This window comes from Malaclemys terrapin, chromosome 9, assembly GCF_027887155.1.
Source record: "Malaclemys terrapin pileata isolate rMalTer1 chromosome 9, rMalTer1.hap1, whole genome shotgun sequence".
NCBI lineage: Eukaryota > Metazoa > Chordata > Testudines > Emydidae > Malaclemys > Malaclemys terrapin.
The window spans coordinates 87709537-87781625 of record NC_071513.1 but is presented as its reverse complement, the minus strand read 5'-3'; the positions used below and the strand labels follow the sequence as shown (position 1 = coordinate 87781625).

At 39.3% G+C, this 72089-nt stretch overlaps 1 protein-coding gene across 1 annotated transcript; it reads left to right on the top strand.

Moving 5' to 3' along the window:
* The first annotated feature begins 13655 nt into the window (after window positions 1-13655).
* Window positions 13656-65234, top strand: BCHE (butyrylcholinesterase). Its single transcript, XM_054040528.1, has 4 exons — window positions 13656-13752; window positions 17385-18909; window positions 44570-44736; window positions 62280-65234. The coding sequence occupies exons 2-4, from the start codon at window positions 17387-17389 to the stop codon at window positions 62402-62404; spliced, it is 1815 nt and encodes a 604-aa protein (XP_053896503.1). The 5' UTR covers window positions 13656-13752; window positions 17385-17386; the 3' UTR covers window positions 62405-65234.
* Window positions 65235-72089: the final 6855 nt, after the last annotated feature.

Below are 72089 nucleotides of genomic sequence, written 5' to 3'. Positions count from 1 at the left end.
CAGCTACGTGAATAACGTAGCTGAAGTCGAAGTACCTTAGTTCGAACTTACCTTGGTCCACACGCGGCAGGCAGGCTCCCCCGTCGACTCCGCGGTACTCCTCTCGCCGAGCTGGAGTACCGCAGTCGACGGCGAGCACTTCCGGGTTCGACTTATCGCGTCCAGACTAGACGCGATAAGTCGAACCCAGAACTTCGATTTCCAGCCGTCGAACTACCTGGTAAGTGTAGCCAAGGCCTTAGAGTAAGTCACATGGATGGTGCCTACAGCTAAAAAGTAACATTGGTTGTTATACTGTATAAATCTTATAGGAAGGTCACTATAAATAAATGGTATAATTTATTTCTCACTTCTCAATCTTTCTGTGCTCTTAGGCACCTGACCTTTCAGCACTGAAGTCAATGGGAGCTTTTCTACTGACTTCAATGCATGCAGGTAGACTCTACGGCCCTACTTCAGGAAAGCACTTAACCATGTGCGTAAGTCCTTCCATAGTCAGCAAAGCACTTAAGCTTTGACTTCAGTGGGACTTAAATATGCACTTAAATGTAAGCCTGTGCTTAAGTGCCTTTCTTGAATAGATCTGGTCTCCTGAACTGAGGAATTACAGGGGAAACATGTTAACACACAAGCTGTGGAAAATATTCTCTCTATCAGTGAAGCCAGGAACAATCACATTTTTGAGAAACTGCAAAAGATTATGGCAGATTTTGCTTCTTTTTTCCCCTGTTGATAGTATTATTGAGATAATTCTTTATTCTTTCTTGAGGGGCAGGGATGTAAGAGGCAAAATGTCCTAAAAATGGTAAAATTTTGCCATACTACAATTCATTACCTTTCTCCAAAATTTAGCCAAGGGCATGTAAGGTGATACCATTTCATCATACTCAATTCAAACACTTGGGAGAAATGTACAAAATTTTGTCCTTTGCACAAATATCATTAACAATTCAAGGAAAACCAGCTTCTTGCAAGTAAATATATGTGCAACCAAATGTGCTGTCTACAGTGCTTTCCCACACCTCTAGCCTCTTAGCATTTGTCAATAAGACCAGAAAAATACCTTGGCATCAACTGACTAAATGAGAATTACTGATGTGTACATTGACTTTAGGTTTACCAAGATAACACTTAATATGTTTTATTTCTAACACATATTAAGTTATTATCCATCACTCTAGATAACACCAAATAGCTTTGAGGTTTTGTTTCCATCACCCTGTAAGTGACAATGCTAATTATTACTTTCGCAGTGTAAAACGGTGTCAAGTTACATCTGATGAGTCAATCAACATTTGCTAATGTAACTTTCTGCCAGTGTCTGAAGGAGTGTGGACATCATTATCATTGACATGATCATTCCTCCACTCTGCTCCCCTCCTACTTCCTGACACCACTTGGTATTGTTACATTATGCAAAATGAATTATGCTGCAACAATTTGACATACCATTTGGGGATGTCTGTCAATCTGGGCAAACAATGATAATTGACTCTTAGCATCAAACACCTACTCAGTGAATAAGAGTGAAACCAATTTTTGTGTTCTGAGAAGGAGGAACCTATCCTCCTTTGCTAGCTAAATTAAGTAAACAATCATAGATACTGTATTATTATAATGGTGCCAGTCATGTCCTAACAGTTAGTACTGTGTAAGCATCTACCATACATTCAGAGGAATGTACTTTTTTTCTCACAGGAATAACAATTATATCATACCAATTCAACTTGCTGTCTTATGTTTTCAGTCACATTTTGTTGTTGCAAGTTTTGAATCATATTATTTTGACCACTTTGTAGTTAAAGAAGAAAAAAATAAACAATGTTTTGACTCAGTTATGTCTGTGTAACTCTAATAATTAAGTTTAATTCCTAAATTAAAAAGAATGCAAGCGGTTTGCCAGGAATGTGAACTGGAATGTTCTGCTTGTTATATTTTTGGAAGGCTGGTAATACCAAGTTATTAACATTAGAAAAGGCTTCTGCATGGAAAGTAACAACTGTCCATTACATATTTAGCATGCACTGAATGTTATGGCACCTCAGTTATGACAATACACAATTTCCCTTTGATTTAATGAGTTTCTGAATATTCACTTAATGGCTTCATAATATACTGCAGCAAATATGGTTATAGCACTTTGACACTATACTTCTTAATGGCTCCTTCAGAGTCATTAGGGTTGGTGTATCAATATCAGGGATCCAATGATTAAGGGTTGCCTAATAGCATGCATTGTCATGATATGGTGTATTGCATTAAATGTCTGCTAGTTAATAGCTCTGTAGTATGCATTGACATGAGATATTGTAACGGCTGTCCTGTGAAGAAGCTCTTAAAAGGCATCCTGTCAAAGAAAGACATGTTAATGATCCTATAGCATACATTGGCACAGTGCATCAGGAGAGCTTCAAAGCCCTACTTGTTAAGGGCTCCATAATAATTATTGACACAATATATAGTGTTGAATATCCATGTAATGACTCCATTTTATGCACTGGCGTGGTATTCTATATACTGTCAAAGCTCTAGAGTAGAGTAGAGGTAACCCAAGCCATGATTTATTTCAGCACACTTTGAACATGTTTCATTTAAACATTTTGACTATTTTGGATTTTTTTATCACATATTTTGAAATATGGCAAAATCAACACAAATTCATTGTGTTGATTTTGCCACATTCACAAATTCATGAAATGTTTCAATGTTGCCAAATGTGCCTTTTTTCCTCTCCAAAAAAAAGTTTCAGATGAAAATTTTGCTCAGCTGTACTCCCCATAAACTTTCACAAAGCCACCTCTTCGTGCTCCTTCTAATCCCTCCTTTACCACAATGCCTACATCAAAGCTGAGAATGGTTAGGCAGCTGGTGTACTGAGACTACTGCTGATCATGTGGACCAACATTGTCTCAGTGTTTCCTTGTTCTTCTCTGTCTGTCTGTCTCCACCTATTGTCTTTGTCTTATACTTGGACTGTAAACTCCTTGAGTCAGGGACCATCTTTTTATTCTGTTTTTGTACAACACCTAGCACAATGGGGTACTTGTCTATGACTGGGGCTCCAACGTGCTACCGCAATATAAATAATAATAGTCACAAGCAGAAATTATAGTTCTGCAATGGTTGAGCTTTTAGGGGGAGGGCATTTTTCTGTCAGTAAAAGTCAAGTTTCAAATTAAATGAGGTGATGTTGAAAGCAGTCTCCTGTCTCTGTGCTGGGGGTTTACTAAGCCCCATGTCACTGTAACCCCTGTCAAGTATCTGCGCTGGGGTCTGCACTGCATCCTCTAATCACAAGACCCTTCCAGCAAAGGTCACCACAGGTCCACCACGGGGCAAGTTTTATTAGAATATGTTGTCCCTTATCATGGTCATCAGGTGAGAGTACTAGTGGACATGGCCCATGGTGGCTTGTTTCAGTAAGTGCCTAGCTTAGGTAAAGCAGGTATAGGAAGTACTTATGCATTCCGTGACATCATGTCCCTGCCTGCAATTGGAAAGTGAAAAGCATAAAACTCTCTACTCAGCTGCTCACCACTCTCTTGGTTCCTCACTGGTATTTGGGATGAAAAAATGATATCCAATATATTTTATTTGAAATCAAGATATAATAGTTCCCCTACATTATCAATACAATGGTTGGGTTCAAGAACAGCATATGGACAGGACCCGTCTCCTTCTTCTCTTCTGTGCAATAGCCCTTTCATAGTACAAAATTCCACAGCACAGATAGAATCCTGTGATTTAAGAGGTCATGCTCAGAATTGGCTTAATGATAGCCAAGATAATTGAGGGATGACAGGGCCTTAGTCCACCATAGCCATAGCCATGTGGACATGGTAGGGAATGGGGTAGAACCCAGTTAGTTACTTGCTCGTAAATCCTGTTGTTTGCCCAGTAGACTGCAGTCAGGCCAACATCCCATTAGCTTAAATTTGGAGATTGTCTGGCTTTAGACAGTGATATTTTCTATCTAAGAGTTTCTTTTTCTTGTTTCCTTGTGAGGATCAGATGGACACATATAGGCGCTAGCAGTAGTAGATATCCCAGGGACTGGCCTGTTGAACAACCGGTTTATGGCCAGTCCCCAGACCGGAAACATGTTTTACTAATACTATGTGGTAGAATCTTATAACCCTACAATGTTGCCAGGCATATTTTACTAGGACAATAATGGTCAGCAAATCAGATCGTACCTCACAAGTCATACTTTGTACAAAATTTATCATAATCCTTTAAAAGGGATGAACATGGGTACAGACCATCACAGGAACATATAAAGTTCTGCTTCTCCAAATGCAAGAAACCCAAAGGCAAAAGGTAGTTTCTTAGCTTACAAGCCCAAGGCTTCTTTTCAGCCGTCCCTTGACACAAAACCTCTCTCTACGTTTCTCTCAGGGTCATGTTGTTCTTAGGGCTTCTGCTTGGATTTCTTCCTCTGCTCTCATCTCTCTGTCGTTTGTGTTCTACACGCATGAGCACACACACATCCCGTTACCCAAAACAATACTCAGCAAAAGCATCCACCTACATAGTCCATAATTCCTGGGTTCACATAGCCCTTTTGTCTGAGCTTAGGGATTTTGATTAACTTGCCTACAGTTATGGTAAATGAAGGGTGGGTTCATACTCAAACAAGGTTTTAACTCAACCCACAGCAAGGTTTCACCCAGCTCATAACACTATGTTCCAGTTTCAATCACTGAACACAGCACCTTGGGGTAGCTGCCAGGCCCATATTAAGTAAATGTGATCTCTGCCTGTTTGGGTCTATATTTTCTACATATTTCTCCATATTTTATATGCTATTTACTTAGTAAGAACTTTTCTTACTGTGTTGTTTTTCTTATACTTGTTCCTACTGTTATTGTTAACATTTACTGGTAAAATTATCTTCCTCACTCTAGTTTGTGTGCATTCAGGGGCTGCACTTGTACACTGGCTTTACTTTCAGCAGTGCCGAGACCCGTCTGCTAAATACGAGAACCTCTCGGGCCTCATGCAAGGGAGGAGGAGGTGAGCAAGAGGCTGTGAGCACAAAGCAACTGCTGGTTTACATGGCTGAGTGCTAACCACTGTTAAATATTTTCTCATTGTGGAGGACAGTTTGGAAGTACAAGTGTCTCCAATCTGAATACAAACTCAGACTACATTTGCACTACTTTGTGGTCCATGTCAAAACCTTAGGTCACTTTCATCAGCTGGTGTCACACACATATAATTTGCAGATGAAAATTAGAAGCACTCTAATGTTCTCATTATCATTCAGTCCTTAACCATTCCTATTTCTGCAATGACACTAGGGAATATTCTTACCTCCACATTTTCAAAAGCCAAGTCCATACAGGATACACAAGGCCTGAGCTGCTGAAGTGCAAAGTGGGCAACAAATGGTGCAAAATGACTGCCTATTTGTCTTTGGCTGCAATGCAAGCCAGTTGCGGCAGCATTTGTGTAGTACAAACATACCTATGTGCAAATTATTGTACAAACATTTCTCATTTGGCCCTTTGGTCTGGGGGCTCATTTTTCAGGCCATGCTCTCCCTACACCTCTTATTATTAATAAGTATTATGTATTACATAATGAATCCTCCTGGGTGCTGCTTTTGGAAACTTTTACCAAGCACAATTCTCTGTGTCCCAAGTTTAATCTCCATTGACAGTGATGATTAGGAGCAAACACCACTATTGCCTGTTCAGATACAAAAACTCTTTTTTAATGTGTCGCATTAAAAATGCACCCCCCTATACTATATTTACAGAAGAGGGAATTAAAATAAGCAATGGTCTTGTGATTAAGGCTCTGGAATGGTACTCTGGAGATCTGGGTGTAAGTCAAGCTTCTTGAGTGACCTTGGGCAAGTCTCTTCATCTCTGTGCCTCAATTCTCCATCTGTAAAATGGAGATAATAGTACTACATTTCCCTAATCTTTGTCTGTCTCATTAATTTCTTCCAGGCAGAAACTGTCCTTACTGTGTGTTTTTAAAGAGCCCCATCCAATGGGGCCCAAGGATAAAAGTAAGGGAATGGGTGGATAAATGCAGTGCCCCCCTTCATTGCTGTTAACAGAGGGAGAGTTACTATCTTCTCCCTGGCTAGGCAGTGCTCCTAGAGCTCCCCTTACTTCTTGGCTGATGCAATGAGAGCTCCCCCTCCTTTTTCAATCCATTTTAACCACTGATAACCCCCAATCACAGATGGGATCTCTAGGCATTACCATAAAACAATATCAAGCAGCCGGTGATGCAGGGTAAAGAAATATTGAGCTAGGTGCCTGCATTCCATCCTTTAGGGGGTGCCTGCATTCCATCCTTAATTGTTATTCTTGTACCTGTGTACTGAGTATATTTTGGAAAGGTGCCACCACCTTTCTGAGAATGCTACTTCTTAAAAGTAAATTAACTTGGGATTTTTAGAGTTAATTGACAGAAAAATGCAAACAGAGGGAGGGGGGGAAACATGTCCATAGCAATGTTTTTGCAGGCTTGTACAATTTCATCAGCACATGTCAAAGTGAGAGGAAGAAAAGAAAACTGTGTACCATTCATGGAGTGAGTTAATCTGTCAGGAAGCCATATAAGGAAAATGATCAATAGCAAGTTATATGCTTAAGAAATTAAAGAAAGTGACTGAAACAATCCCTTTTTCCCTATGCAAAATATGTTGGAATATTTAGGAATGATTCATGGTTTAAGGTCTTTGTGAGATAGCAACTCAAAATGCCCTTTGTAAGGTTATAATCATAGAGTTTAAGGCCAGAAGGGACCACCAGATCATCTAGTCTGACCTTCTGTATATCATCGTTTGTATGCCCCTCATATTATTTTAACATCCTTTTTATTTTAATGTTCCGCACTTTATATATGTACTTTATATAACCTGAAGGAGTTTACTGTACTTTACCAATAAACCGCCTGTCCTGACATCTCAGTTTTTCAAACAGATGGTACTGTGATGAATTATCTAATATGTAGAAATGATGGCATGTTTCTGGGAAATTTGCACAGATGCTTATAATGAGATGTTCATGATCACACACTGCTTGCACATTCACAGAATGACGCTACCTTCTGTTACGAAAGGCTCTCATACTGCTTTTATGCTTTTATGACTACATTATAACAGCCTCTATCATCAGAGGTCTGATAGGCTTTTGACTACATAAGTGTCTGATGTCAGTGGTTCAAAACATGAATGTAATTTTTCCCTATTTGTGGAAACTGGACAAAGAACAAATCAGCTCAGAGTAATCTTGTTTTTACAAAATGAAATCAATTTTATAAAATTTGGTGGAGGGGAAGGGCTGAATCAGTTTTGAATGATAGGAACTAAATAAAAAGAGACTATGGATTGAAGAACAGTTTTTAGTTTTGTCCTAGTGCAGCCAGTGTTCAAAGAACCTGCACTTGATGCTAACAATTTAATTTCATTGCAGCCTCCTATCTCTTGAGCAAGGTTACTGAGGAAATAATGACTAGCTATCATCATCTTAGTTCTTCTAAGACCTTTTCTAGTTCAAGCTTCTGACTTGGTTGTACCAACAAGATTCTATCCGTTGATCTGATAATAGACCTCATGACTAGGGAACAAACATCTGAACTAATGCTATTAGCAGTTTTCAGCATCATCACAAGGTATTGCTGCCCTGTTCACTGGACCTTACGGGAGTGGACTAAGTTGGATTGAACAGGTGTTACTTATTCCTCCAGAGAGATCCCAGAGGATCATGTATCTATTCTGCAAGCATTTAAATTTCAATTCTTTTGATAAATTTACTCTTATCACTCCTCCTACTAAAAGCCTATGTCAAACCTTTGGGGGAGATTGGAAGATGCTATAAAAATGCAATGTCATTTAATTCTGAGGTCATCCAGCTGCACATCTCTTTCCAATCAGATCTGAAAATTGCTGTTTCTTCACCGTTCCAGTGTCAGAAGAAACTCAGAATGTGGATAAAATATTGGATTAAACTGATTCCAGGTAGATAGAGGTGACTTATTAACATAGTGCTTTATATTTTAAAGTGCTGTACAAAAATTAACTACTTCAATCTTACAACAACCTATGAAATAGGTCATTAAAAATTGTTATATCTCTTTTACTGTTAGAGAAACTGAGATATGGAGAGGTTAATTAGCAAATTGGCTAAAACCACACAGAGAGAAGCGGAATTAGGTCTCAGGAGTTCCTGGCTTCAAGCCACATGCCTACTCTACTAGATCCAAACATACTCAGTTGTCTGTATCCCTGTCAGGGTCTTACCATTGACTACAGAGTCTGTTCAAGAGTCTCCGTTTGCTTGTAGTACTTATAAATTGTCAGAATATTGAACTAATTTGGGGCATCAATTATTTTCACAAGTGATCTTTGAACAAACACCTGAATCTTCTTTTGTGCCAAGTCAGAACAGCTTGGATACCTACCCAGTGGAGTGGTTGCTACCTGTTGGACACAAATCTATTTCCCAGATGGACAAAAAACTAACTAGTAGAAGTGTTAAACAGCACAGCTTTAACATCTATGCAAAGACTGAATCTTGTGCAGAATACACTGGAACCTAGACCATAATTTAATTAACCTCAACACATTCACATAACATTTCAACTGTGTGCTGACGCTTAATTTTGCTTGTTTTCTTATAAGCCAAAGATGGAAAATGTAAAAGTGCTTTGCAAACCATTTTGTGTATATATTAATCTCTTTTTAAATTCTGTTTATTGAAACAGGTCCCCATAAAAAGACAGAAAAAGTTAAATTATAGAATGATATCATTGGGAACTAAGACTAAATAAACATACAAAATGAATAAAAATAATAAATATATCTTACAATTAGCAATACATTTTTTTCATTTACACTGATTTCCCCAGAATTTTTGTAAAATAGCAGCCTATAATTGTATAACAAGTAGAAAATTATAGCAGCCTATAATTAGAGTAATAGGGAGAAAATTATAGCACCCTATAATTGTACCAATAATGAGAACAAATAAGAATGCAATGGTTTTTATAAAGGGCAGTGACTTCCATATACTTATTAGATGGGTGTCCATTTTCAAGATATTCACCATAGGTATCTTTTCTAATATTAGGATCAGTGTTAAGATTGTTGTCACATTCCAAAAGTGCGAGACATGTTGTTAGGATGATTTGAGATTCAAAAATATTTGAATAGTGGAATGGTATTTGTCTCTGGAAAATTTTCATTATGTGGTGGACACAGCCACATGATCAATGTCACCAATACACACCACATCCTCTTCAGTATAAGGCCTCAGTTCTGCATTTGATCTCACACTGAGAGATTTGCTGCATCCTCACCAAGCCTCATTGAAATAAATGATTCTATAGAGAACATTTTGAGCTGTAGTTTTTGAATCCTAGATTTACCATTGAGTAAGTTACTATGGTGAGTGTCACCTTGGTGAGTGTGTTGGCTAGTCCATCTATTTTCACACTGCTGACTGCCCTCTTAAATTTCATCATTCTTGGAATTACCACCATCAAAGGAATAGTTTTGGAATTGGACTAGGAGAGCTTTGGAACAGGAATGAGCAAAATAATCACAGTGTTGCATGTTGGTCCAACCACTGGCCACCAATCACCTTTATAACTTTAAACTCTATTCAAGGAAAACTGTATCTACAGTGGCATTGGTTTACATTCATGGCAATGTGGAAGAGTTAAATTAATCATATGAGAGTCCTTACATGCAATACAACATGTTGAGAATTCCAAAAAAATGTATGGCAGAAGAGGCAATAGAAGGGCTAAAGAATTTAAACAAAATGTTCATTTCTTCAGACCTGTGGCAACAATTCATATAAATCAGTCATAATTTACTGTGCATTTTTGTTCCTCACTGATGAAGTAAGATGAAGAGAGAGAACATAGGTTTTCTACTTTTTAACTACAGAATACATTTCTCCATAAATAAGGCACTTATTAAAATAACACTTTCTATATGGTTGTGTAAGAGTCCTTTTGAAGGGCCTTATCAAAAGCCTTTTGAAAAAAATTAAGTAAACATTATCCACCCTGTTACCTTTATCATATAATTTTCCAAAGAGCTGCAAAAGGTTGAAGTAGAACAATTTTTGCTTAAAGCTGTGCTGTTTACACCCTATGAGTAAGGACATATCTTGGACATGGAGGCACGTAAGTCAGATAAAATGTGTTTCCTTCTCTCCTCCATCCCCAAACACTCTCTGTGTGATATTTCCATTGATGATGGTGGTGGCTATGACTGTGACTTGAAAAAATATGACCCCCATTGTTCTATAGATCAGAGCAAGGCTTTTGTTATTGGGATTATGGATGGAATCCAGCAGTCAAAAAGCATTATCAAGTCAGGGATGGGATGGGATGGGATGAAAGGAGGAGGGTGTTTAAGTCTGAGAGTATCCTTAAAGTTCAGAGCAGCACCTGGTGAGTGAAATACTCTTACTGGTCTGATATAGTAAGAGCATCTTAGTCAAATCTTTTGTAAAACAATTAAGTTTATCACTTGTAATAACTTCCACTAGCATATTGGCCACTCTGGGCTATTTCCTGATTCATCCAGGTATTCAAGCATATGTATAATTTAAGGCTACTCACATGCTAAAAATTATACATATGCTTAGGTAATTTGCTGATCTGGGGCTTCAGTTATGAAATAATAATACATAATAATATTTTGCACTCCTGTAGTATCTACCTTTGAGGATCTCCAAGTCTTTGGCATACTTCAAGTAGTTCCTCTGAGTATTTTGGTATTTACATTAGAGACTCTCTAGATACAGAGGTAAGATCACTCAAACAACATTAATTCTGCCCTAAGAGTGCCTGAGGTAACTTACCGACAGACAAGACTGGTCTTAAAATAAACTCCTTATTAGGAGGGAAACTGCACAGAAATAAGGTAAAAAACACTTTCTAATGTTCCTAACTTCCTAATGTTCTCTTGCAGCAGCCTGTGCTGTGCCCCTTCATTATTTCTATTACCCAGCAAACAGTGCTTCACCAAAAAAACAAATCACAGCATCTAGAGTCTACAGTAGGAGTGACATCTTTACTCTTCCTGGAGGACTTACTCTATAGGACACACAGTGCCTCCTGCTAAGAGAGAGTCTGAGACAACTTGATCTATTAGTCACACAGGTTCACCTCATTAGTGACCACAAAAACTTTAGACCTTGAGTTTAATAAATCTCTGTGTTGGACAGAGTTGATAGTTGTTTTCAGGGTGGTCCCATAGGGGCACATTAAGGGTGTTTGATTGATCTTAACGTTGCATACTTTATTTGTAAAGTGTAAATGCTACTGTTTTTCTGTGTCAGAGCCAGTGATAGGGCAGATCTAGGGGACAGATGTTTACGGGGTGGTGGTGACCCATCTTGCTGGGCCTCAGATCTATCAGTTACAAAGTAGCTGAAAGTGAAGTAACGCACAAATCCATCTTCTTGTTTCTTCCATCTACTTGCGGGAATCTCCATGGCAGGTGAAACCAGCAGAAGATGCAGCACTGAAGGGTACATTCTGGAGAAAAATATGTAAGTTGAAGGAATTCAGCTATTTGTCCTAAGCATAAGATGAAGGCTACTCCTCTTTATAAGGGAAATTTAACAATAGCTATTAGGCACAAGGATATTCATAATCCCTCACTGATGTAATTAGAGGGCCAAATGTATGATTTCATGTGGCTTCACTTTCCTGTGTATAAAACTTCTTTGAAGTGTTCATAGATGCTGGGATAAATCAAAAAGGATTTTATTTAGAGAACATATCATTGTATCAGTATATTTGGAAGGAAATTGTTATTTCAGCATGTTCAGATAACAAGAGTCTAGGATCTGCTCTCCGTTACTCCAGTGTAAATCTATTGCAATACTTGGGATTTACCCTTGTGTAACTGAGCTCATAATCTAGATCGAGAAGTTTTAATCCAAAATGAGTGTGCATATTTGACACTTTCACACTAAAGTTCCAGGGATGTATAACTGAGATTTGGGTTCAGATTGATGATACATTATCACAAAGGCATGTCCCAAGGGTATGCCTAACAGACATGTAAACCTGAACGATACATAATAAATGCTCTTGGAGAGGTTAAGTGACTGTTGTTTCTTAGTGCTTCCTCACTATGAACAATCCCATTTATCATGGTAGCGTCTAGAATTTTCTCTGTCTTCATATTAAAGACTGTAAGTTTTATATTTTAACTTTTTATTTGTGCTTTCTATCTGTTCTGTAATTGCCAATATTGTATTTTTTCCCTAATCAAAATAGACCTCTAGTTTGATCATTATATCTAGGGAAATGTATTGCCTTGAGCTCTCAAAGTTCTGTCCTATCCAGGATGAAGCTGGCTGTCTTTGTGGTAGTTGAAGACATGTAAAAGTCTGCGGTCTTCCTTCAGAGTAGTGCCAGAGAAAGTTGGGTGAGAGAGTAGTGTGGACACAGAGCAAAAAGATGGTGTTGTGGTTAAGGCACTTGAGTGGTACTCAGGAGATTTGGCTTTAATTTTTGGCCATGCCATAGGTTTACTGTGTGACATTAGGTAAATCCCTTAATCGCTGTGTGCCTCAGTTTCCCATCTGTAAAATGGGGTTAATAATGTATAATCCTTCCTTCTCTCCACCTCATGTTTGTCTTATTTATTTAGACTGAGATAGGGACTGTCTCCTACTATGTGTCTGTACAGTGCCTAGCACAAAAGGATCCTGAAACTCCTGATCTCAGTTGATGTTTCTAGGTGCCACCCATAATATAAATAATAATAAATTTAAAAGTGACAAACAAGCAAAAAACAGATGGCCCCACCATAAATAACACCCAGTCCTGTTAATGTCTTATTTCTCCAGTTGAAACAGTGATTCTGTGTCGCATAAATCCATTCAAGTATACATTTTTTAAAACTAAAATTGGAATGAGAAGATACAGTATTGTACAATGGGCATTTGATAGCACAGCCAATCAAAACTCAGAATTTCCATTTCATAGGAAATTCCAGCATTTCAGAATTTGCTTATATTCCAAATCAGAATGGAAACAATTTGGTCTACATTCATTTTTGTCAAAATAAACACAATTTTGTCAAATATTTTGGTTTTGATTAAACTACATTTTCTGATTGAAACCTGTTTTGTAGAAAATTTTCTGACTAGCTCTATTAGGCAATCAAATTCAGTTTATATAATTGATTGTTGTTGCTTGATGGTATATCTGTATAAAATGTTCTCATTTTCTCTCCTTCCACTATTTGTAGTTGGAAATAGCCAATTGACCTGGGCTGGAAAGATATTTTGCCAGATTGTTATAGAAATCTTGAACTTTTGCAAAAGAGAAAAATACAAGTAGGAATAGTTCTTCATGAAAAAAAAAAACAAAAAAGAAGCAAGATTTATACTTCTGCTGTTGTGTTTGTAGTCTGATTTGTTAAAATGTTGTAGCCTTGTATTAAGGATAATTTTATTTTTCCCATTCCAATAAAATCTAATGCTTGATTTAATCAAAACTGGTATAATTCTGAAGCATTTCTACAACTATACCATTACCCTTTGAACAGACGTCAGATAAAGAACGGCTGCCTACAGATCAAGTTGCTGTTGCCAACTCTCGCGAGCTTTCTGACAGAAACAGTTGATTATAATGTCAGTACTGTCCAATTTCCAGGCTTAAAGTAGCAGCCACACACTGCTTTTCACTGAAGTATACAAAGACTTTGACTCTTTTAGAAACTTTATAGTCTTTGTAATAGAAGCTGGGGTAAGTGGTTCTCTATTTACATGTTTCTATGCCAATATAAGTTACAGTTAAACTCAATTTGTATGGGGATTGTGATCTTTTAAAATGTTATGCTCTGACCATTTGTTGCTCTGTTGGAGATAGTCACTCTGCTCTGCAAATGGAACTGATGGAACAAGTAAGCAGGCATGTGTATCAGACCCTGGTATTATTCAAGGGATTCTGGGCTAAGTAAATTGAACGGAGCAATAAATCATTTATTAATTCAACCATCTTTTCTATTTAAATAGAGATTACGTAGCCTTGTGTATAGATTTTTTGGTTGGGTAAAGATTTGCAAGGAGAGAAAATAATCATTTAAATAAATTATATTCCGTCACTGAATAAGAATACAAAAGCATATTCTGTTTATTTTTTATTGGATAAAACAAATGCAGAAGCAACTTTTTAAAATATGCAAATATAGTAAATGACATACCTCTTCTTGGTTAAGGTTGGCAGGCTAAAGCAATCTTCTGACTTCTTTTATTCCTGTAGTAATAATGAAGTCATATTTATTTAGCTCAGTGTGTTTTATGTTGCTGAATTTATTTTAATGCAGCATTAAAATTATTACAAAATGTAGTATTTCACCACCAAGTGCAGTAGCATACCTTTCAATTGCTAGTTTTGTCACTATTAGCAGGAAACAACTTGAAACTACTATGCTTTCATTTAGCAATGTAGAAGTTTTGTACTTTTTCCAAAGTTTGACATATTTCATTTGCTCATTAAAAAGATCAGATAGTTCATTGGAGAGCTAATTATAAAATGTACAGTATTGATTTTTTTTTACTTTAACTATTTCTTTAATATTTGCATTAATAGCTGAAACATTTTAGGATTGTGGATCAAAAGTTCAGGATCTGTTTTATATTTGCGGATTTTTACTTTTGTCTCTCTCTCTCTCTCTATATATGTGTGTGTGTGTATATATATATATATATATAATAACATAACTGTGTGGAGACTAAAGGTTCTACATGAACCCCACACTCCTGATGTTTACACCCCCCCCTTTATTATTTATTATTATAATTTCACTTCTTATGCCTATAATATTACCATTAATTATTTCAATCTTTTACAGTTCCAGATAGCACTTTAAATGCTAGATTAAATGCTTGCTTTCAGTGTCACATATTGAATGGTTTTAAAAATTACCCTCCTTATCCAGTTTACTGTATATTGGGTAATTGTTGACTTCCTCTGCTGCTAGGTCCTTAGCCCAATATTGATGCAATCTCCTGGTCACTTAATTCATGAATTAACTTAAAAGTAAAACAACCAGGATTTGACTCTTGCATAATCCTTAACCCCTATGGAATATTTTTCATTTATTGCTCTTTAAAGTGCTTTACAAAGATAGGAATTCTCACTGTATCCCTTTAATGGGTGGGTAAACTGATGTACAAAGCAATAAGTGATTTCATTTTGCCTAAGGACTGCAGCTTGGTGCACTAAATCCCTGATTCTGCAAACACTTGGAGTAATTCTATTGATTTGAGGTTGCCCACACCAGTAAAGTTTAGCAAGGATGTGTTTGCAGGTTTCTAGGTAGGTAAATCTTAAGGTTTGGTTATTGTTAGATAAAGCTCTTTAGCCCTTTTATGTTTATGAATCATATTGAGAAGCTTTTACATAAAAGATTCTATTGCTTTACATCTTTTTCCACAATAGATCATCTATGTACTATAGGTTTTTATTTTCTCATGCTTTTAACAAAAAATTGAAATATTGTCTGTGATAATTTATCTCTCTGAGTTACTTTGATTCTATCTCATATTTAGGAATCACTTTAACCAGAAACTTCCCCATTTTTTCTATTCTCCGTCAGCTTTCCAACAATAAACAAACAAATTAAATGGCCTTAGATCAGACATACAGCTGTACTTTCCACAGAAATTAGCCTCACTCCTTGTAAGGAGAGAAGTGCTGCTCATTAACAAAGAATGAACTATTTAAAGTGGCAGTGCTGAATACACTATGTACAACAGGACGAGGAGGGGTAGAACAGAAGAGAAGCTTCGTTGAATATTTTCACTGAAACAGACTGTAGGATTGGGCCAAATGAGAGTTTTCTTCTTTTTTGACATTTGGCTTTTGAGAGGAAGAGAATGTTTTTATAACAGAGTTAATAAGTCCAGCTTTAAAAGACTAAGATCAATGGGACTACTCACATGCATTAACTTAAGCACGTGATTAAGTACTTTACCTAATCAGGGTCTAAATTCCTAGAATTACCAGCACTTAGAGGCCCCAATCAAGGACTGTACCAAGCGCTGCAAAAATAAAGAAAAAAATATAGTCCCTACCCAAATAAATGTACAATCTAAGCAATAACAATAACGTTAATTGTTATGGCAAACAATGTCTATAAAACATTTATTTGTTCATGATTTTGGCATAACTATGTAAGTGATCGCATACAAGAACTGAAGTTATAGAGTATTACAGACATACATATCAGTTGAAGTACAGACTTATGAAAAGCACCTCCAATTCCCAGACAGTACTCTTGGGTTTATAACACAGTTATTTTGATGTTTTGCTATTGCATTTCAACCTACTTGGGTTCTGTATCATAAATACATGGTTCAATATCTACAGTTTCACGTGATAGAGATCTAACACCCCCAAACATGGGGAAAATTCTAATTCAAATGACAGAGGAGCTGCTTTTTCGGGGTTAATAATGTGTCTGTTGATTTGTGAAGAAATTGGCACATGGCCTGAATTTTGTCCCATAGTTCTAGTAGAAGTTTCCTTGATATCCTTAAGCTTGGGCACATTGTTACTAGCTCTCTCTATTTACGGGATAGTATGAATTACAAAAGTAACCACGACAGAATAATTTCTAATCATGCATTATGTTTTGCATGTTCTTCTCATGTATTAGCCTCCAAAGGAGAATGGTCAGGGCACCAATTAACAAAAGTAAATATTATGAAAAGGCCTGAAGGGCATATTTTTGTGTGCTAAACCAGATGAAATAGTGTTTGTTCAGTGATTGTGTGTGGGAGGAAAACAGATACTCCTTAGCAAAGCCACCTACGTATGGTACTTCTGGTGACTTTTACTGTGATGCCATACAAGGCGCCTGCTGCACTGGGCATATGGCTAATGGTTCACATAGTCACAAACTCACTGGCCATATACTTTCCTCTCTTTGGCCCACCCCTACCTAGCCTTCAACCTCCCACCTCCTTCCATGTTGTAGTGGACAGAACCGTTGTGGAGCACTACTCTGTGATATTTAGGGGCAGCAAAGTCCCTGTAGATCCTATCCATGCCTGTCCCCTCTATATTTAGGGACATCCATGCCAATGTGAGGAGAGAAAGCATTGTCTGACTCTAGACTATAAAATTTACCCATTGCTAGAAAATCACGTCAGAAGAGGGTAAAGTGGGATCGTTACTGAATATGATTTAGCAACAAGTGTAGCCAAGGACAAGCCATGGCTAAAATCTGCTCTGCTGCTCCATGCAGCAGAACCACCCCAGTTTCAGTGCCTTTGGGACCTTTCACATTCCTTCTGCATGCGACAAGTTTTGGCCCTTGTACTGAAACATTAAAATGCAGGCTCCTAAACTTATTTTTTATTTTATTTCAGGAATGATGACATGCAGCAATGGGACAAGTGTCTGCACAAGATTTCTGATGTGGTTTCTTCTACTGTATATGTTTGTAAGGAAGGTGCTACCTGAAGACGACATTATAGTTACTACTAAGAAAGGAAAAGTAAGAGGGATTCACTTGCCCGTACTTGGGGGAACTGTGACGGCCTTTCTGGGAATTCCTTATGGCGAGCCACCACTTGGTAGACTACGATTCAAAAAACCAGAGCCCCGCAACAAGTGGACAGAGATTTGGGATGCCACAAAACATGCAAACTCTTGTTATCAGAATATAGATAAAACTTTCCCTGGATTCCCTGGGTCAGAGATGTGGAATCCAAACACTAACCTTAGTGAAGACTGCTTATACCTCAATGTATGGGTTCCTTCTCCAAAACCCAAAAATGCAACTGTCATGGTATGGATTTATGGGGGTGGATTTCAATCAGGGACATCTTCTTTACCTATCTATGATGGTAAATTTCTGGCACGTGTTGAAAGAGTCATTGTAGTTTCATTGAACTACAGAACAGGGGCACTAGGATTCTTGGCTTTACCGGGAAACCAGGAAGCTCCAGGAAATGCAGGTTTATTTGATCAAAGGTTAGCACTTCAGTGGGTCCAGGAGAACATAGCTGTCTTTGGTGGCAATTCTAAAAGTGTGACTTTATTTGGAGAGAGTGCTGGGGCTGCTTCCGTTAGCTACCATATCCTTTCTTCTGAAAGCCATCCTCTTTTCACAAGAGCCATCTTGCAAAGTGGCTCTGCTAATGCCCCATGGGCCACACTAACCCATTCCGAGGCAAGGATGAGAACTTTGACTTTAGCTAATCTACTCAGCTGCTCAGGTAGCAATGATACAGACATAATTCTCTGTCTCCAAAACAAGGATCCCCAGGATATCCTCGAGAATGAAGTTTCTGTTTTAACACACAACTCTCTTTTAAAAGTATATTTCTGTCCCATAGTTGATGGTGATTTTCTCACTGAAATGCCACAAACATTGATCCAGCATGGGCTCTTTAAACAAACCCAACTCTTAGTGGGAGTTAACAAAGATGAAGGGACAGCTTTTCTAGTGTATGGGGCACCTGGTTTCAGCAAAGATAATGATAGCCAGATCAATAAAACAGAATTTCAAGTAGGTTTAAGTGAATCCTTTCCAGAAGCAAGTGAACTTGGGGTGGAATCAATCATTTTTCACTACACAGACTGGGAAGATGAGCAGAACCCTAACAATTATCGTGATGCTATGGATGACATTATTGGGGATTACAATATCATATGTCCTGTAATGGAGTTCACAAAATTTTTTGCTCAACTAGGAAATAATGTATTCTTCTACTTCTTTGAACATCGGTCCTCAAAACTTGCTTGGCCAGAATGGATGGGAGTAATGCATGGTTATGAGATTGAGTTTATATTTGGATTACCTCTAGAGAGAAGAGTTAATTATACCAAAGCTGAAGAAATCTTGAGTAGATCCATATTGAGATACTGGGCAAGTTTTGCGAAAACGGGGTAAGTTTAAGTTTTGCTGGTTGACTTTTATATCAGATGCACAAACTAGAAATAATGATTTTGTTGATTGTGTTCTGGAGGCTAGTGGGGCCTGTGAGGAAGGATTAATTGTCCAACTAGCTAGGACTTCTCTTTTATTATTGATAAAAATAGCATCTCAGTAAAATAAACTGTTGAAATGCAGCTGACGATATCATATGAGTTTAAGAAAATATTGTGTACTCTTAAAAGTTGTTAGTCATCTGCTGCCCACTTATGAAGGCAACCACAACACATTTTTTTTTTCATGGCAGCAGCTGTTGCAAATGAAGGGAAGAATTTCAAGCTGCAAAAACATAATACATACACCTCATACACACTATGGGTTAAATCCTGATCTTATTGAAGTAAATGGCAAAACTCTGGTCGACTTAAGTGTGACTCACCCTAAGATTGAAATTCACCACAAAACTCAAAGAACAAAATTTTATTTGAGGCACTAAGTGAGACTTGGGGGATGGAATCCAACCCCCTCAACCAGTCTACCCAGCTTCTGTTCCAACATATGGACTGGAATAGTGGCTATAACACCTATTGTCCCCATACGGTGGAGGAAAGTATCTGTATTAGTGGATTTGCGTAAGACTTCTATAGGCATAGTAGAAATATCCTCTAGGTTTGAAAACATTTACACTAAAGATAGCCATTAGTAGATCCATACAGAGTTAGTCTTAATGTTATAACTCTAGTGCAGTGGTTTTCAAACTAGGATATGTATACCCCGAGGGGTATGTGAGCTCTCATCAGGGGTATGCGAGAAAAATTTTGTAATGGCAGACAATGCATCACGTTATGCCTTCCTGTTTTTTTTATTTTTTTCTGTTTTCATAGGTATATTATGACCCTATCTCAGATGGGTATATATGATACACTACATTATTTGAAAGGGGTATGCAGCCTAAAAAGTTTGAAAACCATTGCTTTAGTGGTATGTTGAGAATTGAAGCCATGCCTTCTGGTTACTTTACACATATCTACTTAGGGGGAAAAAATCCATATTGTAAATAGAAAACTGTATCCATGGCAAGGCACACTTCAGTATTTAACTTATCCTCACAGTAAAAAGAAATCTCTTTATCTATATATTTTTTATCCTTACAGAACTGGCTTCTGAGATGGCTATTTCCTTAAATTTATTTATGCCCTGATACAAAACACACTGAAGTCATTTAAAAGATTCCCACTGACTTCAACTTTGGATCATACCCTAACCATTTTTCATGCATAGTTTACAACCCAGAGTGGACCTTTGTGATAATCTAGTCTAATCACCTATATAACAGATGCCATAGTACTTGCACAAATTAATTTCACTTTGAACTATATCATATAATTTAGAAAAATAATCCAATCTTGCTTTAAAATTGTCAGTGATGGAGAATACATCACAACCCTTGGTAAGTTGTTTCATTGGTAAATTAGTCTCACTTCTAAAATGTGTGCCTTATTTCTAGTCTGAATTTGTCTAGCTTCAATTTCCAGCCATTGGGTCTTGTTTTAGCTTTGTCTATTAAAGTGAAGAGCCTTTTACTATCTATTTTCTGTTCTCCATTTAAATACCTATAGACTGTGATCCCCTTAACCTTCTCTTTGTTAAACTAAACAGGCTGTGCTCCTGGAGTCTTTCACAATATAGCATATTTTCCCAATCCTTTAATCATGCTCATGGCTCTTCTCTGAACTCTCTCCTAGGGCTGGTCCACACTGGGGTGGGGGATCGATCTAGGAAACGCAACTTCAGTTATGAGAATAGAGTAGCTGAAGTCGAAGTTTCCTAGATCGAACTAAGTTTACTTACTGCGGGTCCACGCTGCTCAGGCAAGCTCCCCTGTTGACAGCGCTTCCTCCTCTCAGCAAGCAGGAGTTCCGCAGTTGACGGGGGAGCGCTTCTGGGATCGATTTATCGCATCCAGATGAGACGCGATAAATCGATCCCAGAAGATTGATCTCTACCTGCCGAATCGGGCGGGTAATGTGGACCTACCCCTACTTAGCAACATCCTTTGTTTATATAGTCAAGAATTACATTAGCCCTTTTGGCCGTAGCATCACACTGGGAGCTGATGTTTAGTTGATTATCCATCATGTCCCTATGTCCTTTTCAGAGTCACTGCTTCCCAGGATTGGTTCCCCCTTCCTGTAAGCATGGCCTACATTCTTTGTTCCAAGATGTATGACTTTACATTGAATTGGGGACTGTTTTCTTCATTATTTACCACTCCCCCAATTGTTGTGTCCTCTGCAAACTGTTAGGCACATATTGCTTAATTAGAAACATATTCATGTTCATAAACTGTTGCTTCACATTTCTCACCCAAATTATTCTTCTAAGTTGATTATGCGTTTATAAGGTATTTAAGAGGGCAGTATTATTTCATGAACAATAAGAATGGCAAAAATTGATTTGGTGAGATGTATTTAATAGGCCTACTTTTGTATTCATTTTACATTACACATTGAGGGGAACTAACAATCTGTTTAAATGAATCATTCCTTTAACAGATTTTCCCTTTAAGAGCTGTAATTGTTTGGCTTGATGGAAAATAATTCATTTAGCCAATCTATTCCTTTAGCAGGCTTCAATGGAGGCTTTCTTGACTGTACTTAATGAGCATTATAAAAGGAATTAAGATACTACATATTTGCCATCTCTCTGAATTCTATCATACACGACAGAGAAATAAACTCTTCAAATGAATAGTATTTTAATCTAAGTTTTATATTACTGAAAAATTATTTTAATCCAAGAACTCTTTTCAATAGCATCGATGGCAGAACTATATATGCATTTTAGGCAACAAAATGTACTTGCATTGAGTAATTTTTTAACATTGGGCTGCATTTTAGAAAAGGAATGCATTTGATGCTTTACTATCAAATATGCATTAATTTTTTGCAATAAATTGCTACTCTGGAGCCTATACAGTGAGGTCAGCTAAAACTTGGTAACCTTTTCTGCTTAAGGGTTAAGGATGGATCCAATATCCATAGCACTCTGAAACCAGTGGAGATCAGACATTTCAACAGGAATTAAGACTGCACTGAATTAGGGATCTCCACTAGATTCTGCAGCTTTTACAAACCTATCCTGCAGAAAATTGCAGATAATGACAATGCTGTAGCCACCACAACTATATCTAAAAGTGTAGACGTTTCAATTTAAATCGAAACATTTATTTGTTTTAAAAATGAGCAGAGCAATATTTAGATGTGTGCTTTTGGTATTAGCATAGTTTCAGAGGTATAATACATAGTTTCCTGTTTCTCAATACCTGCTTGGTAAGATGAAGTTACAGAGATAAGGGCACAGTGCAAGCTAAAATTAGGCAACGTAAGGTGTGTGTGTGTGCAAGTTTAAGTTTGTGAAAGACTGTCAGCCAATAGTCATGTCATCTAGTCTGATTATCATTTGGACTATAATTAGATTAGCTGGCAGATAGTATTTCAAGTGGTTTCCACAGCAAACAGAAAATACTCACTATCTGCTTCTACCACAAGTATTGAAAACATGACTATTTGTGGTAGATAATACATCTCTGCAATTCTAATCCCCAGCAAAACAATCACATTGGTATGTTTTCTACTTAGTTAACCTGTTAGATGCCACTCACTTCATAAACAAAAACATGGATCTAACCAATGTGCGCTACCCATAGTTTAGAATAAGTGGATCAAATTGATTCTAAAAATTATCAGGAGTAGAGTATGCCTCCCCTCTTCCTGACATGTCTGACCGTGCACTACAGATTCATAAAAATACAAATACTTCTTGCATTTGACATATTATGCATAGTAAATTCTGGTGCAATAAAACGATAAGTATATAGGGGCAAAAGTGCCTTTGCCATTGATGTTTGCAGTACCAGAGGAGAAAACTAGAAAAAAAGATGAAAATCAGAAAGATTATACAGCACAGTTATTACTGAGGGCGTTTGACCTAATATTCTAATGTGCACTAATACCAAAGCATGAGGGAGGAAACAGAAGCCTGCATATGAAAAGAGATATGAAAAGCTCAGCAAAAGCTGAACGATTTTTATTTTTTTTGTCTCAATGACTTTACACTTGGAGGTAATTTCGAGATGGCTCAACTTACCTCAGAAAGGACAGAGTACTTCATTTAGCCTTCGGTGCTGTGGCTTGTAACTGCATGTTCCTCATGGGTTCTCTTTGAGCTTGCACTCTGGCCCTATATTTTTCATCCAGACATGAGTGCTGGGATTAAGGAAGTTCATATTGAAACAGGCAGGTTCAATGATCCTAAAAGAACGGTCTTCCATTCTCAAGAAATACCTGATGTCATGTAAAACCAGAAAAAAAAGTTATCATAAAAAAGACAAATGATTCCTTCAAAATGTACCCTAGTGATATATAAATCCTGGATTCTTTTGTTTGCCTAATAAAATAGGGCTGTCAACTGGCCTGAAGTTTTCCAAAACAATGAAGACCAAGAACATTTTATACAAGACAGTTGCTTCAATTTTCCAAGTCTGTAGGCACTTTTATCTGGCAACCTCACTAAAAATAAAGGTGTCAATCAAGACTGGCCACTTTGCCAGGAGACACTCTCGCGGATTAGGATTTTCTGTTTTTTTAATCAGGATGCAAAAAACAGTACTCTAGTCTATGGTAAGACATTAAGAGCCAGAAACAAGCCAGTTAGAACATGTTTGCCAAAATATTCAAAGTTGGATGTCTAAAATTACACACCAAAATTCCTATTTAGGACTCTAAGGAAATAGCCTGATTTTAGGATGCAAATCGTAGGTTGAGGTACTGGTCTTTAGGCACCCAGTTTTGCCTTTCGTGCTTGTGAGTGGTACAGGATTGCCTGACCATGGACTGAACTACTTTCTCACCCTGAGAGATGGCCTTTCAGATCAGGGTTAAGATACACTGATGTACAGTGTGAAGTCTGCACTACAGTTGCTCATATTGCATCTGTGGATAAATAGAGGAGTTCTATCTCCAGGCCAGGCAATCCTGTACCACTCACAAGCATGAAAGGCAAAACTGGGTGCCTAAGAGACTGAACTCCTCTATTTATCCACAGATGCAATATGAGCAACAGTAGTGCAGACTTCACACTGTACATCCGTGTGTCTCAACCCTGATCTGAAAGGCCATCTCTCAGGGTGAGAAAATAGTTCAGTCCATGGTCTCTCTTATGAGTCTGACAAGAAGAGCAACAATTGGTGTCCAATAGGGTGAGACCTTTATGAACTTTCCACCATTGAAAATTGCATCAAGATCATCAGATGTGCATAATTTTCAATAATGACCCAGGGATCTGTATTTTCTAGTGCTCCTTGACTCAAGGGAATAGAAATCTCATGCTATCAGCTGATTTACTTAGATTTCTTCCATTTTGGGACAAAATCTCCAGGGTATCTTGCAAGTCTTGCAAGACTTCCATGCCTGCAAATGCAATCCAAACCTACACTCTGATTTGGCCTTCAGCCTGATACTCAAATCCTAGCCTGAGCCTAATCCAGATCTAATCCAAATGCCTCCTCGTTAGCCCAACTTCACTAAAAATAAGAGTTATTTTGAAAATATTTATTTGCTATCTTGCTAAAAATTCAGAATAAATCCAACTTTGAATAGATTCCATGTAATCTGAGTACATTTCTAAATTATCTCACATGATAATGAAAAAGATTTCTCACAACCTCTGATGTCGTCACTATGGTAGTTCAAACAGAAGCCACCATTCTTTGCCAAAAAGAGTTAAGGCCAAAGTCTAGCTTACAACGAAGAGGCCTCTTTACTCTTGTGTTGGTAGATTAGCTATCATTTTATATTTTCTTTTTCCTACTACTCAGCTACATCAGTGATGATTGTATGAATGGTTGGAGAGCAGGATACAGTTTGAGATTAACCCTTTCATACGAGAATGATTCTGAATTTTACTGGTGAAAAGAATCTTTTGACAGCTGGATTGTTCTTTGATAGAACAATAGCTCTCTGCTAACTAGGTCATTTTGTTGATGCAAATGTTCTGTTGTTGTGACCATTTCCCTAGAAATCTTTCCTAAGTGCTTTGCATGAAGATTAAGAGCAAAATTCTGACTGCTCTTGTGAAATTGCTAAAAGTAGGATGAGGGCTTAGAAGGTCTTTTCCTCCAATTGGAGAATCCAGGCAGTATACAAACCTGAGCAATAAGATCACGGAGCAGGCTAGTATGCAGCATAGAGACCCCACCATCCCGGGATGTGGCCAGCTGCATTAGCAATATGGAAAAGATACCAACCAATTGCACATCTACTATCATCTGACCTCTGAGGGGGAAGTGCATGATATTTATGGAAAGAAAAAAACCGGGAAAAGGAATGCTATTTTGTACAATCCATTCTCTCAGTACTCCCTGAATTATGCTACCTGCTTCTGGTCTGTTCAAGAACATGACATCAGAGCACCTTTGTCTGGCTGCTATGGCTCTCCAATCACATTGAGCAAAACAAGGAGAGACCAGAAACTTACCCTAATAAACATCCTTGGAAAACACTGACTAGGGTATGAATTGGCTGAGGGTGCACAAGGAAATGTTGGTGATGAATAAAGATAACATGGTCTGACATACACTCTGTCTACAGGAGCCACATTCGAATATTCAGCATTTTTGTTTCCTTGGAAAACCTAGAGAGTTATTGGCCTTTATGATGTGACTCGAGTGCTTTTATCTTTCAATAACTATGTGCCTTTTATTGTATCTCTGATGTTCTTTCATCTGAAGTTTATTGACAGGTGAACAGTTGTATTTTCCAGCAACCTTTTTGCTTTCAAATTGAATTCTTTTTATTGAAGCAGAAAGTGCAGATACTTAGGAGTGGCCTCTGTTGAACAATATGTCATCAGCACCAGGCTCACAACTAATGCTCTTTAAAGGGCAGAGAAAGGTAAATATTACTAAACTGTCAATAAGATTCCAGTGAGTGGAAGTCAAAGCCTTACCTATTTTCTACTTACATTCACTGTCACCTGCAGCTTTTTGCTATTGCATTAGTCATTTCAGCTTTTAATAGGCTGAACTGGAGATGGAACTTTTTAGCATTGGGTCAGATTCTTCCATGTTTTTCAAATGCTGTAGTTCACTCAGAGTATTTCTAGTTTCATAAGCTTAATTTTAGGGAATATCTTTCTCCACAACTTTGAGCAAGGAGGAGACAACATTGTTTATGGTTTCCCTAAAAAAAAAAATCTCTCCTGGCTAGAGAAGAGAAAGAGGTTTTGTTGTTTCTTTGTAAAGAAATAAAGCATAAGAAAAGAACTGGTAGGGGGAAGATGGTGGTTCCAGAACAAAATCATAATTAATTTGTTTGTTTTAAATAGTCTTTCACTTTACCTGACTCATGTTTTTCAGTTGCTATTGTTACCTGGGACCATTTGCAGATGGACCTAGGTTAGAGCAGCCTTAAGACCAAGGTCTGAACCAGGCCTCAGACAGCCTGAGACTTGAATGGCTACCCCTTTCAGACCTGCACCTAGCAGAGCTCAGCAGAATGGATTCAGACATGTTTTGCTTGATGAAGACCCAGTCAAGTCACTAGAGGTTGAATATCAGGCTCTGTATATCTATCTATGTTCAGACATGAAGACCTAGTCAATGTGGATTGAGTTTTTGGTGGGCTTTATCTGGAAGTTTTCCCTATATGCTTTATTTTAAGTGAGGTCCATGATGACAGACACATTTGTTACTTTCATTTTTCTTCGTCACTTTTGCTGCTCTTCAAAAAGCTTTTGGAAGTAAATGAGTGACACGAACTAGTACTATCAATCATAGTCACCAGAATGCTCTGCTACCTTCTAGTAAGATGAGGCTTTATTTATCATGGAAAAATGTATGGCATCGCAAATCAGTTGTTGCTAGGTTATGCCTTTTGCATTCCTTTATTCATTATGTTTATTCAGTGTATTTTTCTAGACACGAGTGAAGGAAAATTGATAAGGAGACAGACAAATCAGATAAGACAAAGGCTCAAGTCAGAAAGTAGTAGAACATATAAATATAATATTTTTAAGGCTTTGTGAAAAATGTCTCCTATAAAAAGAAACTTGCAAAATTTGCCTCGCTGTTTTCACAACTGGTTAAACCAATCTTTTGCAGCCTTTTAAAAACAAACAAAAAAACAACAACAAAAACTAGCCTTTGAAATATTCGCCCCTATATTTTAGGGGAACCTGTGTGACTTTGATGGTTAAAGCTCTGAAGGATCTTACCTGGTTATTATAGTCTTCCCCTAATGTTCCCATGGTGGGCATATGACAAACATCAGTGCTTTTCTTACCAATTTATCACACTATAAATACAGGGAGTAGTTTCAGAACAGTGAGTACAAAAACAGAAGCCTCATCTTGAGTCTAGACAACAGACTGAATTAAAGATCCAAGACTTAGTTGTGTAGAAAGGAACATATATGGTAGAAAACAGAAAATTTAGAAACTCATTTTTTATCTTCCCAACAAATTGGACACAGAGTAGGAAACTAGCTTCTGGAAATAAACTAAACATGGGCTATAGATACTACTGCAATGAGGGCTACATACATTCATAGAAAGAGAGATGTATGAATGGGCCCAAGCCACAAAACTCTGATTCAGATATGGATTTGCACAAAATTCAGGGGTGCATGGGCCCAGGATTCAAAGCATATTTCAACATAGCCCAGAGATTGTTGGATTGAAGCTTATGGTTTCAGCCTTTCTCAAAGAAGAAACGCACACCTTGTCATGAATCCTTTACCTTCTGATCTAGAGCCAAATGGCATGGTCCACATTGGTTCATCAAACCCTCACGTAGCCCTTTTTCTGCCATACAGATGACAGAAAAATGTAGGTGAGATCAAGGAGTTTGAACCAGATGCAAAATTTGGTAGGAAGACAATGGAATAATTCACATGTGTTTAGGGATGTATGGGAAGACATATTGTTGGAGCCATGGAAGAGAAAGATGCCTTTATCAGGAGAATAGGGAAGCTTCTTCTGGCATATGGCTTCTTTTGGCACAAACAATTAATTAGATATCGGGTAAGTGATGCAGCCATTCCATCACAGCAGCAGCACCCAGAGACATAAATCACATCCATCCACCATCAAGATGATAAAGAGAGCAGTCCATAACCAAATGGCATACTATTTGTTCTTGAGCTCCACAGAGGCAGAACAGGGCGATGAAGAAGCTGCAATGGGAAAGATACAAGTTAAACCACTTGTGACCAGAATGGATCCTGTTTCAATGAAGAAGGATCTTTTGGTTCATATGGTTGCTCATTTCAATCTTATCAAAAAAGCTTAATTTCAATGTGTTTTAAAAGGAAATTTCATTAAAATTGACACCTTTCCTTGGAAATTTTCAGTTTCAACAAAAAGCATTTTCTATCAGAAAAACATTCCATTAGGAAAAAATTTCACCCACCCTGGTAATGGGAAGAGAAACAAAAAGACTGTGACAAGGTTATACAAGAAGAAATATTAGATCTATATCTATATATATGTAAACCTTCTGCCCATCTAAGTTGGCAGCAACAAGGGCCGGGTTCTGTATCTAGGGGTTCTGTTTCAATAGCGCAATGCAAAACCAGGTCAAGCCCCCACCCAGTGACCTGGGACAATTACATACCACCCCCTGGGTGCCTCTAAGAGGCAATACTTCCCCTCTCGCAAGCACAGAGTCTGAGTGTAACAGAAAGTGTTTAATAACATGAGGTAAATGACATCAGCATTAAATTGGAAAAACACCACAAACAGGATTCATAACACAAACCATGAGCAAAAAACCCACCCCAGCAAATTGGGCTGTGTCCTTTCCCTTTGGTTCTTGAATCCAGCAACCCAAAAATCAGCTCTTAATAACTTTAGCTCTTTTGTGATTTCAGCTCTTAGCAATTTCAGCTCATAGTAGGGGAGCCCCAGTGCTAGTGCACCATTGGCCCAAAGTGAATTCAGCTCAGCAGCCTGTAACTAGACTCCTAATGGAATCAAAGTTAGCTCTGACCTTCAACAGTGGAGACAGGAGGTAGTGCAATTGGTGTTTCAAACCCTCGGGGGCGGGAGCAGACCATTAGGTACAAATACCTGTCCCCATCCTCTCTCAATTCACTGGGTTTTGTCACCCATGCCCCTTGTCAAGCAAGTGCTACTTAGGTAATGGTGAAGGACTCACTCAGTCCTTCTATCATACAACAGTTCCACTGGCCTTGATTCACAGAATAAAAAAACTTTATTCTTCCTGCCCCAATAACAGAGAAAACTGGGGATCCCACACCAGCCAAAGTAACCACTTTCAGTTGCTGTTGTTTCATGCCAGGCGAGTGGGTGTGTCTATGCAAACAAGATCAGCCCCTGGAGTTCTTTTCCACACTCGCCATAATTCACCACCAGATGTCAGGGTAGAGCTCATCCTGACTCTGCTTACATATAAATTGTGGGAGCAAAAGGAGAGTGAAGATTAAAAGATGAGACTCTATAAGCTGGGGAGATGACTAGCTGTCCATTTTGGTTGAGAAAAGAGGAAATGAAGAAGAGTTAGAAGGAAAGACTAGGGCATACAGAAGGAGCTATCTGATAGACTGCAGATGTGAGATTGGACAGAAAAGGAGAGCAATATTTCAACCATCTTCATAATATGGTTGAAACTCTTGGAGTCAATGAGAAAATCTAAAGAGAGATTGTTCAGCAAGGAGGAGACAGAAGAAAAAAACGTGTGTGATACCAAGAGACAGCGGCAGAAGAGAGGATGAGAAGACACATTAAGTCATCAAGGAAGGACAAGAACTAGGAGAGCACAATATCGTCAATGTGTAGAGGGAAAAGGACCTGGAAGAGGAGAGTGATCAGTGGTGTTGCAAGCAGCAGACAGATTAAAGATAATAAGGACACAGAATCACCCTTATCATTTAGCTAGTGCAAGACACTAGTCACCTTAGTCAGGTGGCTTTGGTCAAGTCAAGAGGGCAGAAGCCAGATTGGTTGGAGGGGAACATGATTTAGAGGAGAGGAATCCCTGGCAATGTGAGGCATACTGGAGCCATTTTATAATTCCAGAAAGAGAATGGGAGGAGAAAGCCCTTATAAATATGATTATTAGGTACCGAAGCACACAGAGTAAAATCAAATTTACTCCTCCCCTCTCCTCTGCACATCCTTGCTATGGAACATCCGCAATACTGTCTCTTTTTCCATGCGACTCATTTTAGAGCCACAAACAAATCTGTGGAAATCATGCTTTCTTCACAGATAGTTCAAAAACAAAAATATGGACTATGCCTAACAAATACAGTGTTTATAATAAACACTTGTTTCCACTTTATTCAGAAGTCTTTAAAATGACTCGGCATCATTCAACATCAGTACTGATGTCCACGCATATTGTTATATTAAAAAGCAGTAATGGGAACCACTGTTTAGCTATTTGGTACATTTGGATATGGTACATCGTGCATGAAGCCAATAATTGGAGACACGCATTTGGCAGTCATCTGAGGTTCTGGCTTGCAAACTGACAAGCTGTCATAGAATTTCAAAATTGAAAACAGGAATATTTGGTTTAGCCATTTTATTTCAAATGGGGCAGGGTTACAAAATATTTAGACTGGCTTAATATCATTGCCAACATACATAAAAGGTGAACATTTTTTCCCCATATGTACAGAAAATCAGATTCAGAACATAGAAGTTTTGTTCTTGACAAAAGGTGGGTCAAATCATTGCTGAAAAAGTTCTTGCACTTCCAAATGGCAAATCAGAGCTTCGTTTAAAAACTGTGTAAACATCATAGTGAACAGTCAAATGAAATAACAGACTAGCAACTGAAAATACAATATAAAGATTTGTCTTGAATTGTGCCACTTAATGCTGTATATATGATGGTCCCATTTAACAAAATGTAAAACCCATTCCAGTAAGTAAAGAGTCTCTCCCTAATGAAGACAGGCCAAAGATGGTCTTGTGATTAAAGCATTGGACTAAGACTCAGGATACGTAGGTTCCATTCTTGATTATGCTATGGGCTCTTTGTGTGACCTTGTGCAAATCACTTTGTCTCTCTGTGCCTGTGTTCCCCATCTCTAGATAATAAAAAAAAATTGTTTGTCAGGTGTTTAGATACCAAAATGAGGGGAGCTATATAAAACTTACAGGTAGATAGTAAATATGTTGAACCACTTTGGAAGACATCAGGATTCATCAAAACTAATCTTGCCTATGTGGAAAAAGTATAGACCCATGAAAAGTCAAAGGGGGAACCAAGGTGGTGGGGGGTGACTCCCCCACTTGCCCCAAAGTAAAGGATGCCCCAGAGGCAGAGGGACACACTTTTCCACATGATTGACTTCTCTTTGCATTTGTGAAGGATGGGAATTGCATAAATTATGTGCATGTGCAAATTGTGACCACATTAAGAGCTGTGCATGTCTAAGATGGTGCACACTTAAGTTTTTCACATACACTTTTGGAGCTGTAGCAGGGAGCAGAAAGCATGGGTCCAACATTAGTACTTAGTTTCACTAGACCATAACTTTTTACAACAGCATTTTTAGAGAAAATCCAAATTCTGTTGCTATTTAGTGTTAACTTCTACCTATAATCAGTATTAATTAATCATTTTATAGACACGGGTCTTTTGCCATAGATACAGCTCAAGTTCAAAACTGTTCTGCTTTCCATTTTTTTCTGACTGGACAATGCCATGTGAGTTTAGTTCATAAGAGACTGAAACTGCAGAGCAAAATTTTTGCAAGCTATTATTTTTTTCTAGATAATCCTAGAATTTTTAACTGAAATCCTGATGAGAAATATGAGGAACAGAAACCTGCACATTTCAATTCACTCACAAACACAAGAGAGTGGTTTCCATGGAAAGTGATCTGTGTCAGAGAAGTGGCAATGAGGAATGATAGAGAGATAGCTATGAATCTAGGGCCAAATTGTCACAGAGGCCTCAATCTGGTGTCTAATTCTGTGCCTGTGGTTTTGTTCCCATCAGCTACAGGTGCAGTCAATTAAGGGTGAAAATAATAGCAGCTAACAATCTAGCTGCATGATTTGTGGGAGCAGTTGTTTTTTGGCCCACAAATCTGGAAGTTTGATGTCTAAATTCAATCATTTCATGCTCACAGTTGATTGCACACAGAAAACTGTATTTTAGTGTAGGCATAAAATTAGAAGCTTTTACAGTCTTTTTTTCCAGATGCTTCAGCCCTCATGTTTGTTCAGCTTTGCCCCTCGGACACAGCCTGAACCATTTGAAGACTGTCTATGGTTACACTACAGCAGTTCAAAATTCCAAGGTCTGCTGTCTGTAGCTTAAAACAAAGAGATCCTTTTGGGGCTGAGACTACTATTCAAATATTCTGACCATCGTCTTGATTACCAAAGCCTAACAAATCTGCCCGTGATGGATGTGATTTGGTAAGTTGGCAGCCTAAGGATGAACTTCCTGGAATCCCAGTACCTCAAAGGTTATTGTAGATACAACATGATATTGTCTACAAGGCCAGAACATAATAGAAAACATTAGAACATTACAAGGATTATACAGAAATTAATAGACTCATAGCATATCATTTCTGCTGTCCTTACCAAAGAAAGCTAAAGATGTATACAGATGACAACAACTCATTCTTCTCTAAGCTCTCATAGCATGGACTGTGAGAAAAGGAGACTGCCACTTCATGTCACTTTCCCTCTGTTAGCCCTCACAAACATGCCCCTCCCCCTTGCTTTCTCTGGTAAGATTTCCCATCAGCTTTTCAAATCTGAGGGGCTCTGGCCCCTCAGAAGGGGCTGGGCTTGGGGTGGAAGGAGCGGGGCTAAGGGTCAGCATACCCCAGCCAGCCCTTCCAGGCCACCTGGTCCATGCCGCCCAGGGTTCATGTGGTAATTTAAAGGGCCCGGGCCTCCAGACGCTGCTGCTGCGGTAGCGGCATCCAGAGCCCCGGGCCCTTTTAAATAGCCATCCCCGGGGCAGCTGCTCCCTTTGCCCTCCCCCCATCGGCGGTCAGGGGAGGCAAAAGGGGCAGGGACCTTAAAGCGCTGCAGGGTCTTTTGCCACGGCAGCGTTTTAACGCTGCTGCGCCCTCCCGCCCCGTCGGTGGCCCAGCACTGCCACAGCAAAGGATCGTCCTTAAAGCACTGCCGCAGCAGCGCTTTAATGTCCCTGCCCTTTTTGCCTCCCCTGTCAGCGGCCCTGTTGGTAGGGTCCCTACTGGCAGGGACGCTGACGGGGGGAGGGGGGAAGGGGCAGCAATGTTAAAGTGCTGCCGCAGCAAAGGTCATTTGCTGCCCCTTCCCCCCCCGTCGGTGGTAAAGACGTACAACACATTTCCGCTCTGCTCTTTCTGGCGATTTCTATGTCAGTGAGTTAGTGAGCAAATCTGTAGCGCTATATAGCAAGTTCCTGTACCCCGTGTTAACGAGTCTCATGTGTTAAATAGGTAGCACTGGGAGGCATGGTGCTACCGCACGTTAAGCGGATTCACGTGGAAACGGGCCTGTACTGTATCAGCTCCATTTAGGTTAAGAGGAAGACAATACGGGATGAAAAATCGTCTGCTTCTTTACTTGCAGATACAAGTACAGTCTGAGATACACATGTGATTATTCTTGTATGTGTTAGACAGCCTATGTTAATGGTCCTTCACATTCAGAGGGGTAGCCGTGTTAGTCTGGATCTGTAAAAAGCAACAGAAAGTCCTGTGGCAACTTTAAGACTAACAGATGTATTGGACCATAAGCTTTCGTGGGTGAATACCTACGAAAGCTTATGGTCCAATACATCTGTTAGTCTTAAAGTTGCCACAGGACTCTCTGTCCTTCACATTGAAGCCACTCAGCATAATTGTGAACTATGGATTAGTAACAGTGTCTGTAAAAAGTTAATAACAGTGTCTATTAAAATAGTGGTGAGCGAACCTCAAAATGTTTGGAAATTCAATTTGCATAAATACCCAAAAGTTCAGATATTTATTTGAAGCTGACCTAAACTGAAGTTGTCTCTCCCCACACCCTCAAATGTCCCATCTATTTTTGTAATTATTATTATTTCATTCATTCATGTCAATCTTGGTTTTCCTTACTCCCCCACAGTTCGAGGCCTTTCCTATCCAAGACACTCCAAAGTGACCCTGAGTTAGGGGCCTGTGGTAAGGGGTTGCACAGAGGGATTGGGAGGTATGAAAATGTGTTAGGAGATCATGAAGAGAAAGGTTCTGCTAGCTGGGAAATAGGAGGGCCTGGAGCATATTGGGAAGAAAGACTCTTTTTCTAAACCAATACAAACCTAAAAAAAGAGCAGAGTTTGGTTTAATTCAAAATAACTCCTGAGATTCAAGCTGTTTAAATGATTAGTTGTCCATTAAGGGGGTTTTGCACTTGGTAGCACACATTGACTTCCCTAGACCCTATACATTATTTATTTGTTTTAGTCACAACATTTTGAAGACCAGTTTTGAGGACATTTCATGTGTGAGAAAACTTGACAAATGAGGCCCAAGCAATTCATCCACAAGAACCATCTCAGCTTTTGTGGCTTGTTGCACTTTTTAAGTCTTTTGTAGAGTAGAACAGAATCAGACCAAAACAGAAGCAGCAGAATGTTACTTCTGTGGAATACTGCATACCATAATAATTTATGGCTTCAGACATTTATACACATCACTGTTGTCATCAAGTAAGAATCTGGAAGGAATATCCTGAGCCTTATTTAGCATGTATAAGTGATAGAAACCCTAGCTGTCAGGTCCTTCTCCAGTTTCTGGGAGTTAAAATGAGAGCCAGCTGGATCACACAGATTTCTCCAGGGATCAGCAGAAGAAATAATGTTTGCTTTTGATATTCCTCTCTGTTATACTGCAGATTTCTTACGATAGGCAATGGAGCCCCTTCTTGGTCATTAGATTACAAACTCTATTTTGTGTATAGGGGGAGAGGGAATAGACTGAGTACAACAATAAAAAACAAACTTTCCATAGAAAGTAACTGAGGGTCTCATTCTGCAACCTTTACTCAAGTTACAATGTTCTCATATGGTTTTTCTACTCAGTTCAATGTGAATAATCACCTAAGTCAGACTCAATGTAAAGGTTGCAGAATCAAGACCTAAGAGAGTTGGTTTTTTTGTGTCATCTTTCATTTAAGGAACAAATGGGGATGGAGGGATAGCTGAGTGGTTTGAGCATTGGTCTGCTAAACCCAGGGTTGTGAGCTCAATCCTTGAAGGGGCCACTTGGGGATCTGGAGCAAAATCAGTACTTGGTCCTGCTAGTGAAGGCAGGCAGCTAGACTCAATGATCTTTCAAGGTCCCTTCCAGTTCTAGGAGATGGGATATCTCCATAAATTATAACAATGCAAAGTTTCAGAAATCCCTTCCTACAGAGATCAAATTAAATTAGATGACACAAGTACATTAATATGTTTAAAAACCACCCGCATTATACATGTACCTAGTGCTATAGGAACCTGGGGTCAGACTGTGACTTCTTGTTTGAAAGGTGCCAGAGGTGGGAAAGAGTGCAAGGGAACTGGATTTTTAAGAATAATATTAATGCATTTTTCCCATCCACACTAAATATTCCACATGGTGATAATGCCACCAATGGAGTTACCACTTTTCATACTGGTACTTACTATAGTCTCACTATTCCAAATGGCACCATGCATAATCTTTGGATAAGAGACGGAATAGTGAAATACTTCTGTTAGCTTGTCTTTTATTTTAGCCTTGTGAGAATCAAAACTCCAAAGAGACCATTTTTGAATAAAATATTAGGCATGATGCATTTTCACAGAGAGCCCATCAGATCATTTGATTAGCTGATGTGGGGGAATATTCTGAAGAAGTGTGTTAATTTTAAATATCTGGAGAATATACTCATTATGCCAACTCACATACTGGTAGCCCCAATTGGTAATGATATTGAAATCAAAGGTAGTCTATGTATTGTGAAGTGATAGTGTGTCACATTACCATTTTATTATTCAGGAGTGGGGCTTCCCACAGTCTTGTTATTCTAAATGGCACATTCACAAACTTTGGATAATAGACCGGGTAGCAAAATGCTTCTGTCATCTTGTCTTTTCTCTCAGAGTTACTGAAATAACAGAGAGACAGAAGAGGGCATTTTAGTATAAAATATTTTGGCACAGTATAAAGAATTTACCCAGTGAGCCCATCAGATCATTTTATTAGAAGGTAAATGATTAGTTGACTTGGGAAAATGTGCTGAATAGCTGTCTGAATTTAAAAAATCTGGAGAGTCAACTCATTATACTGAATCACACATAGGTGGCCCCAATTGGTAGTGATATTGGCATCAAATGTAATCTATTTATTCATGCAGTGAAAGCCTTTTGCATTCCTGCAGACCTCTCTTCTTGAATGAAAAGTTTACACAATAATTAGAGCTTCTGGGGATATTTTTGTGTTTATTTTCCCAAGCTTTTGAAGTATTCTTCAGCATCTGTCTATGCTGCCATGAAGCAGAGTTTCCAGAACTATATTTTTTTTGTTCTGACACTGAGTAGTATTGCTCCTCAAGCTGAGGGGGTTTGAGCTATCAAATTTGTGGCACTCCCCAGTGCCTACTTGACAAGGAATAGTGTGAACCTGATAGCTGGGTTTGAGGAAAACAGGAGATAGGACAAATTGTTTCAGCAGGGTTTGGGGAGATTGAACCAAGGTTTAACACCAAATCTGCAACGCCTTTCAGTAAGATTGGGCAGGTAAATATCAGTTTAGGTCCCAGCGTCATCCTCCAGTCTAAGAAAAATCCTTGGAAGTGTTATACTATTTACATGAGGCAAATGTGTGCTGTCACAGGTTTGTAGTCCCTCTGGGAATCAAACCACATCCCAGAATTGTTATTAGCCTAGCAGTTGTTGTGTTGTGACTAGAAAGTGAAAATAGGTATAAATATCATGCATCATGGCCTTTAGAAATTATGTGAGACATCTGGATACATTTGCCTGACTAATGCAACAAACACTTCCTGCCACTCTCTGAAATGATCTAGTGCCTCACACAGCTAGTTACATTTTGAAGGGCTGGAACAGCATAAACATGCCTGGTGCTCCTCTTCAGCTCTCCAGCTAATTAAGAGTGCCCTTCTGTCCAAATGAAGAGAGAGAGAACAGCAAAACCATCTCTTCCAGACCATAAAATGTACTGTTCATCCATCTTGCCCAAAAGCCTAGTCAAGATATTAAAGATATTTTATTTGTCTAGTTTGGTCGACTCTCAGCATGGTTAACTCTCAGCAATGTGACTTAATCATTAGCCTACAATTGAGTGTTAAGAAATATTGCTGGGGGTCCCAATCTCATGGTCCTTAATTCCTTCCTCAAACTGCAGGACTCTGCCACCCTTACTCTCATTAAGTGGTCTCTGACTACACTGAAATTAATGGAACTACTCCCCCAGAGTGACCAGGTGTTAAAATCTGGCTCTTTGTGCCTGTTTATTCCCAAAGAGCTGGAGTCTGCTGTCCTTACTCTCACTAAGTAGTTCACTACTCCATTAATATTCCCACTGAAATCAATAGGCTAGATTGTGCCCTTGTCCATGGCTGAGCAGGGGTGAAAGATCCCTCATCCTCTTGCTCAACATACCTGGATCTTGTCTAAAGGGCAGTCCCTCATTGTGAAAAAGTGGGATGGAAGAGAGTGGGGTCTTACTTGAGATGGGAAATAAGCTATATTAATTCAAGATCCATACAATAATTTTTCTTCCCACAACTTGCCCCTGCGGTGCAGCATTTGTTTATCAACCCTTACTCAATGCTGAATCTAAACAGAGCAAACATTGCTACAGATCATAGCCACTTTCATAGTTCTTACAGCCTTTGTAAAATCAACTATAGGGAATGTAAGAGAGACAGAAGTCATTCTTGCTTCCCATTGTCATGGTACCACACAGCAGAATAGGACCCACTGAACAACAGCCTGGTGTTGAGGAAATCATGAAAACTAGCAATAAAAAAGAAATTCACACTCACATCCTCCCTTAAAGAAACTGTTTAAAGATCAGGGTCAAATTGGAACCATGGTCACTGTTGTTGTTGTTGTTATTATTATTATTATTATAGCACCATAGAAGCCTTGAACAATTACCCACCCAGTTTCATAGAATGGTAAGAAATGTGATAGTGACTGATTCAGGGCACAGATGAAAAGATAAGGAATTGGGCAGTGTTTCAGCATATGATCCTATTAAAGAGGAATATTTGTATATTCTGCCCAGGTTCAACGTATGGATGGAGAAGTTTCTCCTTACTATTTTATTACATACACACGTAAACACATGCACAAATCCAAATAGCTGTGTGTATAAGCTATGGAAATCTATTTTACTATGTGCTACTTCCAGTGCTGAAAGCATTTGAGTAAAAGCTTCCATATGAGGAGAGATTAATAAGACTGGGACTTCCCAGCTTGGAAAAGAGACAACTAAGAGGAGGATATGATAGAGGTCTATAAAATCATGACTGGTGTGGAGAAAGGTAAATAATGAAGTGTTATTTATTCCTTCTCATAACACAAGAACTAGGAGTCACCAAATCAAATTAATAGGCAGCAAGTTTAAAACAAACAAAAGGAAGTATTTATTCATGCAATACACAGTTAACCTGTGGAATCCTTTCCAAGAGGATGTTGTGAAGGCCAAGACTGTAACAGGGTTCAAAAAAGAACTAGATAAGTTTATGGAGGAGAGGTCCATCAATGGCTATTAGCCAGGATGGGCAGGGATGCAAAACCATGCTCTGAAGAGTCCCTAGCCTCTGTTTGCCATTAGCTGGCAATGGGCCACAGGGGTAGATAACTTGATTACCTGTTCTGTTCATTCCCTCTGGGGCACCTAGCATTGGCCACTGTCAAAAGACAGGATACTGGGCTAGATGGACCATTGGTCTGACCCAGTATGGCTGTTCTTATGTTCTTAAGCTAAAGGATAACTAAACACTTCTAAGTCATATTTAGCTGTATCTTCCCTTGAGAAATTTGTAAAATTGAGCATAAAAAACTTTCTTCTGGAGCATTTCAGCATCCAACATGATATTTGTGTTGGGGAATGGTAAAAGGACAAAGCAGAAAGCCAACTGAAGCTCTTTCACTGAAATTAAGTGCACTAATTTACAGGTCTTGGAGAATTCATTACTTGAATGCTAGTAAAAAAAATGAAATGAGTTGTTGCAAAATGATGACCATACCCTGTTCATCATATTTTAGATTAAGCTGGATCTAATTCGATGTGAGATTGATAAATCATCCATAAAAGTAATGCTGAGGAAATACTAATAAAAATGTAATGAATGCTTATATTGTGTTCTCAGATAGTATCAATCATATTATTGAGAAAAATAAGGTAATGGAAATATATTTATTATGATTAATAAAGCTCTGTGTGCAAGGATGTCACAATTTCCATATTAACTAAGTTAATTTTGTTCTACTAAAGAAGTTGCTAATATTAAAACCAGTTGGGAACATTTGCCAAAACTTTTTTTTTAATGCTGATTCATCAAAACTGAAACTTTTTGCAGAAACATGGCTGTTTTGATGAAAATTTCATTAGGAAGGTTTCTCAAGTCCAGGATGGAATTTTTGGTCAAAATCACAGAGAGAGTGTGGAGATGTGGGAGATTTTGGTTCAAGTCCCTGCCCTGAATCAGGAAGAGCAGGGACTTAAACCTTGACCTCCCACATCCCATGCAATGGCCTAACCATGGGGTATTGGCTATTCTGGGGTATAGTTCTTCCTCTCCAAAAATTCTGAAAGATGTCCTGTTTGGGTCCAAGTAGAATGAAAACCAATTCTGAAACCTCAGAATTTGTTGCAAAAAGGAATTCTTATTTTTTGGCTAGGCCTACTACATATGAGCATGGAATATACAGAAATTATCAATGAACAACCCCTGTTAAAATTGTATAGCTTTCTAAAAGTTCCCTCTTTAGGCCAAATCTGCTATGTTTTATGATGCATGAACCTTGAGGGGCAAATTTTGCTGCCAATTAATGGATATATAATGTCCAAAGGGTCAGATTCTGATCTCAGTTACACTGATGTAATTCTAGTCTAGCTCTTGTAACTTCAATATAGCTATTCTGCTATTAGTCCAGTGAGACTGAGATTAAAATCAAGCCCACAGACTTCAGCGGGAGCAAGCATGTTCAAAGGCAGAATAGAGCCTGTATGTGTACTCTATATATGAAATATGGGAATGTGACTTTAATACAATCTAGCTTTGCCCTGTTGTTTGCACACATTGTGTGAGGTGGACACAACATGTTGATGAAATTTTGGCTCTATTTTTGTCTGAAACTGATCCTACTAAGTTGGCTGAGACACCTGAATTACTTGGCTCCAGTCATGCAACTCAAGATGGAGATCAAATCTAAGGAACAGTTTCCCTTTCATCAATGTAATGTTGAGGAAACCAGGAAATAAGTTTGGCTGCCTCATGTTTAAGGACTTATCATCATGAAACATATAAGTGTCCATGAATGACAGGATGCTGTGCCACAGTCAGAACCCGGAGAAGCTCTGCATGGTTTCAGGACATTTTCTTAGACAAAAAGATGTAATGGAAAATAGAATAGTAGAAATGTAGGGCTGGAAGGGACCTCAAGAAGACATCTAGTTAGCCCTCTGGGCTAAGGCAGGACCATGTACACCTAGACCATCCCTGACAGGTGTTTGTCTAACCTGTTCTTAAAAATCTCCAGTGATAGGGATTCCACAACCTCCTTTGGCCACCTATTACATGCATAAATGTCCTTATTGTTAGAAAGTTTTTCCTAATATCTAACCTAAAACTCCCTTGCTGCAGATTAAGGCCATTACTTCTTGTCCTATTTAAAGTGGGCATGGAGAACGATTGATCATCTTCCTCTTTATAACACATATTTGAAGACTGTTACTAAGTCTCCCCTCAATCTTCTTCTCAAGACTGAATATGCTCAGTTTTTTTAACCTTTCCTCATAGGTCAGGTTTTCAAACCTTTCCTCATTTTTCTTGCTGGCCTCTGGACTCTCTCCAGTTAGTCCACATCTTTCTTAAAGTGTGGTGCCCAGAACTGGACACAGTACCCCAGTTTATGCCTCACCAGTGTTGAATAGAATGGGACAATTACCTACCATGCCTTATGTACAATACTGCAATTAATACACCCCAGAATGATTTAGCCTTTTTTGCCACTGCAACACATTGTTGACTCATATTCAACCTCTGATTCACTACATCCCTCCCATATCTTTTTCTGACAAGTCAGTTATTCCCCATTTTGTAGTTGTGCATTTGATTTTTAATTCCTAAGCATAGTACTTTGCACTTGTCTTTACTGAATGTCATTTTGTTGAATTCAAACCAATTCTCCAATTTCTCAAGGTTGTTTTGAATTCTAATCCTGTACTCCAAAGTCCTGGCAACCCCTCCCAGCTTGGTGTCATCCACACATTTTATAAGAATATTCTCCAAGCCATTAATTAAAATATTTTATAGTACCAGACCCAGGACTGACCCCTGCAGGCACTCACTAGATATGCCCCCCTAGACCGACAACAAACCATTGATAACTACTCTTTGAATATGGTCTTTAAACCAGTTTTGCACACACCTTATAGTATTTTCATCTAGGTCACATTTCTCTAGTTTTCTTATGAGAATGTCATGTCAAAAGCCTTACTAAAATCAAGATTTATCACATTTACAGTTTCTCCCTAGCCAAAAGTCAGTAACCCTGTCCAAAAAAAATTAGGTTGGTCTGGCATGATTTGTTCTGCACTGCCTGGCCTCCAGGTGCTCCGGGGCTTGGGGGACTGGGGCCACACTGCCCAGTCTCCTAGCACTCCAGGCCTGGGGAGGCTGGAGGCACTCCAGGGCTGGAGGCGCTTGCCTGGGGCAGGGGGCAGCGGTTGCAGTGTGGGGGCTCTGGGCTCCGGCAGGGGGCATGGAAGGGGTGGGGTTTCTGGCAGAAGGAGTGGGCATTGGGGGCTAGCCTCCCAGAGCCTGCGGTTCCCCTGCCGCCCATGAGCATAGGAGTGGTTTCTCCCTTCCTTTGCTCATTAGTATGTGGGCAAATTGTGGAGTTTCCTGGGGAAGACACACCTGGAATTTCTCAGGAATTGGGGTTGACTAGGGAGTGGGAGTTTTGGGGAGATGGTGAAGAGGAGATTTGGAGATAGGCAGCCATTGAAACTGGAATCAGGTTTCCACGGATCACGATGAGTTCTACACAGAAAATTTTCAGCAGGACCAGGCTCTCACCAGTTACATGGATCTCTGCTTCCACAAGGGGGCAGAGTCAAGGCTGTGCATACAACCTCATTTTTGTCATTGCTTGCCACTTGAGTTCTTGCCATGCAATCATAACATTATCTTAATACAGTTAATTTGTATTTGTATTAACTCCATAAACCATGGAATTTCCCAGATTATATTGAGAGTTACAATGCTCATGGCAACATTATTAACGAGAAGGAATGAAAGATAGGTGTGATGTGTGCAGATAGATTACAAACCTAAACAATTGTTACAAATTAAAAAATTATTATAATCCTGTGGTCTCTTTGTATTGTTGTATCTGGGAACTGTTTTTTAATTTCTGGAAGTTTTCAGTAAGAAGGGAGCTACAGTACATTTCTAGTTAAGATGGTAAGTGCTCTAGCAATGCAGAGAGAATGTTATAATCAGCATGTTCTGGTATGGCAATATACTATATTAATCTGATCATGTTTTCAATCATTTTTAGTAAAGTATATCTGCATTCATAGGCATAAACCTCCTTATTATCTGTAAATTACAATTTGGAATGTCATGATTTATTTTATAGCATAAAGGCTATTAAATGAATACTGACAGCACTATTAGTGCTCTGATTTTGAACTGAAGTACAAGTCAACTCTGTTTAAATCATTGTTTTCAGAAGCCACAAATAAATGTGCAGTTAAAAGGGTTCCATAAGTTAATAAGAGCAGAATTAGTAAAGAAGTGAGCAAGTTAGGAACATAGAAATTGCCATGCCAGATCAGATTAATGGATCTTTTAGTCTAATATCCTGTCTCCACCAGTGACTAGTACCCGATGCTTTAAAATAAAGCAAAACATTAGAGATGGGCCAATAACTAGATTCATTCAGAATACAGAGAATAGGCCTGATGTTCTAGAAATATTTAGATAATTGAATATGATTATTACTTATCCTCCAACCACCCCCATCCCCATCACTGGTAAGTAGATCCCACCTGAATCCCATACCCTTTGGGATTCTCTTCTTATTTTTGTCCTCTGAAAGAGGTCACTTATGGCCTGAACCATGTACTCCTCTTATTTACTTTTCCATGTTGAATGCCACTCCTCCTCCTCAACAGCTATTCAGGAAGCTGCATGTGGTTGGAATTGCCCTCATACCATGAAAAAGAGTTCTGATGTGGAGGCCGGAGACTGTCCTGTGTACATAATGCATCAGCAGGACAGGAAAGGCTACTGTCCAGTGTTTCACCATTGTACTAACTACCTGAGGTGAAGACACTTCAGACTCCTAAGCAGCAGTCTCCAGCAAGGAAAGCAAAAGTGTTTTCGTTCTTTAAGCACTGAAGTAGGATATTTAATTACCCTTTTTTCCACCCTGTCTAACCTTCCATAGCCTTGCCATTTAATAGTCACAAATCATCCAGTCTTTATATAAATCATACTCTATCTCAAAGGCCTCCTGCACCAATAAATGATTTTAAGACTTCCTCTCTTCTGCAACTTAAACCAACTTCTTTTTCATCAAGTCCTATCTATTCCCACACAATAAAACTCACCCCTCTCTGGAAAAAAATGGATAAAAATCTTTATGGCCCTAAAACCATATCCCCGTCTTAAATTCAGTTTATCCCTTGGGCCTATTATAATATTTACCACCACTACAACTAATAATAATCATGGTCCTGTTCCTGTTGGAAGCTAATTACATCCTACTAGATGCTCAGCCCCCTTTAATTCTCATTGCTTTCATAATGAGTTGTGATTCAGTGTGCTCAGTAACACAGTGCAGGTATTTAGCACATTGTAGTTAAGGGCCTTTTCTTCTAATACAAAAGACATTATCTTCTTCTCTTGGACCTTGCTTTAACCACGGTGGACTCCAGTCACTTCATTTACACAGATGTAAACTTTTACTTGTAGACCGTTCATAGCTACCTGAACAATGCAATCCAATGGACTCATATTACGTTAGCATTTAAATTAAAATACATGTAATACAAGCTCCTAACTTTACTGTTTTGGGGTCATCTGTAACAGATTGTATCTTCTATTAGACCTTCTGGGTTCAACATATGAAATTTATGTAGGTTGGTTTTATTAACTTCATTTTTCCTTTAGGATAAGAAAAAAACAAAAACTAATCTGAATATATTTAGTTTGACTTTTGTTAATTAACCTTAGTGATACGAAAAAATTAAAGTTTTACTGTTTTGGGTGGTGGTTTTATTTCTATCATATACAAAAGGTGCTCCAATAATTCCAAACTAACATACTGATGTCTGAAATAAAATAACTTATCAATAGTATAATTTTATTCTATTGATGTGCACAGGTAATTTCCCATGAGAAATGAAATATTTCTCTTTAATCATTTAGAACTCCAAATGGGACTCAGATTAATGGAACCAGATGGCCAATCTTCACTACCACGGAACAAAAATACTTAACATTAAACACTGAAGCTTCAAAGATATACACAAAATTACGTGCCCAGCAGTGTCGATTCTGGAATGTATTTTTTCCCAAAGTCCTGGAAATGACAGGTAAACATTTGGTAAATATGAGAGTATACTGTTCAATGCAAGCACACTTTCCTGATAGTAGCACTGTGTTTCAATTTGAATCTCAAAGCTTATATTTGAAAAGGTTATTTCAATGGAATCAAATCCTGATGTCTTTTCTCAGGCAAACTCTCATTCACTTCAGCAGGAGTTTGCCTTGTTATTCTTCAGTGTGTTATGCAACCCCAAATGTGTCTGAGGGTACATCTACACTACAGCGGGGAGTCGATTTAAGATACGCAAATTCAGCTACGTGAATAGCGTAGCTGAATTCGATGTATTGCAGCCGACTTACTCCGTTGTGAGGACGGCGGCAAAATCGACTTCTGCCGCTTTTTGTCGGCGGCGCTTACTACCACCTCCGCTGGTGGAGTTAGAGCGCCGATTCGGGGATCGATTGTCGCGTCCCGACGGGACGCGATAAATCGATCCCCGATGGGTCGATTTCTACCCGCCGATTCAGGCGGGTAGTATAGACCAGACCTGATACACAGAGAGCAGATATGTCTGCTTCCAGCTGAGGGGCTTTTGTTGAAACTGTAGTGCAGCAGGCTGTTAATGCTGGAGGTACCAAGTTCAGTCCCCAATGATGACCATGATGGCCAAAAATGGGAGCTTGTCTGGGATTAGAACTGCCAAGGGCTGCAGCTGTTTAGGATGAGTTTTCTTTACCCTTTGTACCTAATCCACTGAGGCTGTGAGTTTGCTGCTGCTGCCAGCTGGGGGATTTGGTTCTTTAGAACCAAGCTGTAGATGCTTGTGATTTATTTCTGGAGTTCCAGGGCTCAATCTCTGGTGACAACCATGCAGTTGTTATATAAAGACTGTGTAAAAAGAGTGGAGAGACCTCAGGGTTTGGCCAGTGCAAAATACCACTGGATTTTAATTAAGATTGTCTGCATAGTGCTTTTGCAGTGTTTGTCTAAATCACTTTTAATAACTTTTTATTAGTGATGGATAATTGTCACAAGGTTTGGAGTTATGGTTTCAGTGAGGCTTGGAGTTTGGGTTTAATCATGAAGACTGGAAACTTTGCTATGCTATCCAAATCCATTCAGACTTCAATAACTGGCTTGATATCTCTTGAAAACTGATTTTCCTGTCAGGGTTCTGGTATCTTGCATTTTAGTGAGCCAATGGTACAGATCAGGGTTTTGTGCCTCTGGATATTTTTCAGGAACAGTCTTTATAAAAATGTTTTTGGAGTTCCAACCCTCATCTAAGCCTAGAAGGAAAGAAGTGTGTGAAAATAAAATCAGGTTTTGGAAAGGTTAAGTGATAATTTCACATCCTTCCATAAAGTTCAGTTTAAGATTGATTCTAGAAGTTGGCTCTAGAAGTGGGTAAGTGTTCATGGTGGCAAAAGTTTGTTTTTGTTCTGTTTTTCTGAAATGGTTAATTCATTCCCATTTTATGCCTTTTGGTCTATTACAGTTCTGATCGAGCGCCTACTGAAATCATTATTACTTTTCCCATTTATTTCAAAAGGAGCGGGATCAGACCAATATTTTTATTCTTGATTGAGATCATATCATTGCAGTTTACTGGATTTGAAATCACAGAATCTAAAGGGATAGGACTGGATCATGGGAATGGTCTCAGATTGTCTGTTGAAACCATTTGCTTTAATCTATTCTGATCTATTTCGGTTCTTAGACTATGCCACATTATCTGAGTGCAATATTCCCATTCACTTCAATGGAAATTGGTTGGGCTCATCAGTATGTTGTAGGTGATGCTCAGTAGCTCTTAGCATCAGACTTCATTTTATTAAATATAAAAAGGGAAAGGAAGCAGCATTTGTAACCAATTCAATGCATTATTTGCTGTTTGGGTGACGCTTTGCTGTGTCTCTTTCACGACACCCTGCCATTTGGTGACTACGTGGGAGATTTTACAAAATAACAAGTATATTTTTTGTGTGCGAATTTGGGTCATTTTCAGGCAAGAAGTGGGTATTTCAGATCTACACAGAGTTGGTTTAATCTGCGTTTTGATCATCAGGCATTACTCATAAAAATGATAATTGTATACTCCATCTGTTTGGATGATGTTATTGATATATGAATGTACTGTGTATACCAAATGTTCTGTGACACGATTTATATCAACACACATGCTTCAGCATCTCTTGGCAGGCCAGCAGAGTTGGCTTTCATGGCCTTGGGCAGGGAAGGATTACAAACCACCTTTCGCGATCTGCCTAGAGAAATGAAAGTATGTTTCTTGATATACCATAAATCATTTATTTTCATCCCTAATGAAAGGTTAAAATCCATGTGCATTTTATATAACAACCTGGTATATGGATTGTGCCAGGTCTTTTCCAGACCCAAAGTCCAGAGTTTGGTTAAGAGACCAGAGGCCTAGCTAATAGTGATCAGCTAAGAGAAAGCAGAATAAACGAGACAACATTGCTTTTGCTAAGATATGCTTGGTCAGTAAAAATGCCAGATGTTGAGGCAATAACTGAATAATTATGTTTCATCCAATGTTTCAAATTGAACAAAGGATCCCTGTTCCTATTGTGCTTCTCCTAAAGGAAAAACAGTCTTCCCACAGATCCAACTTTGAGTTTATGAAAATTGGCACATGTCACTATAATGATATGGTACCCTTCCACCTCCCTGCCTTAAGACATAAAGGAGACAATCTCTATTTCCATATGCTTTCACTGTTTCTTTGCTTTAACCCCTAGGAATGTATCTGTTGGACAATCAAAGGAGTTACTCCGTTCCTATGGACCCCAAATCAGAATTCAATATATATATTTTATACTAATAACATTTTATCAAAGTATTAATTAAATGTTAACTTGCTAACTTGAGACCATGGGCGGAGACATTGTGTAACCTTTTAACCATTTGCTCTTGTGCTATCTTGTCTTGCTGCAAAACCTATCCCGGGGTGTGGAACTGCTTACCCCATCACCTTCCCCCGCCCATGGAAATAAGCCAGGTGACACTCTGTCAGCGCTATGTGTAATAAACCCCTATGCTTTGACCTCTACACGGTGTGGATTTATGTCCTTCAGTTTGGGGGCTCGTCAGGGATACGAGTTTGTGAACTGTCTGAGGATCTGAGACTGAAATCCAAAAGAGGTGAGTATGTTTACTTTACCACCTCATTAGGCCAGGGATAGAAGTCTCTCATCCCCTTTCAGACACATCTTGTTTCCTTTTTAATTTGTGTGAAGGACCTTAGACACGTGTAGTCCAAGCAGAGGGGTTGAATAAGGGTACCACTTGGGAGGGAAGACTTGTGCAAGAGGATCATGTATTGTTTAAACAACTAAGGGGTGTGTTACGGAGGACTTGGATAACCCACCAGCAAGCGATTGGCCATGAGTTAAGCCCAAGATTGGCTGGGTACGCAAGCGGTAGGCAGTGCAAACTGGTGGTCCATTTCCTCATTGCACATAACATTGCAAGTCCTAGGGGAGTGCCCCCCCCAGGCATGTGATGTACATGCTTTCGAATAGCACAAAGTCTCCAACCAATATGTCCGGCATGTGTGTGTAATTGAAGACACACGCGGTATTAATGGTGGGGAGATGTCCTCATGAAATTCAAGGCTGTGGAGAGTTGAAAACATAGCATAAAAAGGGGGAAAAGTAACTCGTCATAAAGGCTGACAAGCATTTAGGAGGGGAAGACGCAAGTTCCCTTCAAGGTCCGCAGCTGGGGTGACGAAAAACCCATGGCATCAAAAGGAGAGGCAATAATCAGTCCTCGAGAGTACTTGGAATATAAACATGTCAAAACTCGGCAGGCAGCAGCTAAAAAAGCAAACTACTCTGCAGCCGGACCAGAGGCAGATCTGGTTACTTGGTGGAATCATCAGAGAAGTGACAAAACAGACAAAGCAGTAATAGTTTTATTGGATATTCTTAACATAAAGGAGAAAGAAATTGCAACGTTAAGATCTCAAAACCAGGCTCTGAGAGATAAGAGCCTATGTTCTAAAATATGTAACTGTTTGGAAATTGGAAAAGATCCCAGAGAAAAAGAATCATCATGTCTGGGACACACCTCCAGATTGGGAGGGGGAGAGCAAACTCCTGGCATTTGCCAGCCCACCGCTCCGCCGATTAACTATCTGTGGGAAAACTCAGCAGCACAAAGCAGAGGGGAGGAATCAGAACCCCCTCCATACATTTCTTCGAATGACAGGCCAAATTTAAGCACCCACAGAGATAATAAAGGAGCATCACAAACATTAATTGCCCCAGGGGATCAAGTACAGCGTATGGCTCCAATCAAAACACAGTTAAGGAGGTTCAGAAACGTTAACGCGGAGGGTGAGCCAGTAAGGGGACTTAGAACAGAAACAACTGAAATTTATCGTCCCTTCACCCCCCCAGGAAAAACAGGCACTACTGTCTGATTTATCCGAACTCAAGCGTGATAACAAGAATACTGAGTTCTGGGACAAGCTGGATGGCCTGACAGAAATACATGGCCTCCATAGGAAGGACGTTCACATCCTGGTCAAGTGCAAGTGCCCCAGGGATGTGTGGGAGAATCTAGATAATAAATGGAAGACAGGGCGCTGGGCTGAAGATCGGAACCCCAACCCAGCGGGAGGGGATCAGGCTGAAGAACCAGCAGGAATCCCAAACCCAGATGCAGGCACTGTAACAGAATTCTGTTGTTCTAGGAGCCCAGACCACTAACTGGGGGGGCTCTGCAGTCTGTGGTTCAGCAGAAGGGGGAGTCTGCCATGTCCTATGCTAAAAAGAAATGGAATGCATTCCGAGCTTATTCAGGTCTGGAGAATATAACATCCCGAGACCATGATGTATTCCTTCAAATCCTAAAGGAGGGGCTGTCTTCAAATCACCAAGCAGGCCTGGCATTAAGCATCTCGGTGGGAGAGACATACTCAGCGGTAATGAAATGAGCCACAGAAGTAAAAAACAGAAAAAGAGGAAGGTAGCAGCAACCACACCCTCCGAGGAAATTGTAGGGTTCATGCATTCAGAACCACTACCTGCTTCACATGCAATAAGTCTGAACATCTGGCATGTGACTGTAAAAATAAAAATAAAATCAAAACATGCAGTAATTGTAAAAGGAGCTCGGGGGAGTAATCAGCCCCAGAGCTAGCTGCATTGAATGGGACAAAGGGTCCAAACAGGAAAGATCATTTCAAAATATAGCCATAATTGCCAGTAATAAAGTAATAATACCAGAGTGGGGGGAAGTCCAGTAGAAACCCTGTGTTCCCTTCACCCTGAAGTGTGGGCAACAGATAAACAAGATTGTGGGCTAGTAAATATGAAGCCTATATCTGTAGAAGGACCAACTCACAAAGCCCACAGGCAGTACCCAATTAAACCGGAAGCCTTAGAGGCAGTTAAAGATATAGTCACTAATTTGGAATTCAGAGGGGTGATTAGAAAAACCACCTCCACAACTAATTCCCCAATTTGGCCCATCAGGAAGCCAGACGGGACCTGGAGGTTAACTATAGACTACACCCACCTTAACTGGGTGACTCCAAAGGCACATTCTATTGTGGCAAGCCCTGCCACGATTCTTAATTTGCTAACACCAGGACATTTAATATTCAGTCCTGGACGTAGCTAATGGATTTTGGAGTATTCCCCTTGCAAAGGAGAGTCAGGAGAAATTTGCATTTACAGTAGGAGACCAGCAGTACACTTGGACCCGAATACCTCAGGGGTTCCATAATTCTCCCTCCATATTCCACAGGACAATGGCAGAAGTAATAGCACAAGTGCCTTTGGAAGGGGATATTGTGCTACTGCAGTATGTAGATGATTTGCTAATTGCCAATTCAAATGAAAAGGACCATTTAAAAACCCTAAACAGACTGTTCATGTATCTTCACGAGGCAGGATTTAAATTAAGCCCGAAGAAAGCCCAATTGCAACAGCAGCAAGTTTTATACCTAGGGCATAACATATCACAGGAAGAAAACTCACTCACAATAGACAGAAAGCAAGCAGTTCGAGGGTTAAAGAAACCACAGACAGTTAAGGAAGTCCGAAAGGTCCTGGGACTCCTTAATTTCTGTAGAACCTATATATGGGAGTACTCAGAGATGGTGGAACCAATTCAAAACCTCACTAGAGGGGGAAAGCCTGCAAATGAGTTTGTAATATGGGGCACAGAGCAAGAGGAGGCATTTATAAAAATAAAACAGGCTTTAGCCTCCGCCCCCAGCCTGGGCTTACCTGCAATGGGAAAGCCGTTCCACCTTTACTGTAGCCATAGCGGGACCCAGTATTCCGCTGTACTAACTCAGCTTCACGGAGATAGACAGCGTCCGGTAGCATCCCTATCTACCATAAGACCCTTGTATCCCAGGGATTACTGGAGTGTGTAGCAGCTCTAGATTGTGCTACGTGAGCTGTGAAAGCTTGTAAATCATACACTCTCATGGGGAAATTAGTGCTTCAAACACCCGATACACTTATCAATCTCCTCAACACCGGGCGACTAAGATCTGTAACAGATGCCTGAAGGAGTCAGTGGGAATCAACATTGTGCTTGCAAAACCCTAACTTCTCCATAGTAAGAGACAAGGGAATAAATGTAGCCGAATGTCTGAATGTAGAGGGAGAGGTATACGAATGTCTTATAGATAGAGAAGAGGAAGTGTTGGGAAGAATTAAAGAAAAGCCATTAGAGAATCCAAATATAGTTTTGTATGTAAATGGATCAAGAAAGTATGAAAATGGAGTGCCACACACCGGATGGGCAGTAGTACTCAGTGATGGGACAGTGATAACGTCAGGTCAGATGGAAGGATCAAAGTCAGCACAAGAATCGGAGCTAACAGCCCTCAAAGAAGCTTTGAGAGTGGGGGAAGGCAAGAAGCTCACTGTATATACAGACAGCAGATATGCATTTGGAGTAGTGCATGACTACATGGACGTGTGGTCACGCAGAGGTTTTATAACAACAACTGGCAAACCGATTAATAATATGGAAGCAGTTCAAAGACTAACAAAAGCTGCCAAACTACCATCAGAACTAGCAGTAGTAAAAATAAAAGCCCACAATAAGATCTCAAGTGAGGAATAAAAAGGAAATTATTGGGCAGATAAACATGCCAAAGAAATTGCACAAGCAAGTCCTATTAAGATTTGTGCAGCTAGAGTACCAGAAGAGAAAGTGAATTTAAGAAAGCTATATGCAACCATAAGCCCAGAAGAAAAAAGTAAATTGAAAAAACAAGACTGTGTATATAAAAATCACCTCTGGTATGGGCCGGGGGGGAGGAGCTGGTAGCCCCGGAGTGCATACAGGCTCTACTGCTCCATTCCATCCACTCTCCAGCTCATCTGGGGTGGAGACAAATGAGGGCCGCCTTGGAATACTGGTGGTAGCCAGCCATGAAAAAAAGATGCTTTACAATTTCTCAAAAGATGTGTAACGTGCACAAGTGAATGTGGGTAGAAGGAAAAAGGTGCCTCTGAATCACCAACCACGACCAGAGGGACCATGGCAAAATTTGCAAATTGATTTTACTGGACCCTTGCCACAAAGCAGAGGGTACACTTACATTTTGGTAATTATTGACACTTTTACCCGATGGGTAGAGGCATTCCCAACCAAGAATTGTACTGCTACAACAGTAGCTCGAATCCTAGCAGAAGAAATAATACCCAGATGGGGTTTACCACTGTCAATAGACTCTGACCAAGGAACTCACTTTACAGGGCAAGTAATAAAGGAGGCATGCAAGGCACTAGGAATAAAGCAGAGGTTCCATATACCATATCACCCTGAAAGCTCGGAAATGGTGGAAAAAATGAACAGAACAATGAAAACAGCCTTAACAAAAGCAGTACTGGATACAGGAGACGGGTGGGCTCGTATGCTTCCTGCTGTATTGTATCGAATTAAAGGCAGCCCAAATAGGCTGACTCAATTTACACCCTTTGAGTAATGACAGGAAGAGCAATGAGAAAGCCTAGCACTGTGATCCTCCCTGCAGGGGACTCAGGGCTTTTTGCAGACAGGCTGCAAAACTACATCAAGGCATTGGACAGAGAGTTGAAGGATTTATACAACCAGGTGAAGGAAAATCAAACCCAGCTGGATGATAATAGCAGTCTGGACAAACCTGCATTTAAAGCTGGGGATTTGGTAATGTGTCGCATTTACCCAGAGGTTAAAGGAATTTTAAAGCCAAGATGGCAAGGCCCTATGAGGGTCCTTCTGACTACTGATACATGTGGAAAGATTGGGGGAAAATTGGGAACATTTTGGCGTCACCAAAATCAGTTAAAATTGTTTGAATCAGCATCTGTCAATCCTAACGATATTTCCATAGGTGTCTCTACAGGAGAACAACAAGAGGAACGACTGACGGGTGACCAGGACAACCAGAACGACCATGGGGAGGCTTCTACTGTGGCTCCTGCTGTCCCTGTGGTGCATGAGAAACGACGCAAATCGTGTGCCATGTGAAAAGGAGGACTGGGAATGGGTCACTAACTGGGAATGGGTCACTTCGCTTTAATTGCCGCGCTAAGGAAACACTTAGCTTTTGCAAGATACGTGCAGTGGCCAATAAACAAGTTTGCCCAGAAGTAAAGGTGGCACTGTGGTTAGGACATGAACACACAGTAGAACGCAAGAAGGTCCAAATAAAATCATACACTAATGCTCATAACAACAGGGAGGCTAGTAACATTACAATTTTGATAACAGCTGACTGCCCTGTTATCCGCTGGTGTCAAGGACCAGAAATTATGGAGTTTCATTAAGGCATTTGGAAGGAATCATGGAAGTGTATGAGCTATCCCTTTGAACAGGGTGATGCTCTTAGACAATGTTGTGGCCCTCTTAGAGGAACAGTGTCTATACTTAATGCAACCAGTGTCCGAGTTACCTTAAAGGGGGACAGCTGCATACTACTAGTGAAGGGGACTACATAGTCTTGGGCTCTCCCTCATTTGAATATAATTACATGGCATATTGCCACAATGGCTTGGGAGGAAACACACAGACCATAATACTGGAATTTGTGTAGGATTTTGTGGGAAAGAAACCAAACACTCATAAACAATTATGTGCCAATTATACTGACATGGTACCAGTGGAGGTTGGGCCTGCTGAATCAAGATAGGGCTTACCACTTAAAGAACGAACGAAGGTAACCCCAAAGGCATGGCATACATTTGTTAAACAATGGCCCAAATTAAAATGTCCACAACTGGTAACAATTAACCGGGTTATCAGAGACAGAGTGGAACCACCCAATTGTGTGTCATGCCCTGAACAAATCCCTGTTCCAAAACCAGGATTAATAATGATAGGACCAGCCCTACCGGTCCTCACCTCGGTGGTATTCCACACTTACAGGGTCGAAGTGCGTATTCCTTTAGAAGAAGTAAACAGACAACGTGCAAAGATCAGGCCTCAAATAAGTAGAAACATTACTAGCCTAACAAACCAAATTGGTGAGCGCTTAACTAGACAGAAGAGGGGACTACTAGATACCCTTGCAGAATGGTTTGGTGCAGGTAATTCTGTTGGCAACACCTATACCATAGCATGCCAAGCTGAGAGGAGGGACCGGCTGGAATCAAGGTTGGCTGACGCTGTAATTTCTAATGTCCGGGGAGGACTGGATACTACTAAGGTCAGTCGATTGATCCTAGATAGCTTAAAGAATCTGTCAAACTCTGCATCCACCTCATTAAATATAACAAAATACCTGAGTCAAGAAGTCACCAGCCTGCTAATAAATGGGTCTAAAATAAAGGCACTAGAGGAAAGTTGTTGGAAAGCAGGACAAACTTTGGCTATCACCACACAAGGAATTGTAACTGATCTCCTTGATGGCCGGGTCCATCCAGCCCTTATGGAAGTGGTGGGACTCTATCTCCCCAGTACCGCTCCGTGGGCATGGGGAAACAGAGAATCAATGAGAGTCCAAAAGACTAGTTTGGACAGGTAACAGTATACTCTTTAGCCTTCTGGTATCTTTAGGCATCCCTCATTTACAGCAAGCCAGGATGGTGACCTCCCTGCCAATATGGAGAAGGGGTCATGTTATTAAAATAAAAGGCGTTGCATACGCTGAGGTCGCTGGGAGAGCATTGTATCCTAGTAAATGTTGCACCCATTCTGATAAGGAAATTCTGTGTAGATGTCCATATAATGTTTTAACAAATCTGTCTAGGTTCGAAGTGGCCATTACTGAGAAACTGGCGCACATGGAGCTGGTCCAAATGAATGGCACCTACTGGTGTGTGACTGTACTGTACAACATTTAGGACAGAAGTGAAGAAAAATATGATATCCAGTTGAAAGTGCAGCTGGAATTTAGGTAGACAGGAGTGTAATGATTCCAACTGGAATCTGAAGAGGACACCCAAACTGACATGTCTACTCTTGCTAAAAGTGCAGTTGAATATTTTAATTACCTCAAGTGGTCAGAGCCTCAGTTTTATGTCTTATCTGAAAAATGGCACCTCCAGTCATACAGTGTTCTCTGTCACCATGCTAGGGAATCAGTTTGGTATTGAGCCACCTACTAACTCATCTTCCTCTGCTATCCTGTTTATTACTTTGAGGTCTCGTGTCTACATAATGGCCAGCACCAATGCTGCTCAACAGCAAAGCTGGCTCTACCACACACTAAGCAAGACAGACAGTTGGCTAAAGTAGTAAAATATAAGAGACAGCAAAATGTTTAGTGACTCCAGGCTGCAAGGGTGGATCTTTTCCAGTTTCCTAGGGAAGCAAAATGCTCAGAGCTGGCAAAGCTTATAGTATGACTGCAGATTTAGAAAATTAATAAGAGAAAAACAAATCTCACACATCCAGATAGCAGAAAGAGACATAAATGGAAATGCCAGTCTCTGAATATTTCTAGAGTATTTAGTGTTGGGGATTTCTTACTGTCTTTACTTTGTGGTGGATTACCACACTATCATTGAGGACCTTAGTTGCAATATATATATATTTTTGTTCTGATAATACAAGTACCCTAGTAAATTGGGCCCTGGACTTGTCGAGTGTGTGCTCTTGATTCTGAAGAAGACAGAACTCTTGCTGCCTCAGGTTGCATTTCTGCAGGGAGCTGATAGGCTCCTGCAGGGGACTGAGCACTCTCAACTCTCACTGGCCTAAGAAAAATTCAGGGCACTCAATACCATGGAAGGAACAGACTTAAATATTCATCATGCACAAGGCAAAAAGATTAGTCTGAGGGTACTAGCACTGGCAAATTCACAGTAGTCCTAGAGCCAGAAGACACTAGTCCTTACCTGTAAGGAATAGGAACTAGAATAATGGATTAATTTACTCAAAAGAAGTTTGTTAACTCTTGAACACCCTCCAGTTCTAACAGATATTAATGATCAAAATATTATGTATCGAAATGAATGTTCCTTCCAACACTCCAAGAACCTGTAATGCATCCAGAGCCTAACTATCGTAGTGTCTGTTTCCCCTTGAGCTGGCTATAGGCAATTTCCACTCCATTACTTCCTCTGGTCTTTTTAAAAATATATATTTTTTTTAATTTATAGCAAGATTGTGTCATTATATATTACCTATGAAAAAACAAAACAAAGATAAAATGTCATGGGAATAGTCCTATCAGTGGATTTTGTGAATGTGCTAAGAAAAATATCCTAAGAAAACTAAGAATTAAGCTTGAACATTTTACATGTATGAAAATAGTATCCAAAAGCATTATACATTAGACAAATAATCAGCTGTATGTAGATCATTAAAATGCCTTCTCATAATACAAGAACTAGGGGTCACAAATGAAATTAATAGGCAACAAGTTTAAAACAAACAAAAGGAAGTATCACAATGCACAGTCAGTCTGTGGAACTCTGCCAGAGGATGTTGTGAAGGCCAAGACTATAAAAGGGTTCAACAAAGAACTAGATAAATTCATGGAGTATAGGGTCCATCAATGACTATTAGCCAGGATGGACCGGGATGGTGTCCCTAGCCTATGTTTTCCCAGAAGCTGGGAATGAGCAACAGGGGATGGATCACTTGATGATTACCTGTTCTGATCATTCCCTCTGGGGCACCTGGCATTGGCCACTGTCGGAAGACAGGATACTGGGCTAGATGGACCTTTGATCTGACCCCGTATGGCCGTTCTTATGTTCTTATGCCACAAGTCAGAAAGTTCAATATCAGAAACAGTTTCCATATTACTTTGGGTTAGATTCAGCAACCATTACTCATGTTGAGAAGCCCCATTGATGCCAGTGGGATTAGTCTCAGAGTAAGGCAATACTTAATCTAAGGGTGGCAGGATATGGCCCCTAAAGTCCTCTGTCCATTCATGTAATTTGTCTAGTCCCACTCTCCTGCAAACTAGTTAGTAAGGGAGGTAAAACTTATTACAATATTGTACCATCCGAACATTTCTACTGACAGTTAGAAGAAGAAGAAGAAGAAGAATATAAAAATCTGGTGATTTCTTTAAAAACAAACAAGCAAACAAAAAACCTGCTTTGTGGGTTAAAGCTGCACAGCTCTCCTGAAATTGTATGGATGACTAAAGAATATCCAGGAGAGATTTCAAAATACACCTAATCCTGCAGACCCCTGTACCTGGACAATTCTTAATATTTATCAGAGCTAAGAGTCAGGAATATATTTGCAGGTACAGTATCTATAGGGTGACCAGATGTCCTGATTTTATAGGGACAGTCCCGATTTTGGGGGCTTTTTCTTATATAGGCACCTGTTACCCCCCACCCCCTGTCCCGATTTTTTACACTTTTTTACACACTATCTGGTCACCCTAAGTACCTAATAGCAGCTGGGTCAGAAGGAAACATTACTCCTGACTTGTGTTTCCTAGTAAATTATACTATATCATAACTGTTACATGACCTCTGTCCAGCTCCTAGTGTCCATAACACAAAAATACATTCACAACTGGTGCCCTTTTGGCAGATTTAACAGAGGGGCAAAAAAGGGCAGAGAGCCAAATTTATCTCTGATGTAACTCCACTGAAATTAGGGCACTGTGACATCACCAAAGCAATGTGGGAAGGGATGTGCTGTCAACTGTTTGATCTGTGGGTATATGGAACACTTTGTTTTCTTGCTTTGTCAAACTGAGCATTAGAGACCTGATCCAAAAAAGACTCTCTATCACGTTAATTATTATGTATCTATTGTTTATTATTATTTATTATTATTTTTACAATTTATTATTGTTATTTATAATCATGGCCTGCAAATGTTTTTGGATAATCAACTACAAAACCTTTTGAGATTTGAAAATATAAGGAGATTTGGCCATTTAAAACTGCATTTAAGCTGTTGCATCTGTTAAAATGTATTAATTATTTCATTGGTTGGCTTTTGTTATATGGTAGTGAATTCGAGTAACCTCATGCTCTGAATTGTAATTATTGGTCAAGATGAATTCTCTAATCTTTTTTTGCCTTCTTTCTGTCATCCCATCTAAGTCACAGGTGGTTGCTTCAAAGAGATTGATGATGTTGGTGATAATGGGATGCATTGACTTGTGACTTCAATTTTGATCTTATCGCTGAAAAAGAGCAAACAAATGGGAACCCAAGTTCTTATTTCAGGGCTTTAGTGTTTCTCTTTCTTTTTTAGATTCATAATGGTGGCTAGTCTGAATTTCTCATTGTCCATTTTCTATAGCTCACTCACTTCTTTTAATGTCCGTTAGGTAGCACTGAAGCATCTCATAATTTATGATCCAGATCAATTATTTCTGATTAGAGATGTATGGACAGGAGATGTATTCAAGTTTATAAAACATTTGGGCATGAATACTTTCCAGTCATTAAGACTTCAGAAATATCTGAGCCTCTGTACCTGAAATATTCAGGAAGAAATGTAACAGTTGCCTGAATCAATAATTGGGCAACACTGCATGGATAAATTAGACTGGATAATCATAATCAAGCTTAAGAAAAGCAATAAGATCCAGGTGTTTTTTCTCAAAATAGTACTAGTAATGGTCCAAATGCTAAATTACCCATCCATTTGACATAGTTGCAAATAATCTGGCTTTATCTAAGAGTCTGATTTCTTATTTAAAGTAAAAAAAAAAAATATGCAGAGAACAGCACTTACGGTCAGAAAAGTGACTGTAAAAGTAGAAAATGTAGTATTGTGCATATCTGCTCCTTACAGGTCTTATGAGTCATATTTACATAGTTTATTGACCCAAAAAAGTTTTTAATGTTATCAACATTTGGAAAAGCACAAGCTTTGGGGTTTTTTGTTAATGAGAAAACTGGCCAGGAGAAAATAAGAAATTACCTGAATTTTTCCCAAAACTCAAATCTATTGAAGCCTTAACTGTTTTGGAGCTTTGAAAACAAAAAGTTTGGTTCATCTATTTTTTTTTTATTTTTTGTACATCTGCATTCTTCTTGCCTTCACTCTGCCCCAGAAGCAAAAGTACTGAATTACTCTTGATATAACTGAAACTAGGAAGGCATTAAAATCTTATTGAAAAGTCTCTTATCATTAAATTACCAACCTGGTTTCCAGACCAACAGGTTTGGAAAAATTCAGCTGACCTGCAAATAAACTTTATCTCTTTCGACATAAGAATGACCATACTGGGCTAGACCATTAGTCCATTTAGTCCCGTAACCTGTCTTCTGACAATAACCAGTGCCAGATGCTTCAAAGAGAATGAACACAGCAGGGCAATTATCAAATGATCCCTTCACTGTCATCCAGTCCCAGCTGCTAGCAGTCAAAAGTTTAGGGACACATGGAGCATGAGGTTGTATTCCTGACCATCTTGGCTAATAGCCATTGATTGACCTATCCTCGATGAACTTATCTAATTCTTTTCTCAACCCAGTTATACTTTTGGCCTTCATAACATCCCTTTGCAAAGTGTTCCACAGGTTGACTGTGAAGTACTTCCTTATGTTTGTTTTAAACCTGCTAATTATTAATTTCATTGAGCAACTTTTGGTTCTTGTGTTAAGGAGTAAACAACTCTTCCCTATTCACTTTCTCCACATCGTTCATGATTTTATAAACCTCTATCATGTCCCCACTTATCATCTCATTTCGATGAACTGTCCCAGTCTTTTTAATCTGCCTTTTATAGATGCTGTTCCATGCCCCTAATCATTTTGTTGCCCTTCTTTGTACCTCTTGCATTCTAATATATCCTTTTCTTTTTAGATGGAGAAGCCAGAACTGAACTCAGTATTCAAGCTATGGGCATACCATGTAGTAGCATTATGTTATTTTCAGTCTTATTATATATCCCTGTCTTAATAGTTGCTAACATTCTGTACATTAATGAAAACATTAAGCAGATGTTTTCAGAGAACTATCCACAATGACTCCAAGATCTTTCTTGAGTGGTAGCAGCAAATTTAGACCCTATCATTTGATATGTATAGTTGGGATTATGTTTTCCAATGTATATCACTTTGCACTTCTCAACATTAAATTTCATCTGCCATTTTTTTGCCCAGTCACCCAGTTTTGTGAGATCCCGCTGTAACTCTTTGCAGTCAGCTTTGGATTTATCTTAAATAATGTATTACTGTCTGAATACTTTACTACCTCACCGTTTAACCCTTTTCCAGGTAATTTATGAATATGTTGAACAGCACCGATCCCAGGACATGTCTTTGGGAGATCCCACTATTTACCCCTCTCCACTGTGAAAACTGACCAATTATTCCTATCCTTTGTTTCCTATGTTGTAACTAGTTACAGATCACTGAGAGGACCTTTCCTCATATCCCAGGACTGGTTACTTTTATTAAGAGCCTTCGATATGGGACCATGTCAAAGGCTTTCTGAAAGTTCAAATACACCATATCAACTTGCAAGGATCATTCTTGTCCGCATGCTTGTTGACTCCTTCAAATAATTCTAATAGATTGGTGAGGCATGATTTCCCTTTACAAAAGCCATGTTGTCAAGTATCAGGGGGTAGCCGTGTTAGTCTATATCTACAAAAACAACAAGGAGTCTGGTGGCACCTTAAAGACTAACAGATCAGATCAGATCTGTTAGTCTTTAAGGTGCCACCAGACTCCTTGTTGTTTTTAAAAGCCATGTTGACTCTTACCTATCATGATCATGTATGGGTCTGTTAATTCTGTTCTCTACTATAGCTTCAACCAATTTGCCTGGTACTGAAGTTAGGCTTACCAACCTGTAATTGCCAACATCACCTTTGGAGCCTTTTTTTAAAAATTGGCATTACATTAACTATCTTCCATCTGGTACAGAGTCTGATTTAAGTGATAGGTAATATACCACAATTAGTAGTTCTTCAATTTAATATTTGAGCTCATTCAGAACCTTTGGATGAATATCATCCAGTCCTGGAGAATTGATACTGTTTAATTCATCAATTTGTTCCAAAACTTCCTCTACTGACACCTCAATCTGGGACAATTCCTTTGATATGTTACCTAAAAAGAATGGCTCAGGTGCAAAGATTTCATTTAGCTTCTCTGCAACAGCCTTAACTTGAATGGAGCCGTGATTCCACCACATAGCTATGTTTTTGTACAGCACTGTCCTAAATCTGTCAGTGGTAGAGTGCCTCATGTAGGAGCTATGTGAGGAGTGCAGACGTGAGTTCAATTGCCCTCACCCCAACAGGTGCTGCAAGGTGTATCTTTTTAGCAGGCCAGAGCTCATCTCTTCGGCCAAGGCCTCTTGGTTGTTTCATCCCCTCTCAGGGTCTCAGGTGATTCAAGAAAACAGCCTGCACACAGCAAATGAGCTTAAACAAAAGAAAGGAAAAGAAAAACCTGTCAGCAATTCCCTCCAGGACATGGGCTGTTGTTACTTCAGAGGGCTTTGGGAGAATTACTTTCAATGTCAGAGTTCACTGGACTCCAGTGCAAGTCTCAGTCCCCACCTCTCCCTTTTAGCTCAGGTGATCTGCACCCTCTTTCTGCAGGCTGTCACTTCTCCTGGGGCTGGAGAAATTCAACAGTCTGTTTCCTTCCCAGGGTTAACCCATCTGAGTGGATTTCCCTCCCTTTAACAACTCCTCCAGTCCTGAAATGATTTGCAAGTGAGGAGGGCAGTGCCACTCCAGCCCAAAGCAGTCCTTAACCCCTTCCACACCACTGTAGGGATTATATACTCTATCACAAGCACCTAGCACAGTGGAAATATGATCCTTATTGGGGTTTCTGGGCTGTACTGTAAACTATGTATTAAATCATTCTATTTTGATAAAAATAAACAGAGGTTGCTTTTAAAAGCTGAGATAAACAGTTCATGTTTATTTGATAAACATATATACAATGTAAAGAGAGCAAATTCATCTTCATAAATATATAATACCTAAGATTGTGCCAGAATGATAGTTCTTCATTTTAACTCGCTACTTCCTGATGCAGTGCTAAAATGTTAGCCACTGAATTTCCAATAGTTGGGGATGAAAGAGAGGGAGGAGAAACTGTTGTGCCATCTAGAGAAAATGGCACTGGTAATCCACATTATTTTTCAATTAATGTAAAAAGAGATTCAAATTTAGATTAATACAACCCATTATGTGTTTTACAGGAAATATTGATGAAGCAGAACGAGAATGGAAAGCAGGATTCCATCGCTGGAACAATTACATGATGGACTGGAAAAATCAATTTAATGATTACACTAGCAAGAAGGAAAGTTGTGCAGGTCTCTAATTAATAGGTTTACCCTTTCAAGAATGTCCATATTACCATTGATCAAGGCAAACATACCAGTAACTATCTAACATGTTTAGCAATAAAGCATATTATGTAAATTAAACAAAATGTCATGACTATAATATTGATTCCCCAGATCTTTTAGTTTATATTCTACCTTGTATCTCAATAAACAATATAAGGCACTCATACCCTTTGAAGCTTCAGAGTATGTCAAATAGGACTATAGAGATTAAAGTATGAAGATTAATGATGTACATGTTATCAGAAACACTAGCAGCTTAAAGTCTCACTTCAAGGAAACACTGTAATCTATTACAGAAAGTGTAATTTTTTAAAACAGAAATATCAGTATTTTATAATATTGTCTGGAAAGCACAACTGATATAGATCTTTAGCGGCAATGTCACAGCATTATGAACCTTGCTTCAGTAGTAATTTAGTTGACATAAACAGATGATAACTTTTCTGGACACAACAAATGTTAACCACTTGTTAAGTCAACGGGGTTTTTAAGAGAGTTATTAAACCCTGAATAATTGCTTCTTTAAGGCCCAGTAACTCGGAATCACCACACAGCCCATGTATTCATACATTAATATTCCTTACTAGAAGCCAGGGATAAAAAGAATCCTTCCTCTCTGTTATAGAACCACTGTGGAGCTAGTCTGTGTAGCACCTCTCCTGTCCGTGATCCCACTCATCAGGGAGCAAAGGCTCAAAGTAACAGATCCAGAGCCAGGGTCAGCCTTTCCCTGCTCATCTCTCTCTCTCTCTTTGCCCTGTGCAAGACTTTCCTGTGGGGCTGGGTTCCGGATAGGGGCTGCAAATGCCCACTGAGCACCCCGACCCTTGAATAATTCTGTCCCTTTTCACCCAATGGAACTAGCCCAGATTCATTGTAGCGAGGAGCTCCCTGCACATTGAAGGATGGATTCAGATTTACTCCTAAGTGACTAGATTCGACATAGTGTCAGTCGCATCAGTTTACCAAAGACCAGAAATATAACCTCAGTTTTCCTGATTAGGTAGAAAAATTACAATCTGTAGAACATGGTCCCTATCCTGTAGTGTGTAGACATTATTCTGGCAATAGTAAAATCATTGGGAGCTGAAGGAGATCAGTATTTTGCAGAAGTGGACCCTTAGGTTTGTAGGACTGAGCTCCAGGTTTGGTTCATATAAAATCCACCCTAATGTTTTCCACAAACTCTAACTGAATCCTTTTTGTGGCTTCAAAACAAAAATTTGGATAACTATTTCCCCATTAATCTGTACTTCTTGGTTCTGGCTTGAATGGGAAGCAAAATGCCACAAAATACAGTAAGATGCTCTCCTTGGTCCATCTGGAAGGAAGTATTATCAGAATTCTCCTGAGACAGCAGGCTTTGGTGAAATTCATAGTCCATTTTGGCAGACTGAAGAGATCTGGATAACACTGAGATGATGGAGAAGCAGATGAAAATAAAGATGTAAACTCCAAGAAAAAAGACTGACAGCTTCCTTTGCAACAAGCACTTTAGCTGATAAAATATGTTCACCCTTTTGATTAGGGGATATACATTTCTTGTACAAATTCTTGGAAGTCAGTACCAGAACTTTTATCACAATTTATTGGAAGAGCAGTTTCGTGGATTACAACCTGCACAATCAAAAGGCCATCAGTTTTTTTGGACAGGCAATTACCATACGTAGAGTAAGGAATGCAAATAGTTAACTACGACCTGGCCTACACTAAAAAGTTAGGTCAACCCAGCTATTGCGCTCAAGGTTTTAAAATATCCACTCGAGCAGTGTAATTAACCCGACCTAATCATAATGTAGATAGTGCTATGTCTACTGAAGAATTCTTCTGTCAACCTAACTATCACATCTTACGAAGGTGGATTACCTACACCGATGGATGAACTCTTCCCATTAGAATAATACATAAGAATGGTGAGACCAATGGTCCATCTAGCCCAGTATCCTGTCTTCCAACAGTGGCTGGTGCCAGATTCTTCAGAAGGAGTGAGCAGAAGAAAGCAATTATCGAGTGAGCCATCGCCTGTCTTCCAGTCCCAGTTTCTAGCAAAGAGAAGTTGGCATTGCTTCCCTGCCCATTTTAACTAATAGAGTAGGTAATGAGTACATTGAAGAGCTACAGAGGTGCAGCTGTAGACTTTGCAAACTCTGTGTATCGTATATCATGTTTATAGTATATATATATTTATGGCACTATATAAATTACTATTGTTATTGATGATAATATTATAACATGCAGGATTGTGGTGATCTACAGAGTATTGAATGTTTATCACCTGCTATCCCCTGCTATTCAGACCATTGGAAAAATTTACCGAAAGATTATGAGTCTCTGTGCATCACCCAGCTGGTTCTTTTGGTTCAGAAGGCAGTCCTTTTTTATTGACTTAATGGGTATGATTTTTCAAAAGGGCTCATTGTGGGCTTAACGCTGTCAAAAGTGTCAATAGTGAATCTCAAAGGAAGCAAAGTTAGGTCAACCCTGAGTATTTCTGAAAATCACACCCAAATTCTTGGTGTCATCCTTTCAAGCCATTTCGGTTTGCTTCTGAAAATGAGACAAGCAACAACACTTTTAAAAAAAAAATTCAGACCTAACAAACATACAATTCTTTTTAAAAAATGAATCATTTAAAAGATATGTAGTATTTTTTTCTGTTTGTACAGCGAGGGGCTGGATGAGTGTATCTGAAGAATAAAACTCTTTTTACAATGTGTAGCTGGACATTGTAACATGACATCTTAAGAGAGGTTGGAGGAAGGGAGTGGGAAGAAAAACTGAATAAAATGAAACTTAAACCCATTCATTTGTTGGCTTGCTGACTTTGTTGGTGTGAATATATTTTATACTTTCATTTTTCTTACCCTGGGAAAGGATTTTGTAAAATACCATTACTACATCATTCCTATGCTGTGCTGATTTCATTTAGTCATATGTCTCTATCCTACACTTATGCAAATACAATAAAATCTGTCATAAGTGACTAATGAAGGGAACAGCAAAAAATCAGTCACCCACTGTAGGTGGTGCATGGCTAAATGTCGAACAAAATTGTACTAGAAATTGCATGAGGATACTTTAAAGTAGTTGCTTAAGTCAGTCATTGCCTATTGGACAGATACCTTAATATAGATCTATAATCTATATTATATAGTATAATATACATACTGTGTATGTATTGTGGTTAATGATATCGCTATTGGCTCAAAAGGGGCTTGCATCCAGGAGTTGATGGGGAAGATGCGCTGTTACGCTACTCACACACCCTCTCAGGATCCAAAGACTACCACACCTGAGTGGTTTTTAGTTTCTGAAAACATGGTTAACAGTGCAATTAACAATGATGACATTTAAATTAATGCCATTAGGCTTAAGAGTTAACATAACACTGATTTGAGTGGTGTCAGTTGACACCTAGCTTAGAGAAATTGGGTTAACTTCATCATGGTGTTGCCACAGGCCTAGGTACCAAAGTGATTGTTGCTCTGTAAACACATAAACGGATAGAATTTGGATCATTGTTTCTATCTATCAACAGGCTTAGTAAAACAACACTAACATGGCTACCCCTCTGATACTTAAAACAACACTGTGTCAATTCATATTTGGAAAATGAAATTTAAATATAAACTATGGAGAAATTGATGGAGCAACCAGAAATTGCCTTTACATTGTATAATGTACAGATTCAATATGAATCCTATACGTTTAGGCCTCTATACCATTCCTATTATATAGGATGCAGTAGACATACTATCTTTTAAACGACATTATAATGTAATTTTTAATGTATCCAACATTCTGGGGTCTGAACTCCTCTGTGTAACTTAATATCAAAGCAACCTAACCCATTGCTATAGACAGATAACATGCAGCTTAGTCTGAAAAATAATATTAAAAGTGGAAATATTTATATCAGAACGTTGCCTTCATCTCAGCCATTGTTATGGGTCACACTTCCACTGGCTCCACACTGGTTCTGTGGCATCAGCAATAGCTGATTCAGATGGACATCATAACCATCCTAGTACTGCTATTACTCCTGCAATATGTCCAACTATTAAAGAACAGCATATGTCATCAGTACCAGCTGGCACACTGAAAACCTCATAGCCCCCTTGCTCTTCCTACTCCTCCAGTGAATTAACTGTTAAAAAACCAAAACGCATTCCAGGGTTAGCAAGAATTAGAGGACGTAGAGGAGCTTGCTAATGTGGTTACACTAAGCATTATGGTATCTCTGCTCTGCTAATTTCAGCTATAACTTTGTCCCACTGAGTTGAAGAAATAGGTTAGGAATCTGACAGTGATTCAGAATATGGGCGAGGAATGAGAGCAGCAGCTCTGGCCCAGGCGTGCAGCCTATTGGGGAGATGTGTTAGTGCCAGCTGACTACTTTCTCGCTTGTCTTTCTCTCTCACTCTCTGTGCAGCTATGGGGATTTGCCAACAAATCTGTCTGCTCTTGGCTAGCTAGCAATTACAAAACCAAGCACCTGTGTAACAGATATGTGCAGCTGTATATGTTTACCGCTGCTGATCCATCTGTAGTACATGCCACATGCCAGTTGATTCACTCTGGGTGGATTGGGAGCTAGAATCCATTAGAGAAAATCCCTAGCATTAACTCATTTTTATCTCTCCTCAGTAACTTACGTTTCTAGGTGGTTTTCTGGTCCTATGTAGCAAGGCATAGGGGGAAGAATTTATCATAGCCTTTGATGCTAATAACATTGGTCTTTCAACCTGATGCGCTAAGACAGCCACTGCACTAACTCAGCCTGTAGAGATAACGGATGTTAACTTGAGTGGTTCTGAATCCATCCAATAGACCTATACCCTCCTTTTTATCTTAAAGTTTCTTTTGGGGCCTTCATTCTTCCCTAGCAAATGATAGAAGCTTTCACATGCTTTTCTAGTCTAGTTCTAGGAGCATCACTCCCCTTACTTGTTTCTTATGCCATTTGAATGATCTGAATTTTTCAAATTACCCCAATTTCTGCTCTGTACCTATTTCAGTTGCTCTGTGCCAACTTCTTTTAGTTGCTTTTAAATTCAACTATGTTTATGCCCTAGAGCTTTCCATTCTATATATAAAACAATGGAAAGCTCTAGAGAATATATATATTCTCTCTCTCTCTTCTCTCTCTATATATAACTCACTTTATCTCTCAATCTCTTTCTATTTTAGTACAGCACATTTTACTTTTCCATTTAATCATTTCTTCTATTTCTTTTTTTAAGGCTGATGCAGTTTAAAAAAATATAATTCACAAACCAATCCAGTTTACTCTTTTTCTCTTAGACACTGTAGAGAGTGTTCCTTTATAGGAGCTCATAACAGCCAATAGGATAGCTGGATTTTTTGAGAGTGCAGGTAATTTTCTGAGCATTTTGCAGTTGTTCATGATAAGGTAGGAGTAATCAAAACCCAAGCTGATTACTGCAAGAATTGAAAGGAATTTCTCAGTATATTCAACACTGCAAAACTGGCTGGGTATGTGTAGCGTGGTGGACACCCACTCCTGCCTGGGAGGGCTTGAAAGCAGCCCTGGAGAGGGCTGCATCTCTAAAAGCTGGGCTGACTGGGGAAGTGGCTGCAGCTGGGCCACACCCCAATCAGGCCACAGCTGGCCTGTATAAGAAGCCTCGGAGTCAGGAGCTCAGATAGTCTCTCTCTGCATTCAGAGAGAGAAGGGCCTGGCTGCAGGGAGCTAGAGACAGGGTACTTGAGTGGAGCAGGGCTGGGGAAAAGCAGGAGCTGGGGAGCTCCAGCCTGGAAAGCCCCAGGCTGCGGCCTAGCATAAGGCCAACAGATATTGGGGGTTGCAGAGGGCAGCCCAGGGGTAGGCAAAGGCAGCAGGTCCAAACCCAACCTTGCCAGTGATGAGTAGGCTGATACTGCAGTCTGCCTCAGGGCGTGGGGGCTAGACGAGGACTGACAGTAGCCTTATACTGAGGTGAGGTGGGGATAGTGGGTGGGGGTTTCCCGGGGAAGGTAGACCCTGAGAGAAAGGGGTTACTGCCAGGGGGCAGCACCCTATCTAAAAGGGCACCGGAGTCCAGGGAGAGACACGGGGGGCCAAGCAGTAGTGGATCACCTGCCTGCAGAGGGTGCTTTGGAGCTGGGATGAGCTAATTCCCATGGACGACCAGCAGGAGGTGCTGCAGGGGGGAGTCCACACTGCTACAGTATGTTACAGGGTTTTTCTTTTTCCTCAGGGCCACCGCCACAGACAAAATACTGGACTTGATCAGCCAATGGCTTAGTTCCTAAATTGCTGTGTGTTGTTCATATGCACAATCTTTATGAATAAGCTTCTTAGTACATTGTATCCTACAAATATATTTTAACCTTTGTAAGAAATATTGATTTGTCTGGTGAAAACTTACTTTTAAAAATTTGATGTATAAAACACATATATACCATATTTTATACCATCATACCTCTAAATCCTATTGGTTTAAATATGGTCACAGAACTTTCTGATATAATGCACAAAGCAGGCAAATTACTCATTCAACCAGTTAAAAGTCCAAAAGCATTTACACAGACTTCAGTTGATTTAGGACCAAATCTTATGCCCTAAAGTAATTAACTAATTTAGTAATGCTCATAAGGAGAGATAATTCCTTCCTGATCCCTGCAGAAATCTTGATGCATGAATATTGATTACCCCGTCTTTGTATTCAAGCCTACAAAATGTTTTTGATAGACTAGATTAGATGTACAATACTCAGAAAAAACTTTGATGCATAGACTTAATGACTACAGTGCAGTGATGTGATGCTAAAGTCAATGAAGGTGTGCACTTTAACAGGGTTTTAATTGGGTTGCAGGTGATGATAAATAAGGTTCACAAACATTATGAAAGGAAAAAGATGGGTGATGGTAGATTAGGGCAGGAGAGGAGGGAACTTCACATCACATCTCTTCGCTTCACTTCACTTTATGTCTCTTCTGGAGCCCAAAATAAAGTCTAGTTGTGGTACAGTAGTTGCTATGCCAATGTCAATAAAGGGAGAAAGGTTGTTTGATATTGTTCCGCTCCCTAGCAGCATCACAAAATATATGACTAACCCAGTGGCTTCATTGTAGCAATACATACTTTTGGAGGTCGATCATACTTTTGCAGTCAAATCCATGTGCAGAACATATTACCTTTTCCTTAACAGTACTGAAAGACAGGATAGAGTCCTGGGCCTTAACTGATGTTATGTTCATTTCAGATCCGAATAGCAACTACTGTCTTGTATGATGCCTCCCAATTAACATACATACAAGTGAGAGAACACATTCTCCTGTCTCTTCAAGTTCTGCTTCCATTTTAATTTATTCCAGAGCTTCAACAGCTAATGCTTTAGCCACTATTAATAGAATAATGTACAAATGGTGTAGGTGGTTCTTGCAGTTTGGAGTGCTGTGGTTAATTTCTTTAATTTATAAAGTATTTATAAGTCTTAGTTATACTGAGCAGTGGTAAAAATGTGTAGGCAGAAAGCAGTTATCTCCACACATCTCAATCTTCCAAATTAAATTCACTCTTGCTGCATGTCTAATCACTTCAGGGCACCTCATCATCTTCTCTCTATTACAGGCTACATAGCATAATTTCTAGCAAAATAGATATGTAGATTTCAATGAAGGTCTTTAGACTGATCTTATTTTATTATCTCACCTGTGAGGAGAGAATTAAGGGGGTTAATTCAGAACCAGCCCTAAGAGATTTGACTGATCATTCATCAAGAATTGTTTAGAAAGTAATTCATGTCGATTTTATTTAGGACTGTGGGAGCTAGTATGAATTACACATCCAAAACAATATTTCTGAAATATTAAAACTTTCTCCCACTTACTAATTACAGAGATGCACATTTTATAGGTATAGCTAGTTGGAGTTACCCCAGAGCCACTAAATAATATTGATGTGCATGACTGTTAAGATATTTGTTTGAAATCAGGAGAAATGAGGCATAGTGGAAAGATTGTATTTATGTATTTATTTATTTATTTGTTTGTAAATACATTTATATTTGCAGGATTTATTCATCTGGAAAGATTACTTTTTTTTTCTGTTTCAACAGGTTAGATTGCTAGCTAGGAATTCATTCCATTCGGTATTTCTTTTGCAGTGCTATAAATGTAAGTGAAAATATACTTCAGGAACCTATCCTGACCTGGAGGGGGAAGAAGTTGATGGATTAATAGTTTTATTTTTCCCCATCTCTTCTTTCTAAGATTATATCATAATAAAGAGCTTCTCCTTCTGATTCAGATAAAACTCCCACTGAAGTCACAAATTTGGAGTCAGCAAGAGTGCTTAGAAACCAAAACAACAGGCTCAAATTCAAGTTTATCATAGAAATGGTCAGCCTGATTTGGCATACCACATTTCATGCCTGCCTTAGGGAATGACCTTGTGATGCCTATTCTCTTAATCAAAAAATTCTGGGGCCCAGATCTTCTGCTATAGAACTAATGAAAGTTTTGGCATTGCAGGAAGAGATCCTTGACTGATATTTACAAATCTTTTTACTCCACCCTCCTCTCCCAATTCTTCAGGTGAGAGACATTTAATATCATATTTAGAAAAAAAGATCCCCACCAACCCCTGTTGCACACACTTATCCTCCTGGGAAAACATACTTTCTCTTAGTGACAAGGTCAACGTGAGAGCAAAGCTGGGGACAAACTGCCTTTGCAGGGGAAAATTCCTTGGCAGTTAAAAATTGAATTCATCTGCTTTACATTTTCTGAATTCCTGTCCAATTTTTCCCATGAAGAGAGAAGGATTTGAAAAGGGACAAGATGTGGAGAGAAACATAAGAGAAGGAAGCAGAAATATGGAGAACTAGTCCCTCAGAATCCTTGGCAAGGAGAGCTACACTCTCCTCCCACTGTCAAAGCTCTTAAGAGCCTGTTGCCACAGATTTTTTTCCCTGGGTTTGAATCAACCTAAGGAATTGGAAGTAATGGATGAGGAGTGATGACTGACTGTAGTACTTTTGAGTAGATTTGACTAGCTACAACCTTCTTGGAGATTTTTTTCAAACAAAGGGGATAAGAAAGGAAACTAAAAGGAGGAATAAATCACCAATTTTCATCATGTCACAAGGTTAGCTATGGCATGCCTCACCGCTCTGTTCTGGGACTGGTGTTCTCTAATATATTTGTTAATGATTTGGCATAAGGGATGAACAATATAGGCATCCATATTTAATTGAAATTAAAGGAGAGTCAGGTCTTAACTCCACCAGGCCCCTTGTAGATGACACAAAATTATTTAGGGGACAGGGAGAGCTCAGTGGTTTGAGCATTGGCTTGCTAAACCCAGGGTTGTGAGTTCAATCCCTGAGGGGGCCATTTGAGGATTTAGTTGGGGATTGGTCCTGCTTTGAGCAGGGGGTTGGACTAGATGTGGTCCTTTCCAATCCTGATATTCTATGAATGAATTAAGGCTTGGAAGGCCTCACATGTGAGGAGATATTGAAAAGTTAGTGCTAAAAAGAGTTTTGAAAGGGATATACAGCCTCATACTCCAGGGCTAGAGCCAATCTTTAATTACTAGAACTCACCCTATGACTTTATTGTAGGGGAGGAGGTAATCCCACATATATCTACTGAAGCGTTTTGTTTCTTTTTCTGAAGTTTTTGGTG

Bases quoted from the DNA above. Each gene is read 5' to 3' on its own strand.
- BCHE (XM_054040528.1), top strand. From the start codon at position 17,387: ATGATGACATGCAGCAATGGGACAAGTGTCTGCACAAGATTTCTGATG. The intron at 18,910-44,569 runs GTAAGTTTAAGT...TTAATCATTTAG, and splicing joins GCAAGTTTTGCGAAAACGGG to AACTCCAAATGGGACTCAGA. The intron at 44,737-62,279 runs GTAAACATTTGG...TGTGTTTTACAG, and splicing joins CAAAGTCCTGGAAATGACAG to GAAATATTGATGAAGCAGAA.